The sequence below is a fragment of the Pyrgilauda ruficollis genome, unplaced genomic scaffold (genome assembly GCF_017590135.1).
Source record: "Pyrgilauda ruficollis isolate IOZ18807 unplaced genomic scaffold, ASM1759013v1 scaffold21, whole genome shotgun sequence".
Classification (NCBI taxonomy): domain Eukaryota; kingdom Metazoa; phylum Chordata; class Aves; order Passeriformes; family Passeridae; genus Pyrgilauda; species Pyrgilauda ruficollis.
Genome location: NW_024520318.1, coordinates 9461243 through 9528078, shown reverse-complemented (window position 1 = coordinate 9528078; position 66836 = coordinate 9461243). Strand labels below are relative to the sequence as shown.

The window sequence follows — 66836 nt, the reverse complement described above, 5'->3', positions numbered from 1 at the left end:
CTTTTCCGGGCACTGAATGTCCCTGAGGATGGTCCAGCAGGAAGCCGGATGTGCTAGTCCCACCCAGGCTGCTCTGCGAGCATCACGTACCTGCAGGACTGGGCAGCAGGGCTGGGGCAGCCGCTGGCACTGCTGGTGGAGCTGGAACCACGGGGGACGATGCGCGGGAGGTGACAGTGGCTGTTCCTGGCCTGCCAAGCACCTCTGTGCCTCTGGGCAGAGGGGCTGCTGGGGCTGGGCCGGCGAGGGCCGGGCTGCAGGATGTGGCTGGGCGTGCAGTGGCTGGGGATCTGCCCTGGGATCCCCCCCGGACTGGGAAGGCTCCAGAAAAGCTTGACCCAGAGGTGGCAGGGGCTCTGTTTGCCAGGCTGGTGGTCAGCTCCCTGTCCAGGGACGGCTGCAGGGCAGCAGGTGATGAGCCACCAGCAGGTCCTGGCCCCGGGGATTTTACTCCAGGACTGCCAGCAGTGATCCCAGAGGGGGGAAGGCCAGGGAGCACAGCACTCCCTTCTCCAGGAACAGGGCTGTTGGCATCCCCAGAGGGGGCTCTGGGGCTTCCCAGCTGGTGGGGAGGCAGGAGCAAGGCAGCCCCCCCTGGCACAGCAGCCCCCAGCTCTCCCTTTCCCCCTGCAGAGGACCCCACTATCGACTCACGTGCCGAAAGCCCAGGGCTGGCAGACACCCCCTCTGCAGAATCTCCTCTCTGTGGAGCAGAAGGTGGCACTGGGGCAGCGTTGGGGAACATGGGAGCGTGAGGGGACGCTCCTCCCAAAGGTGCTGGCATGCCTGAGGCCACCTCATCTTCAAGAGACCATGACTGAGAACCTCCAGCTTCTTCTGGCAGCCCACCTGGTGACCCTGGCAGCAGGGGGCTGCTCCCACTCTGGGTGCTTGGTGCAGAGTCGGGGTCCCCACTGGGTGCCAGCCCCGAGCTCGGCCCCTGTCCAGGGAGAAGCAGAGAACCAGCCACCGAGGTGGTCATGCCCCTGGAAACACCGCTGTTGTCTGGAGCCACTGGGACCAGGCTGGCACCAGGGGAAGGTCCCCCATTCACTGAGGCTCCTCCAGGCACCTCCACCACATTGACTTGGCTCAGTTTTCCATTGGAAAGTTCGGTATTGACACCACTTTGGGTGCCAGGGGCAGACTCAGAGGCTTCTTGAGGGCCAGCAACCTGCAAGCCTGTGTTCAAGCCACCAGCAGCTCCAGCAGCTCCAGGAAGGCCTGCTTCATCAGCAGCCTCGCCTGTCCTCCCAGGTGATGAAGACCCATCTGTGGATGAGGAAGAAGATGCAGACTGCAACACATCTCCCATTTCTCCATCAAGGCTTTCTGAACCAGCTGGTCCCATTCCAGTAGGAGCCTGGGACTGCCCTGTGGACCCTACATCACCAGCCCCTTCACTTGCCCCTTCTCCTGCAGCAGGAAGGATGCCAGTGCCAGCACCCAGGGCGGGCTGAAGACCTTCAGCAGCACTGTCTGCTCCTCCAAGGGCACCCAGGCTGGATGGGTCTGAAACAGAGGATGCTGCGACATCACCGCTGGGAGAGGCTGAACCAGATGAGGAACCTGTACCAGGCAGTTCACCCTGCTGAGGGCTGACAGCTGAAGGACTTGTCTCCATGTTGGGATTTTCACTCCCTGCATTTCCTGCCTGTGCCACGTCCCCTGCACTCTCAGCCCCCTGCACCAGACCAAGCCCTGGGCCACTTTCACCATCCGGAGAGGCCGGGGACAGACTGTCAGGGCCAGGGGCTGCAGATGAGATGGGTCCTGCTTCATCCCCCCTTGACACAGAAGGTGCTGCTGCCACATCACTGGGAGAGGTAATACCTGATGGGGAACCAGCACTGGGCACTTGATCCATCCCAGCTGCTGCTCCACTCCCCGCAGTGGAGCTCAGGGATGGCTCAGACTCAATCCCACTGCCTGCTCCTTCCACTGCTGGCTCTGCTGTGCTGGCTCCTTGCCCTTCTGCTGCTGGCAGCCCCACGTTTGTGCCAAGCTGCTCCCCAAGGCCAGGTGATGGGGGTCCTACGGGTTCATGGACTGCTGAGCTGGGGGTATCCCATGCCAAAGTCGAGTCGGTGTCTGGCCCTTTGGCCCCAGGGAGTCCTGCTCCCACAGGAGCACCAGCTGCTGCTCCCCATGGCTGTGACCCTCCAAAGGATGGAGAGCCAGGTGCTCCCTGGGCAGCACTCAGGTCAGGGCTCACTGGTGTCTCTGCCTCAGACACGGGGCCAGCCACTGACCCCAGGGATGGGGAAACAGCCCCAGGAGCACTGGCAGATTCACTGGGCAGGTCCCCTGGTCCTTCAGGCCCTGACAGATCAGACTCCATTCCAGCATTGTTGGGAGGTGCAGGACCAGGCAAGGACACTTGTCCCAGTGCTGGGGCTCCTCCTGTTCCTGTTCCATCCCCAAGTGCTGATGGAGGGGAAAGTTCAGCATGTGCCATATCTCCTGTTTCTTCTGCTGGCAGCTCTCCGGTGTTGGTGAGGTCCTGCTGAGGGCTGGCAGCTGAAGGACTTGTCTTCTTGTTGGGATTTTCACTCCCTGCATTTCCTGCCTGTGCCACGTCCCCTGCACTCTCAGCCCCCTGCACCAGACCAAGCCCTGGGCCACTTTCACCATCCGGAGAGGCCGGGGACAGACTGTCAGGGCCAGGGGCTGCAGATGAGATGGGTCCTGCTTCATCCCCCCTTGACACAGAAGGTGCTGCTGCCACATCACTGGGAGAGGTAATACCTGATGGGGAACCAGCACTGGGCACTTGATCCATCCCAGCTGCTGCTCCACTCCCCGCAGTGGAGCTCAGGGATGGCTCAGACTCAATCCCACTGCCTGCTCCTTCCACTGCTGGCTCTGCTGTGCTGGCTCCTTGCCCTTCTGCTGCTGGCAGCCCCACGTTTGTGCCAAGCTGCTCCCCAAGGCCAGGTGATGGGGGTCCTACGGGTTCATGGACTGCTGAGCTGGGGGTATCCCATGCCAAAGTCGAGTCGGTGTCTGGCCCTTTGGCCCCAGGGAGTCCTGCTCCCACAGGAGCACCAGCTGCTGCTCCCCATGGCTGTGACCCTCCAAAGGATGGAGAGCCAGGTGCTCCCTGGGCAGCACTCAGGTCAGGGCTCACTGGTGTCTCTGCCTCAGACACGGGGCCAGCCACTGACCCCAGGGATGGGGAAACAGCCCCAGGAGCACTGGCAGATTCACTGGGCAGGTCCCCTGGTCCTTCAGGCCCTGACAGATCAGACTCCATTCCAGCATTGTTGGGAGGTGCAGGACCAGGTGAGGACACTTGTCCCAGTGCTGGGACTCCTCCTGTTCCTGTTCCTGTTCCATCCCCAAGTGCTGATGGGGGCGAAAGTTCAGAATTTGCCAAGTCTTCTGTTCCTGCATTCAGCAGCTCTCCATTATCAGCAGGAGATACTGAGGGCTGAAGGGCTGGAGGACTCATGTCACTCTGGGTATCTTCATAGGGACTGGCATCCCCTGAACCTTCTGCCTGTGCCACGTCCCCTACCCCCTCAGCTCCCTGACCTTGGATCCCAGCAGTGGGCCGTGCCAGTCCATCAGGTTCAAAAGGCGCTGGGCTGGGAGCATCTGAATCTGAAGTCAAGCCAGTGCCAAGTCCATCGGCTTCCTGGGGCATCTCTGCTGGCTCTGGCTCCAGATGGAGAGATGGAGACACGGCTGCTTCTGGGCCAGCAGCGAGGTCAGCACTTGCTGGTGTCTCTGCTGCACCATCAGCTTCAGGCAGGGTGCTGGCTCCAGCCTCTGGGGCCGGGTGAGCATCCCCAGGAGCACTGGGGGTGTCTGTGGGGGATGTCAGAGAGTCAGGAAGCAGCAGTGGCTGTTCTCCAGTGGGGGTCTGCCGTGGGGCAGGCTGGAGGGACGGACTGGCCAGATCCACAGCTCCCACATCCCCTGCAGGCAGGGCAGTGGCTGAGACTGGGAGATTCGTGTCACTCCGTGCATCAGCGGGAGCCCCTGGTGCCGGCAGTGAGGTGGCAGTGTCCTCGGCTTCCTCAGGCGCCACTGGTGCCCTGCTGGCTGCAGGCGGCAAGGCTGAACCAGAGGCGTCTGATGACATCCCGGGAACTCCCTGCCCATCCCCATCCCCACCATCGGATGGTGTCAGCGAAGTGTCTGGGCTCAGAGCCTGGCCAGGGAGGAGGGAGGACTTCCCAGGGTTTTCCATTGTTCCTGACATCACTGGGCTCTCTGGAGGTAGTTGGGATGAGTTGGCTGTGCTGTATTCACCATTTATTGCATCTCCTGGATCTCCAGATTCTGAAGCCAAGGGACTTTCCTCACCAGCTGGGGCCATTTCTCCTGCTGGCTCTGGGTTAATGCCCTCAACCCCGCCCACTGCTCCATCCTGCTGGGTTGGAAGCAGCTCCCCAGCATCAGGACTGGAGCCTGAGGATTTGGCACTGGCTTCACTTTGAATATCTTCAGGCAGGATTACACCTTCCTCGACTGCTCCCTCGGCTGTGGTCAGCCCTTGGCTCAGCAGCACAGTGACACCAGCAGTTGGCTGTGGCACCCAGGTGACTGCCAGTGCAGGGGTGGTGTGGAGGGATGTGGTGCCAGTACTGAGGTCTGTACTGATGTCCTCCTTCACATCCTCAAGGACAGGGGTGGTCCCTAGAGGGACATCAGGAGTGACCTGTGGTTCATCATGCACTGCTTCTGGGGTGACAGCGGGGTGCTGTGTGGTGATGGCAGCAGCAGTCGTGGCCGCATTGGGAGTAGCTGAATGTCCCTCAGTACTCTGAGTCGTGTTAGGAGCCTTGGTCCCGTTCACCAAAGCCGGCACTGAAGGGCTGTATTCGCTCGTCGCCATCACTGGGTCCACCTCAGTCCAGGGAGGGAAGGTCTCAGCATCAGCTGCTGTGGTGCTCCTCTCTGTAGCATGGGGCCACTCGTCCTCTGTTGTCATGGGGAAAGCTGTCCCCACTGTAAAGGACTCATCGGTGGCGACAGGGACAGCAGTAACAGCCCCAAGCCCTGCAGAGAAGCACAAAGTGGAGTGTTATGGTGGGAGCTGGAGCTGGCACCAGCTGGCACCTGGCAGGCCTGCCAGGCTCAGACACCTCTCCGTGACAATCACAAAGATCCCACCATTTCTTAAACCCCTTCTGTCTCATCTCACAGCCTTACAAGGCCCTGATTTAAAAGCCAAGGAGTGCAGTCTGGGCTGCCTTGTGTACAGCACTGCACAGCACCTCTTGCATCCTCAGCATCAGCAGCTGGCAGTGAGGCTGGACACAACTCAGGTCAGAGGGAGACACTGGTGCAAGCACAGAGGAAAAGCACCTGGACCCAGTCCGGTCATGCTGGGATGGTACTGAGATGCCTGGCCACTGGGCAGAGCTGGAGCCCAGTGAGTCTAATTGATAGCCCTGGGGGTGTCTGTGGAGCTCTGCCACCTCAGGGCAACCCTCAGCCCCCTTTCCATCGCTGCAGGGACAGCTCCCAGCACAGTCGCTTCTGCAGAGCCTGCGGGGGTTCCGTGTTTTTTCACCTTTTGGGTGTCTGAGGGACATTTAAATAACTTTACACAAAGCCCTTTGTCAGACAGGAAAGCCAAGGCTTAGGGAAGACTTCCCTGACTGCAGATGGATTCTGATCTGCTGCACTTAAAGCAGGTTCAATAAAACTCTCCTGGGCTGGGCGCCTGCCTGCTCCTGCCCCAGCCCTCTTGCCTCCAGCTGAGTGAAGGCACCAGGGGTTCCCCACCCATGGAGGAAATATTTGCAAGCTCCCAGGACCAAGCCCTTCTTAGAGCTCTCTCCTCCTGCTGCCCAAATCCTAACCCACATCCAGGAGCTCTGCTGAAAGGAGGAGATGCCTGCCCATATCCCAAACATGTCTCCCAGAACCTCCTGGCACCCATGGGTGACATTGCACACGGTCTTATTTTTAGGACAGGAACACAGGCTCTGGGGTGACCAAGCTGCCACCATTGGCTCCGTGAGGAGCCGGGTGGATCTGCTGACGCTTGGCTTTAAGGAGCTTCAATTAGGGGAGAAGAAGGGCACCCCGATGGCAAGATCCAGCAGGGCTTTGCCACAGCCTGACAGCCCCAGCCTGTTCCCAATCCCGGTGCTCCAGTTCATCAGGTTCCCCCTGACAGACAACCAGATCTCCCTGCAGCAGAGGTGCCTCCAACCTCACCGCCAGCTCAGCTCGTTAGCTCCCAGATAGCTTGTGCAGGGTCATTAATGAATATTAGCTCCCGTGGCAGACCAGTCCTCGAGGGGTCCATCCTCTGCTAGACCCACATTCCCTTTCCTGCCAGGCTGCTTCAGTGTCATCTTCTCTGGCTGGAAAAGGCTCTTTGTACCAGCCCCTCAGCCAAAGGAGCTCAGCAGCTTCCATCCCCATCTCAGGGAAAACAAAGTACATCAGTCAAGTCACCCCAGTTTAGTTTGGCCCACTTGCCCCAGTAAATCACTGTTTTATCTTAATTCTTCAATTTGGAGCAGGAAACACCATCTACCCCACACACCCATTCATGGGAAGTTTGTGTAAGAGCAGCATGGAGCACCAGCATTTGCTCTTCCCTGGGATGTGGGAGGGATGGGAACATCCCTGGGTCCTGCTCTGCCAGCTGGCTTCCCTTGGTTTCTTTGCTGGAGGGGTACAGAGCTGCCTGCAGGCTTCCAGGCTGGGCTCTCACCTCTCCCACGGCTCCACGCCTGCAAGCAGCCCCTCAGGGTGATGCCTGCCCTGTAAAATGCTTTTCCAGATCTTTGGCTGCAATGCCTTGCAAGGACTGGTCGTAAGAGGAGTTTCCAGTGCAGCCAAGAGTGAAAAGCATCTCACAGTGTACCTGCTGCACCCTGCCAGGGCTCGGGTAGCACATGGGCCAGCAGAAAAATATAGGACATACCGTGCAGAATCCATGCGCAGCATCCCAGCAAGGTGGAGAGCGTCCATCCCCTGGTCCCCATGCCTCAGGCCTCCACACAGGCAGAGCACTAGGAAGCTCAAAGGGAGGAGAGAGCAGCAAGGAGCAGCTCCCTCCGTCCCTCCCTGCCTGCCTCTCCTGCAGAGCTGGAGTCCCACAGGTGCTCCTGCTCCTGCTCCCTCCTATTTATAGGGATGGCAGAAGGAGGCAGGTTGCCGACGTCCTCTCCCGCCCCCGGTCCCTTCCCTCCAACTGTCCCTGTCACCCTTCCCTTCCAGCTGAGCCCTCCCCTTCCCAAGGGCTGGGTGCCCTGTCCAGCTGGAGCATGGGCTGGGTGTACCCAAAGCCCACCTTGCAGGGACCCACATCTCCCCAGGTTCTCTCCTGGGCTCAGCCTGGTGCAGCTCCCTGGGCTGCAGCACCAAAAGGTGAAGCTGAGCCCAGAGCTGTGTGTGGCACTGCCAACAGTGGCATGGCAGTCACCCCACTGATCCCACACAACCTGTTCCCCATGGCAGTCACCCCACAGACCCCACTCCACATGCAGAGTATGGGGCCACAGAGCAGTGTGTGGTGGTGACAGAGCTGGTGTCACCATGCCTGTGAGGACACTAAAATCACCAGCTGAGCTGTGTCTCAGCCCAGAGCAAGGCAGAACACAGGTCTCCACTTGGGTCCCCCAGAGCAGAGGCAGGTTATAAAGCAGGGAGAAGCATGGCTGGGTGAGGCCCTGGCGTGTCAGCTGAGCTCCACAGTGCTCAGCTGTAAGGAGGAGCACTGGGGATCCCTCTTCAGAGCCCCAGCACCCCTGGGCTGCTGTGGGGTTGGAAACCTGCACCTCAGTCTGGGCACAGCAGTGCTGGGGTGCTGGGAGGGGGTAAATGGTCCAGGGAAGCTTCTCTGCAAGGTTGGACCAGCATCCCCAGAGGATGGAGCAGGAAAAGGAACAGACCCAGACCCCCTTCCCTGCTGCTGGGATCCCCCAAGTCACTTCCCCTATGTCTCACCCCCCTCCTCCTCCTGGAGCAGCAATTCCTACACACCCCCTTGAAAACTGCTGCCAGCTCCCCTGTGAACAGCATTATGCAAACTCCCACCACTACATGGTTTTGTAGTCAATTAAACACTTCTTAACCAGAAATGCCCCCAGGCAACTCCTGCAAAGTGTTATGAGGGGTGTTAGGCAGTACACGGTGTCCCGCTGGAGCCGGGCAGGCAGCACGTCAAGTGACACCCCGAGCCAGCAGCGGGCCCTGCGGATGGGGAAACGCCGGGGGAGGCCAAGTCACGGCTGAGAAACCCCGTCCTGTAAAACCCACGCAGCACCCCCGGCCGGGGAACCGGCACAGACCGTAAACCGGGGGAGCACCGCTCACCTGGAACTAAACACCCGCCCACCAAAACGTGTAAAGCTGGGGGGACAGTGCGCTGGGGGTCTTGCAACCAGCACTGCAGATCATGGGGTGGCTGACCCATCAGCGACCACCTGAGCAATGACCACACCAGGGCTGATGGAGGATTTGAGAGATGCAAACCTGCCGTGGGAGAGTGGTTCCTGCCCGTGCTGACGATGCTGTATCACTTTGGAAAGCAACCCTAACAGGGAATACGTGCTGACGCTGGGGAGTGTTGCTCCAGATGGTGTTTGAGGTGCAAAATGTGGTGGGAACCACAGGGATTGTTGCAAACATGCTGCTCAGCATAGAGGAAAACAACTCGGCTGAAGCAAGGGGCTGGCCCCAGCCTGCCTGCAAGCTCCTGTCTGTGCTCCACAGAGGCCAGCACTGTCTGGAGACATTTGTGCCTGAAACTGCTGCCCGTGCTGTGCCCCAGAAATGCCCATCTCCCATCAGAGTCACGGGGCTGACAAACAAAACTCATGCCTCTGCTCAGGCATTGGCACACCCTCCCAAGAAAGCCCTGAGCCACCAAGGGATGTCCCATCTTGAGGACAGTACCCTGCTACCACTCTGGGAAGGGGCTTCTTATTGATCTTTTGCTGTGTCTGAAACCAGGTCCTGGAAAAGCACTGGTTCCTGTAAAAGTCATTAATCTGCTATTACCAAAGACCAAAGCATCATGTGGGCACTGGAGCCCTTCAGGAGCCCGTAGCCAGGGGGCAATTCCATGAATCCCAGCAGCCAGGGGCTCTGCACCGTCCAGCATGGCAGAGCATGGCCCAGCACAGTGCCTTATCAGCTTTCCTGGAATTAATGGGCTGGTTGTTCCAGTCCTGTGGAGAACACAGCATCTCCTACTGGCTCCCCTCCAGCCTCCTGGCAAGGGCACTGGGAGAGGGCTCAGGGGTGGCAATGGGGGAAACCAGGTTATCCATCAACCCCACAGGTTCTGGATGACTTGGCATGCTGGGTGTGTTGCAACACACTCCTGCCAAGAGCGGGAGCTGGGCTATAGCCATCAGAAGGGGTGAAGGGAATGGGGACACTGGAAGGGACACCTGAGTCACAAGGCTCTTGAGAGACGCCCCATGATGCTGCCAGGTCCTCCGGAGGTGACAGTCACATTGGGCACAAGATTTCTTCCTTTGGATAATGCTGAAAGATTGGAGTGTATTACAGCAAAGAGGCTGAGAACTCTGTTGTGGACTGGGAAAGCAGCAGGACTTGGATGCAGCCTCCCAAGCCCCTCTGGGCAGCGGTCAGTGGCAGGCCAGCAGCCATGGGGTGAAGGTGGCACCACAAGGACAGCAGGCACAGAGAGTATGGGCAGTGCTGGGGGCTTGTCAGAGCTCTGTGCCAGCACTGCCTGGGCAGGGACACTGCTCCAAGGGAGCCACATCCTCCCTCTGTGCCCCTCTTCTCCCTCCCAGGCCAGTGGCAGAGGGGACCAGAGCATCTCCTCCCCCAGGGCCCCCCAGCCCTGATAGCGGTGCAAGGCGGCTGTGCCAGCAGGGAACAGTGAGTACCCTGGTCACCTTTTCATCCCAGCACTTCAGGACCTTTTCCTCCCTTTGTGACGCAGTTTGGCTCCATTACCCCGGCCTTGGCACCTGGCCATGTCCTGGGGTCTGAAGTTATGGATTCAACAGCCGGAGAAAACAGCCCAGTGGGACGCGACGTGGGAGGACTCTTGGCCCAGCTCCAAGGCGTAGGCAGACCACAAGGATTTCTTTCCCAGCACCCCACCAGGCAGCCAGCACAGGGACTCCTTCCAACAGGCTTTGCCCTGCTCCCCAGCTCCTTGCCCAGCTGCCAAGGGATCTCTCTCAGTCTCAACGGGTCCAACAAGCCCACAAAAGCCAGGCAGCATCCTAAAGAGCAAAGGGGCCACCCTGGAATGCAAGGGGAGCATCCTGACAAGCTGCCTGGGCACAGCCTCCCGCCCCAGCCCAGCCTCTCCCAGGCCCTGTGAACTGGCAGGCAGCTGGGTGATCCCACGGTGTCTCTCCCCATCCTGTCCAGCTGCTGGCTCTTTCCCAGCTAGCTGACAGTCCAGGCAGCCTGAGAGAAGTCCCCAGGTTAGGAATCCCACAGCCCCACACGCCCCCTCCCAGCCCTCCCTGTGCCGGGGCAGCGAGGGCTGCCAATGAGAAGCAGGGATCAGCCAAAAACAACCCCTGACACGCAACAAGGCCATTTTGCTAATTATTTCAGTTTTCAATCTCCAGGCGAGGTGGCTTGCTAAGGCTAATAATTGCTTCAGTTGGATTTTATCTGGCTAATTAATCAGTTAATAAATTACTTTGCTGCAGGGGGACAGATGTTGCAGCCGTCTCCTTAGTTGGGGACTGGAAAAAACAGGGAAGGAGCACAGCCCACGGGATTTCCACAGCCCCACAGTGCTGCCCCTGCAGCTGTGGGGCGTTATGGGGCAGAGAGCTCCAAAGCACAGACCACCAGTGTGCCGGGGTGCCTTGGGAATGTCTGCAGCAGCCCCTGGTGGGAGGGGACAGCACTGAGCCTGTCTCTCCACGCAAAGCTCTGGGGACTCAAGTTTTCCTCACCAGTACCTCCAACAGATGGCAAAGCTGGAAACTGGGAAAGACAACTTGGAAAATAAAGAAGTCATCATTTCAACAGAGAAAACATGGAATTTCTATTTACTGCCCGGCATGGGTGCTCTCCTCTGTCAGCAATACCACAGGTGAGCCTTGGGCACAGCAGTACTGGGGGCTTCAGTCTCCTTCTTCTCATTCTCCTGTCCCCAGGGTGGCTTTGATGGATGAGCCAGCTCAGTCCCAGATGAAAAGACCAGTCCCGTGGGGTCCCCTTCTCCCTGCTCCCCAGCAGAGCTGGAGGGGGAACCAGGTCTGGAGCAGGGTGGTGGGAGGGCTCAGGCTCTTCAGACAGGCTGTGGAATGGTCAGGAGGGGACTGGGGGTACAAAGTGAAGGACAGGAAGCCCCAGGTTCAAGAGGAGCTGTATGGGATTCCCCAGGGGTCTGCAGCACCATGGAGTGAGGAGCTGGGAGCAGTCCAGGCGGGAGCAGGCCAGGTGAGGAGCAGCAGTCAAGTCCTCCTCTTCCCTCGCCATGCCAGTGACAGGCCAGCACATGGGAATGCTGTCTGCAGGTCCTCACGGAGCTGGGGGGAAAGAACAGCCATCAAACTGTGCCAGAGATCTTCCTACCCTCTGTTCCCACAGAAAGGGCCTGATCCTGGACTATGGCAGCCAGAGGAGGGTCTCCCCTCCATCTGAAAGGGCTCTGGATGACATTCAATGCAAGATGCAGCCATTCCCCTCCCCAGCTGAGTGAACCACAGCTGGCAGATGCAGAATCTCCTCCTGCACACCTCACCTTGGCCAACACCAGCTCCTGCACCGTGGTGTTCCCCAGGTCCAGAGGGGTGCTTAGCTGCAGCGACAGAAAGAGGTGAGACGCACCTGGGGATTAAAAACAGGACTCAGGTTATTGCCCTTGAACCCTGGGCTGTGCCAGAGGACCTGGGGGTGTCTCCCCAGGGTTGCTGGCACAGACATGGAACGTCCTCCCGGGTTAATTGGTCATGGACACACTACACTGCCAGAAGAAGCCTCTCACTGCACAGCAAACCCCAAAGCATCAGCACCTCCACACTGAGAGCACAGCAAGAGGAGTGGGGCTCCAGGACCCCCTGCACTGGCCCCAAGCACCGATGCTGGGGGTGGTGATGGCCACGGGCACTGCACTTACTGGTGTTGGAAGAGCCAGAGGGGCAGACTGGCGGCAGCGTTGGCAGGTCTGTAGGCGTGCTGAGGGTAGTAGCCTCTGAGGTCTGGGCTGAGCTGGTGGCAGGGGAGGAGGACTCAGTGCCTGGGCAAAGCAATGTTAGGTTAGTGCTGTCTGCAGGAGTACAGGAGGCTCCTGCAGCTGGGGACAGGCCTAGGTGAAGCCACATGTGTGAAGCCACCCAAGTACATGAAATTCCTGTGGGGATTTGTCACCATGACTACGTCCCTGCCTTCAGAAACCCACCCAGCTGCACTGGGGGTCCCAGATACTGTCAGGGTACCTGGAGTCGACTCCCCAGTTGAGGGGAAGATGTCAGGAGTGGTCCTGGCTGGGTGGCTTGAAGAGGGAGCGCTCATGGGGTCTGATGTGCTGATTACAGGGCTGGCTGTGGTGTCTGCCAGGGTTGCCAAGGTCTCTTCTGTAGATTCAGCTGAATCTTCTGTAGTTGTGGTGGGAGGAAGCACAGTGGGAGGTGATGTCTTGCCAGTCTCTATGGATGTGCTGGACTCCTCTGGGGTGGAGGCCTCTGTTTCAGGGCTGGAGGAAAGGAGGGTGGCTGTGGTGGTGGAGTCAGCGGTAGGCAGCAGTGTTGAGCTCTCCACGGGTGTTGAGGAGGTATGGTGAGCTGGGGACACAGTTGCTGTCACCCCCATGGCAGTGGTCTCTGCAAAGAGTTGGAACAATGAGATGCACAAGGGTTGGTGGTGAAGGGCTGAGCCCATGGCTGTGCTTGGCATGGTGCAGCATCACCACCACAGTGAGCTCCCCAAGGGACTCAGAGCTGCACCAGCCATGGAGCACTGGGAGGGGGAGTTCACTGTCTGCATGGATCACACACACAGATGTCTTCAGTGGGTATCAGCCAGGCAGACCACATAAATCCCCAGCCTGGCAAAGCAGGAACAAGCCATGGCCATTGCTGGTTTCAGGGCAGAAACTCCTCTCGGTGCCAGTCCTAAGACCCATTCCACCATCTTCACCCATCCCTGGAGGAAGTCAGACAAACCCGTCTAACAGGAAGAGCCAAGCAGGAACCGGTGACCGTGAGACAGTCTGGAAGTGCAGCAGCAGCAGTTTAAACAAACCCTCTGTGCTGCAGACAGTCAGGAACTGATAGTGGTGGGTGTAAATAATGGCAGCGGGGGAAGCAGCCCCACAAAGGAACAAATCCCAGCTTGCAGCTCAGGATGAGCAGACGTGCTGTGACCCACAAAAGCTCTGGGAGGGAGGGGGTGGGACACAGGAGGGCTGTCCTCTCTTCCACTATGGACTGTACCAGAGCAGTGTGCTGTCCTCAGAAAAGCCCAGGGACCTGCAACCCTCTCCAAAGGACAGGTAGGACAGCCTGGCTACCTGGACCTTTGTCAAGGAGTGTCTGTGAGTTGGTGGCTTTGGGATACCAGACTGGATTCCCCAGTGATCCCAGCACAAACCCAGTGAGTCTGGGGCTCTGCCTGCATGAAAATGGGAAACCAAACCACAAGCTGCTATCTGCATTCAGCCAAGCCAGCAGAAACTTCCAAAACCCCAGGCAGCCATGCCTTCTCTGCACACAGCAGCTAGCTAAATAAAAATACAGAGAAGGGCAAAGGTCTGACCCTAGCCCTTGCCAGGTGAGCATCTGCACAGAAGGGTCTCATCCTCACAAAAGGAGAAGCAGCAAGCTCACCTCTGTTTCCCATTTAAGAAGCAGGACACAGCCCCGCAGCACTGCCCCCTGCACCCCACAGGTGCCACCCCTCCACCCTGGGGAATGACGCTCCCCGCTCACCACCCACCCTGCAGAGAGCACTGAGCCCACTCAGCCCTTACCCAGAGCCAGGTGCAGCACGGCGAGGCAGGTGAGGCTCAGCAGCAGCAGCAGCAGCAGGGGCCAGAGCAGGGGCAGGGCCAGCCCTCCTCTCTGCCCAGCCATGTCCAGGTGAGCAGGAGCTGACAAACCCCCACGGGCACCGCTCCCCACAGCCCCAGCACTGGGGTTTACAGGTCTCCTTCACCCAGCAGAGAAGGAGCATCCAGGTGGGTCCTTTTACCCTCCAGGTGCTGGCAGCAAGGCAGTGGGTTCCACCTGACACGGACACTCCCAGGGACTGGTGCAATGCCCAGCAAACATCAACTGCACAGCTGGACCCAGAACAGCCACAAAAAGCGGGCAGGACAGGCCACCAAGGCCACCACTACTACAGACCTGGCTCCTGTGGCCGTCCTGTGCCTGCCATGAGGAGGGTGACAACAGAAAAAAGCCCAGGAATGCTCCAGGCTGCCCGGAACCCGCACTTCGCCACAGGGGTGATGTTTGGTGGTGGCTCCCAGCACCAACGCCCTCAGGAGACAACAGCCAGCTCTGTCTGAGCGCGAGGAACCGGCCAGGAGAACAGGCAGCACTCAGGAAGGGCGTGCCCCGGGCTGAGGGTTTGTCCCCTGGGCTGTCTGTGCAGGCATCACTTCCCCGTGTCACAGCGTATCACGGCCCAAGTGCGCTGCTGACAGCTGGGGCTGCTTCCTTCTTCTCAGGGTCAGGGACAAGAGCACTCGGAGGTGCCAGCATTCCACAGGCCGGCAGGCGTGCTGGAGGATTGTCAGGGCATAGCCACCCTGCTGTGAGCAGCTGCACGGGGGCACTGCCAGGGCACAGGCACACTGAGGCCATCACCAGGGTGCTGGCACTCTGATGAGGTGCTCTCACAGCAGGCACGGGGCCAGGGTGAGGTACTCTGTGAGGATACACCAGCTCTGCTGGGGTACAGGGACACCAGGAACATGTGCATGGCCAGGGGTCTGGGGCAGGGTACAGTGTCCCTGTCCTGGCTGAGGTGCACAGGGTGGGCTGTCACCAGGGTATATCTGCAGTCCCAGGATAAAGGCTCCTCCAAACAGCCACCAGGATACAGCCACACTGACAGGACACAGGTGCCCAGTAAGCAGCACTGCCAGGGGACTGCAGGGGTACAGTCACACTCCTCGGGGTACAGGCTACATAGATTCTCCAGGGGGTGTGTGCATACAGGCTCAGTGCTGGGGGCACAGCCACATGGCAGTACTGTCACACAGGTCCCCAGCCTAGGACCCAGCCACTGGCCTGCAGAGCCTGGAGACGAGGTGGCCCCTGGGGGAGGAAGCCAAGTGCTTGGCTGAGCAAGATGGGAGATCCTGTGGGGATTTGCCACCCTGATCCTGCCCTCCGGGTGCCCTGTAGCTGCACTCACCTGCAGTGTCACTGGGGGTCTCTGGTTCTGTTGGGGTGGAAGTACCAGGGGTGGTCCCAGGGACCTCTGTGGTGGTAACAAGGGAGGTCGTGGTGTCTGATGGGGTCGTCAAGGGCCCATCTGAAGTGTCTGTCACTTCTGGGGTGGTGGAAGAAGAGGTGGTCCCTGAGGATGTGCTGCCAAGCAGTGTGGTCATGGCTGCCTCTTGATGGGTGCTGGTGCCAAGTGTGGTGCCCACCCCAGTGGAGGAGAGAAGAGTAGAGGTGGAGAGAGGCAGCATGGTCATTTCAGCTCCAACTGAGCTGACAGCCAGGGCTGTGCTGGTCCCCACAGACGTGAAAGTGGTAGTCTTGTCACAGCTGGATGTCATGGCCGTGGAGGCTGGAGTTGGCGTGCTGGTGGTGGTGAGCCCCAGGCCTCCTGGGGTGGTGCTGGATCCCAGCCCTGCTGGGGCACTGCTGGTGGTGATTTCCTGCCCTGCTGGGGCACTGCTGGTGGTGATTTCCTGCCCTGCTGGGGCACTGCTGGTGCTGGGTCCCAGCCCAGGTGACACAGGAGTGCTGTCAGCTGTGCTGCCCCTTGCCTGCGGTGTGGGGATGTTGGAGGCTGCCAGGCTGCTCTGCTGAGCTGTAGAAGCACTGGATGTGAAGGCATCCGTTGGCATCTCTGGGGTGGAGGTTGCAGGACGAGAGGAAGGGAAGGTGGCTGCAGTGCTTGAGCTGGTGTTGGGCAGTGGGGCCATGGTCTCTGTGGGTGCAAGGAGGTTGGGAGTCAGGGGTGCAAGGTTTGTCGTATCTTTGACAGTGGTCCCTACAAAGAGGTGGGAGACAGCACACAAGTGCTGGCAGTGAAAGGCTGTGCTGGGGATGGTGCAATATTACTACCACCATGAACTGCCCAAGTCTTGCATCAGCCATGGATCATCAGAAGTGGGGATTCCCTGTCCTGCATGGATCAAGCATGTGGATTCCCTGAATAGCAACGTGACAATCAGCCAGGCAGACCACATAAATCCCCAGCCTGGCAAAGCAGGAACAAGCCATGGCCATTGCTGGTTTCAGGGCAGAAACTCCTCTCGGTGCCAGTCCTAAGACCCATTCCACCATCTTCACCCATCCCTGGAGGAAGTCAGACAAACCCGTCTGACAGGAAGAGCCAAGCAGGAACCGGTGACCGTGAGACAGTCTGGAAGTGCAGCAGCAGCAGTTTAAACAAACCCTCTGTGCTGCAGACAGTCAGGAACTGATAGTGGTGGGTGTAAATAATGGCAGTGGGGAAATGCTTTGTGGAACTAGCCCCACAAAGGAACAAACCCCAGCTTGCAGCTCAGGGCATGTCCATGAGAGACCTGTTGCAGCCCACAAAAGCTCTGGGAGTGGGTTGAGGGGTGCAGCAGGAGGGGACCTACAGCCGTAGTTCAAGGTTCTCAGGAGGCACAAGCTGCAGGCTTATTCCCAGTGCTCCACGCAAGACTGCTCTTACTTTGCATCAAGTGCAAATGTTGGGATGGCATTTGAAGGTCTCCAGGCCTAGTACCTCCCAGTGAGGTTGCCATCTGGGCAGGACCATTTGGTGTTACTGGGCAGGTTGTAGCAAAGGCAACGAGCCCAGCAAGAGCCAAGGCTCAGCAAGGGGGTCTAGCTGAGCCTAAGGTCTTCTCTTCCCAGATGGAGACACATCAGAGGCAAAAGAAACAGAGCTTGTTGCTTGTGTTCTGCAAAGCACAGCCCTGCTTGCTCACTAGGACAGGATGTTGGAGAGCAAACAGCACCCGAAGTGTTTCACCTCTGTGAGTGAAGTCACCCCAGGGCCACCCACCACCCTGGAGAACGACGCTCCTCACTCAGCCCCCACCCCATGGATAGCTCCACATACCGCTCAGCCCTTACCCAGTGAGAGATCCAGCACAGCAAGGCTCAGCAGCAGCAGGGGCAGCCCTCCCGTGCCCCGAGTCATGGCCAAAGCCAGCACCCCAACGCTTTGGAAGCTGAGGGACCTGAGGACACAGGGCCTGGGGAAGGTGCCAGCGGGGAACTACGCTGCCGAGCGATGGCTGAAGGTAGTTGGAGCTGCTTCCTTGTTCCCGGGCGCACGGAGGGGAGGCACCAGCGGGCACTGACCCCTCCCGGGGCAGGTGCAGCGCCTCGGGCGCGCCGGGGACACGGGAGCAGCACCTGCGCCGGTGTGCGGGGGGCGGGCCCGGCCACAGGCCCCGCCCCTCGGGACACGGCCACGCCCATGGGCACGCCCTTCGCACCGCCCACGGCTTGTGTAACACTCGGGGCCGCGTGGCTGTCAGGTAGGGATCGGGATCGGGATCGGGATCGGGATCGGGATCGGGATCGGGATCGGGATCGGGATCGGGATCCCGACCCCGACCCCAGGTATGGACCCCAGGAGCGGATGTGGCCGGGGACCGTAACACCGTTATTCCCCGGTGCCCGAGGCCCAGGATGGGCGGGGAACCAGCAGCATCCCCCGGGCTCTGCGGGCGGACCGCGGCCCGGGACTCGCAGGGAAGCGCAGGAGCTCAGTGCGGCCTGTTCTCCTCCGGCAGCGCAGCCACGCTGCTCCGGGCGGTGCTGAGGATGCGGCGGGGACAAGCGAAGCGAAAGGCCGAGGCCGCGGAGGTGCCGCGCGTGTCGCGGAGGAGGACGGAGGGAGAGCAGGCGATACAGGAAGCCCGTCGGAGGGCGGCCCCGTCCGTCCGGGACTTCAAGTACAACAAAAAGCGGGTTCGCCTTGTCTCGCAGGGCTCGGACCTGAAGGATGATGCTCGATGCATCCTTTACTGGATGTGCCGGGATCAGCGAGTGCAAGGTGCGAACCAGCTGGTGGAAGGGGCTCCCATGGGTGGTAAAAGCGCTGGTCCCCTCCTTTGATAACTTTGGTTTGGTGCTGGCGCCACTCTCTACAGGGGGGTATGGCGGGAAACTTCCTGTGAAACCCCATCCCCATCCTGTCAGTGAAGCACCCTCCTGACGCTGGCCTGTGGACTTTTCCCCCAGATAACTGGGCTTTCCTCTACGCCCAGCGCCTGGCCCTCAAACAGGAGCTGCCTCTGCATGTCTGCTTCTGCTTGGTGCCCAAATTTCTGGAGGCCACCATCCGCCACTACAGGTTCATGCTGAGGGGCCTACAGGAGGTAGCAGAGGTACAGCCAGGGGATGTCCGTGCTGGGTGGGACAGGGCGAATGGGGAAGAGGGGAGGCACATCCATCCCTTCAGCAGATGGTGGTTGGGTGGTGTTGCAGAGCCATGAACTGTCCCACAGCCATTTCCCTGTCACTGCAGGAGTGTGCAGAGCTGAACATCTCCTTCCACTTGCTGCTGGGCTATGCCAAGGATGTGCTGCCCACGTTTGTGACGGAGCATGGCGTGGGTGGGCTGGTGACAGACTTCAGTCCCCTCCGCCTCCCCCGGCAGTGGGTGGAGGACGTCAGGGAACGGTTGCCAGAGGATGTGCCATTTGCACAGGTGGGTGCCAGTACTCTGGGAATGGAAAACTGGCTGGTGAGATGTGGGACAAACTTGTCTCCTGTGTCTTGCACACCAGCGTGACTTGAGCAGAGAGCATGTGTGTCAAGTTGTCAGGAGTGTTTGCTTCTCACACCCTTCTCCATGGCTTTGCTTCCCAGGTTGATGCCCACAACATCGTGCCCTGCTGGGTCGCCTCCCCCAAGCAGGAGTACAGCGCCAGGACCATCCGGGGCAAGATCCACGCTCAGCTCCCCGAGTTCCTCACCGAGTTTCCCCCTGTTGTTCGTCACCCACATCCGCCTTCCTGCCCAGCAGAGGTACCTGCAGGAGACACTCAGACCCATTCATGGGCAGGTCTCAGAGTGTTTCATAAGTCGTTTGTGATCCTGGGAGGGGTTGGCAGGGAATGAGGATGGTGACCTGCCTGAGGTCACACGCAGATGGTGTGGAGATGAGGATGCCCTGGGGAAAGGGAGGTTCCCACCTCATTCATTCAGTTCCCACATCTGCCATGCAGAGGGCTAGTTAAGAGGAGGAGGCTAGCATGGATTAGGGATTTTGCTGGTTGAGGACATAACACTGAGGGCAGCCCTCGCTGAAAAGTTTCTGCAGATGCACTCACTGCTTGGTCGCCGCCCAGCCCATTGCTTGGGAGGCGTGTTATTCCAGCTTGCAGGTGGACCACACTGTGAAGGAGGTGGAGTGGGCAACCCCTGGCACAGCTGCAGGGATGGCTGTGCTGAAATCCTTCATTGCAGAGCGGCTGAAATCCTTCAGCAGCCACAGGAATGATCCCAACAAGGCAGCTCTCAGCAACCTGTCCCCGTGGCTTCACTTCGGTGAGTGTCCCAGGCTTCCCACTGTGCAGCAGGACTGAGCATTGTGGCTTGGACCAGCAACCTGACTTGGTGCTTCCCCATGTCCCCAGGCCAGGTTTCCACGCAAAGAGCCATCCTGGAGGTGCAGAAGCACCGGCGCAATTTCAAGGACTCAGTGGATTCATTCGTGGAGGAGGCTGTGGTGCGGCGGGAGCTGGCTGAAAACTTCTGCTACTACAATGAGAACTATGACAGTGTGCAGGGTAACATCCTGGGTCACGTGGGCCGTGCTGGCTACCCAGCTGGTCACTCCAACTTGGCCATCTCAGTTCTGCTAAGAGAGGGGCTCTGGGGGCACTAATGTCCCAACATTTTGTCTCTTCTGGAGGTAGGACAGAAGGTGACGAGTGCCCTCTTCAAGACTGGTGCCTCCAGGGCACAGTGCCCTCAGTAGCCTGGTTCTCAGGACCCTGCAGAACAGGTTGCTCAGTGTTGCTCCTCATCTCTTGCTCACAGGTGCCTATGACTGGGCACAAACCACCCTGAAGCTCCACGCCAAAGACAAGAGGCCTTATCTGTACAGTCTGCAGGAGCTGGAGCAGGGGACCACACATGACCCGCTCTGGAACGCTGCCCAGGTACTGCCCTACATCTTCCCCACAAGATGCTCAGCTTTTTTCTGAGGCACGGAGGTGACCTGCCATGGACTGATCCTTACGGCTGTCTCCATCCCTGCAGCTGCAGATGGTCCAGGAGGGCAAGATGCACGGCTTCCTGCGGATGTACTGGGCCAAGAAGATCCTGGAGTGGACACGCTCCCCTGAGGAGGCCCTGCAGTTTGCCATCTACCTCAACGACCGCTACGAGCTGGATGGGAGGGACCCGAATGGATACGTAGGCAAGCTGCAGGATGGGGGCACGGGGTGGGAGGCCTTAGCTCTGATGGCCAAGGCTGCAGTGGGGGCTCTCTGCAGGCAACTCCAGCCCATTCTGCTTTGCTCTCGCATCCCACTTGCTCTCTGGGTGCCTCCAAGCAAGGGGGAGAGCTGAGGCTGGTGTCCCTGTGCCCGGCAGGCTGCCTGTGGTCCATCTGCGGCATTCACGACCAGGGCTGGGCGGAGCGGCCCATCTTCGGGAAGATTCGCTACATGAACTACGCCGGCTGCAAGCGCAAGTTCGACGTGGAGCAGTTCGAGCGTCGCTATGCCCCCACACACTCGCAGTGACCCTCTGGGCTGGGCAGATGTGCCTTTGCCAGGCTGCCAGCTTGCAGGGATCACCCAGGGCAGACATCACCCTGGGATATTGAAGGGCTCTTTGTTATTGAGGGCTCCTTCCAGCAGCAAGCTCCAGGGTTCTGCAGATCTTTGCCATCACCCACTGCTCAAGTTGCCACACTGGGGCAGCTGCTGGAGCCCTTCTGCTGCCACAAGTTTGCTGGCAGCTGTGAGAGCCTATCCTCGGCATGCCTGTGCCTGCCAGAAACCTTTCTACAACCAAGGCCGCAGGAGTAGCCCAGGTTGTCATTGCTGCTGGTAACCACAGCTGAGATTTGGGCTGAGCAGAGTGTTTCTAGGGAAAAGCCCCCAGGAAGAGGCTCTTTGTGGAGCCAGTGCTGGGCTGTCATCTTTCAACAGTTGTTTTAAAGTTTACAGTTTGTATCACCTGTGTTGATGGTGTTTATGGGGAGATGCACAACACTGCTGTGAACAGAGTTTGGTGGCGTGGAATGGAAATGCAAGCAAGGCCAGGGCAGCCAAGGCCAGGGCCCTGTGCCCCTCTGCCAGCAGCAAACTCTGGAAGGGGACTGACATTACAGAGCCCTTGTACCTCCTGCCCTGAGTCCAGTGGGCAGTTTGCAGGGGCAGGCCACAAACCAGACTAATTAGTCAAGGGGTAGTGACCATAACCCCCTCCCAGTGACTGCACCACCAGCTACATGAGCTGTCCCTTCCATTGCTCCCTGCCTGCCCCATCACCTCGAGGTGGGATACACACCATTACCCCACCAGAAACAATGTCACAACACAACCAGACTCCTTATTAACATGGTTTATTAAGGACGGCATTTTAATTGCTGTGCTGTGCAATAATCCCGTTGTGAGGGCTCCAGCTGACAGCCAGGGCAGCCCCCAGCTCTCCCTCCCAGAGCTCCCTGTTGTGGCCAGTTCCAGTGTTAGTTGTAGTGGTCAGTGCTGGGCAGCAGTGTCAGTGCTGGGCACAGTCTTGCCCTGAAAACCTGTGCCAGGTTTGGGAGTCTTACTGCTTCCACACACAGTCCATGGTGGAGGGTGGAAACCATAACTAAGCCAGAATTCCTTCCCTCTTCTCAAAAAGTACTCAGTGCTTCTAGAAAGGGATCTGGGCAGCCTCTCAGCTGCTGTCCCATGACAGTAAAGTGCTTTAAACAAAATAGGGTGGATGGAGGTGTGCTGCTGAGGCAACTCCAGGGAAGGGGGTCCAAGATCCAAGCAACAGCAGGAGGGTGTGGCTCAGGCTTGGGGACAGGCAAGACCAAGGCAGACCAGCATCTGGCAGCCCAGGGCTTGCAGAGACAGAGTGAGCAGAAGAGCAGCTGCTCTTCTGGGGAAAAAAAGCAGAAGCAAGACACAAGGCAGCAAAAACCGCAGGGGAGCAAGTGGGGAGCTGAACCCTGCTTTCAGGACTTGGTCAGGATGCTGCAGGCAGGGGAGAGATGCAGCAGCCCAGCCCTCACAGCAAGGCTTGCAGCCACATGTCCTGGACCCAGCCTCTTCCCCTCTCCCCAGCTCTGCCACCCCCACAGGGAGAGCCCACAAGGGGTCACATCCCAGCCTCGAATCAGGGCATGTGCTGAAAGAGCCACTGTCCCTTAGAGCCTCCTGCCAGTGCACTGCTCTCTGGCCCCTTGCACCCTCCTTGCACATACACAGGCCACACCATCCTTCCTAACAGCCCACATCCCACCTGTGCTGAGTTGGTGCTGGACATGCCATGGCTAAAGCATCCCCCCACGATGCAGAGGCACCTCTTCAGCTGGGCACAGAGCTCACCTTGTCCCACTGGGTCTGACCCTGACCCCGCAGAGCTGTCACTTGTGGCAGGTGACACAAGTGCATCAGTGAGGAACCAGTCCTTGGCAGCACCCCAGTGCCAAACCCCTCTCCCCTGGGTATCCCTGTTGCAAGCAGGCTGCCTGACCATCCCACCACAGCTGGGAAGCTTCAAAACTTTGCCTGGCTCAGGGACCCTTCCTCCCCAAAGGGAAGCAGGAGATCCTGCTGGGAGAGGGGACCAGCTCCATCCAGGGGTGAGGAACCAGGAGCAGGATAGCCCTGGAGATTTTATACTGGCGAGTCCCAAGCAGATCACATGCCCCCTAAGAAGGCATTTCAAGCAGCACCTCCTTGAGGGGAACACACAGTTAAAAATACAAACAACGACATTAAAAAAAATAAAACCAAGTCCAGCAGATTAAAAAAAAACCAAACAACTAAACAGAGGCTTGGGGATGCAGCTGGAGGGACAAGCCTTCACCTGCATCCTGACAGGTCTCAGGCAGAGAGGGAGCTCCACACAAGGCAGGTTCTGGTACCACCAGAGTGAGGTCCCATGTCATCCTTAAAGGAGGACATCTCTCCCTGGTAGGATAGATTGGCAGCATGAGGAGGAAGTAGGGTCAGAAGCCTCACCATATCCCATGGAGGCAGATTTCTGTGGAGCCATGGGGATCTGCCTGCCGGAAGTCCACCAGCACATCCACTTGTGCAGCTGCTCCAGGGGCAATGTCCCTCTGCAGCACAGGGAAATCTGGCATTTTCATCATTGCCACATCCTCTGCTCTGATTCTGGAGTCAGAGCAACTGCTCTCCAGCAGTGTCCCACAGCACATTTGAGAAAGGGAGCTGTTAAATATACAACCAACCCCAAACCCCACCCTCCCTCCATGCACACAACCCCCAGCAGCAGAACGGAGGATCACAGGACTGAGACCTGATTCCCTCCTCCAAGGAGCAGATGTGACCAGAGCTTCCTAGTAGTATACAGCTGATGAGCAGCAAGTGCTGACCCTTCAGGGGACCCTGCTCAGCTCAGAGCAGGGCACAGGGATGGACAGCACAGCCCTGCTGGGTCCAGCATGAACAACTGCTCGGAAAAGGTCCCTGTTCTGCCTGCAGGACAGGCAGGAGCAGCTGCCTCCCCCCAAGCAAAGGCATCAGTGACTGGGAGTGGTACCTGGAGCAGATCCACACGGTGGAATAGGCTCCTTTCCCAGCCCAGCAGTCCTGGATGTGGGAAAAGAAATCCCTTCAAGACAGTGCTCCGGGCCTCCCAACAGTCCTCATCCCCACTCCGTGTGGCTCAGTCTCTGGTGATGAAGCCATGCACATAAATAAACCCATGATCTGCTCCTTGGCTGCAACATGCTCATGTGGCTGCCACTGCCTCCGGCTGCTCCAGCTCATCTTCGCAGTCCGAGCTGCAGGGCTCCCTGCTCTGCCTGTCCAGCAGCGCTCTGCGGGCTTGAAGGCGCTCGCACCGGGGACAGCGGCTGGATTTGAAGCAGGATTTGTGGTAGCAGGCTTTGCACTCTGTGAGGGAGAGCATGGCTGAGTGCTGGTACAGGCTGACAGACTGCCTGACACTCCACACCCCAGGTCCCTGCACTAGCTCATGAAGCTTTGGAAGCACAGGAGGGAGGATTTCTGCTCTGCACAAGGTCCCTCCCCAAGCTTTCCTGATACTCCAAGGAAACAGTGACTTTGCCCCACGTTTTCTCTGGCACTGCACCTGCCAAACCAAGGCTTGCATGTTGTCAGGAGCCATCTGATGCCAGTTCAGAGGTTGGTCCCAAGACGTAGGGCCAAGCTCTACTCAGCCATTAATACTGGCCATTATCGAGGATGTCCCCTGAAGGGATCTAGGGATTTCTTAGCAGGCAGGAAGGGCACAGAGATAAAGCCTTCAGGCTCTCTCTGCTCTACAAACTCAGCTCCAGCCATTCAAGCAGAGCAGGGGAGCTGTGTGCAGGCTGCAGCCTGTCCTGTAACTGCAGCAGGAGGGAAGCCAGGACCCCCACACACCCACTCACTGCAGTGACAGCCCACAGCTGCCAGGGCAGGCAGCACAGAGCGTGGTCAGGAGGGGACCTACATGCTTTACCACGCCAGCAAACACTGAAAATTATGATCTGCTGCTGTTGTAACATTGCAGACAGGCCATGCACAGGGGCACTTTGGTCTGGCTGGCTACAGCTCTGTACCTCTTGCTAGCACAAATGCCACTCAAACTGGAAGCAGATCTTGGTGGCCCCAGGGTCTGTCCCCTCCCTGTTTTTCCCCAGTATCTCACCTTCACACGTCCTGCACTTGTTGAGCTCAAAGGGGAAGATGATGTCATCCTCATTCTGGCAGAACTCACAGATGAAACCTTTGGCTTGGCACAGCTGGAAAGAGAAAAGATGAGGAAAAAGCAGCTAAATGCTCATCTTCCTGGCAAGTAGGACAGAAGGTAGAGTAGAGCAGGACAGCAGGCCACAGTGCCCTGCTCTAACCATGTGGGACAGCCCTTCCCCAGCATGGAGCACAGGAAGGCTGGATCCACCTGTGTCAGGGGAGAGCCAAAATAGGGTAACAAATATCCCATTTGTGCTGAGTAGGAGCTCTGTGAAGCAGGCAGGAACAGTTAGCATTGAATCAGTTAATTTGATGGCTGCTCTGCACACCAAAGCCTCCCCATCAGTTATCTTTGCAGCAAAGCCTGCTCCCTCCCAAGGGTCCAGAGCCAGGCAGGAAAGGAGGCCTTACCATGCACTTGTCAATGTGCAGGCTGCCTGCCTTCAGGAGCTCTGTCAGGTGAGGCATGAGGTCCCCTTTCTTGATGGCACTGAAGTCACTCAGTGAGTAGAGGTGCAAATCCTCTGTCAAGTGGCCAGGAACTGTGTCAAAGGAGTCCAGGAGGCTGCAAGGACAGAGAAACCAGAGCTCAGAGCAAAGTGACTCCAGTAAGACCCCGCCCTTCACTCCTCATGCTTCCTCTCCCCCTCCAGCCCCCCGTCTCCCCAGAGTTCAATGCACAAGCTGCACAGATTCCCAGTGCAAATTGCCTGGGGACAGCAGGACTCACTCTTTAGCTAGCCGGCACGTCTTGAACATGTTCTTCATGTGGAAAAGCTGGATTCGCAGCAGCTGGAGAGGAAGGGGGCACAAAGAATCAGTAAACTGAGCATGGTCCTCAGCCAAGCAGGTCTGCCCCATTCCCTGTGCTGCTGAAATAACTGCTGCTCTTCAGCTGCTGCTCCCCTGTTTCCAAAGTGTTTACATCACACAGGGCAAGGCGAGCACAACCATCGTCATGTGCTCCAGGAGATAAACTGAAGCCCAGCTGGATACCAGCCAGAAATTCCTATTTGATTTTCCTATGAATTTGACATTCCTATGCCACTGAAGAAATCAGAAAAGGTGAATAGAAATACAGTGATGAGGTTTTAAGCCTCCAAAACAGAAAGATCTGCTTTTCCCCAGCTTCCCTGAAATAGTTTACAGTTGGCTGCCATCCACCTCACCCAAACTCCACTCAGGAAGGTATGGAAAGGGTCTTACCCTCACTTGGTTGAGAGCCTTCACTTTCTGGTACAGGGCAGGATTGATAGCTTGCACATTGAAGAGTGGGTCACTCCAGATCTTGCTCAGCAGGTCTTTGGAGAAGTTGCTCACGTAGTACTTGCTGAAGTCCCACTTGCGCAGGATGCGGCTGGGGATGACAGTCTGGGCGTTCTCGTGGCAGCACTGGCAGAAATACTTGCCCAGGTACTCGCAGTACCGCAGCCGCTTGATGTAATCTGACCAAACCCAGGCAGACAGGCAGGGTCAGCCCAGGCACGGCCTCTGCTGCACTCCCAACTCAGCATCTCTCACAAGCAAGAAACTCTGCCTTGCTGGCATCTCAGCCAGCCCAGAATGCTCAGTACTGAGGTCTGCAAGCACCCTCTGACTGCAAAGCCTTTGGGGCCAATAGTCCAGTCTTGTGCAACCACATCTACCTACATATTCATGGAAGAGCTCTGCAGCTGCAGAACTTGCTGGAAGCTTGAGGACCCAACATAAGACTTTGCCTTACAAGAGTCAACATCTGAAATGCCCTCTAAAGGATGAGCTGGCTGCTCTTTGCCTCCACCAGCTCTGTGACCTCCTAGAAGAGGAGGCTCCTCTGTGGATGGTGAGCACCAATGTGCAGGCAGAACTGGCAAAGGCAGTGTAGCACTGCTCCAGGGACCTTATGCTGAGCTCTACCACCACCCACTCACTCAGCATCTTCCCACTTGTTTGCAGGTTCTTCCCCACCACTCTCCAGCTACAGGTCAGGCTCCCAGCACTCACCAGGATCAGTCCGGATGCCACAGCCTGCACACCGGTAATTCTGCTTGGCCACAGCCACCTTTCTCCTGCCCAGAGACAGAAGACAACATGCATGACCCAGCCCTGGTGGTACCTGGCACCAGAAGATGGGTACCAGCACAGGCCTGGGAGGTTTATGTGGACAACACACCCAAGGGAAAAAGCTCCACTATGTCCTGGGTCACACCAAAGGCGCTAACCCCAGGCACTGCCTCCATCTCACAGTGGTGACCACCGTGGATTTACCAGGCTCAGAGCAGGGAAACCCCAGCAACCAGAGGATAAGCAACCTTGGTGTGGATGGAAAAGGGATGGAAAGGGCAGGTCCCCTGAGAGCCCCCAACCACATGGGTCCTTACGCTGGGGCTAGGTGAACGTTGAAGATGATCTGCGGTCGCGGCGGGGCCCACTCCAGGTTTCCGCGCACCCGAATCCTCAGCTTGTAGATGTCGGCGTGTTCTCCATCATCAGGAGAGATAGGCAGAGAGTCAGGGATGGGCAGCAGCTGGGAGAGGCAGGCAAGAGGGTCAGATCTCTATCTTGAAGTGCAAAGGCAGTGCACCTGGCTGGACTGCCAGAAACCTGCAACTGCAGCCCTCGGGAAAACTGCCAGGCACCAAGTCACCCCCCATCTGAATTGGGGGCTGAAGAAGGGCGGTGCCCCAGGGATCTGGACACTGCTGTAGGAAGGTGCATCCATCTCCAAAGCCCAGATAAACCCCCTCATCAAGCTCCACAAAGGGAGCACTGGGACAAGCAAAGCCCCCTCAGCAGTGCCCTGAAGCCAGGGGTTCAGGGAAGATCAAATGCGATCAGTGTGACAGGAACTCACAGCCTTACCTTCTGTGGGGCATCATGCTCAGGGACCAGCCACTCCAATTCAGAGGCAGCTGGGAGCTGCATGCCCTCAAACTGCTTCAGCAAGCCCATGGCCACCGCCTCTGCCGAGTTGGAATTGAGGAAGGAGTGGGATCTAGACAGCAAAGGAATTGTTAGAACTGGATGTCACAGCTGTGCCCTCCTTGCAGCCCCATGCCAGTCCCAGTCCAAGCCACAGATCCTCCCTTCAACTCTGGTACCTTAATTCTGCACTGCTACACAGGCTTAAAGTTAATACACATGATTGATTTCTGTCTTTGCAGATGTCCCCAAGCAAAGCTGGCTAACGGCAAAACAACTGTTCAGAAGAGCAAGCAAAACTTAACTCACTTGGCAAAACCTACGCCTGTTCACAGGGGAAGCTGCAAAGTGACAGCCAGTGCCTGTGTAAGTCAGAAACAACTGTTCTCCCAGTATGAACCTACCCAAGCAGCTGCCAACCATGGACACAGCTTTGTATTTCACCACACAAAGCAAAGGGGTCCCCACAGAGGGAGGGAGGGAGGGAGGGAAGGAGGACGGGAGGGATATCTGCTCCAGTGTAAAACAGAAACTGATGCACATGGAAGAGCAGAGCTGGGCAGGAAAGAGAACGTGGTACCAAGATGTATCACCATGACGTTGAAGACATACATGGAGTCTGAGGAGAGAAAGGACTTCCTGCTGGAGTCTGGGTTCCTCTTGATATCTGCATCTGAATCACAAACAGACAAGGTGGAACAGATGGGACAGGGCTGGGGAGGCACTCATTTCAAACCAAAGCTTCAAAGTAAAACTCATCAAGCTGTTCAAAAGCACGTGAACTACAGCATCAGCTTCTACCAGTGGCACTGAGCAGCAAGGAGGGGTGCAGGCTAATCAGCCAGCTGTCAGAACTACCAGGGAAAGGCATGGTGGGGTGCTGTGAACAGCCAGCCTGGAGTTTGGGGCAGACAAGTGGCTGCTGGTACAGATCACACACCAAGTCCTAGCAGTAACATGGTCTGAAATAGAACACACACAGGAGCCTGGAGAGCAGGACTACAGGGTTAGCAAGAAGGTTTAGTAGCTCTCTACACACAGTATAGATGCTGGAAGGGATTAGCAATGGGATGCAGAGCCCTTCTCTACCTGACTGTAACCTGTAAGATCAGACATTGGCCCTGCCACAGCTTGTCAGTGACTGCACAGCCAGGGCTGGCAGCCTGTGCCCAGCACTGCCCACACACCCCAGCACCCCTGCAGAGACAGGGCCAGCAGCCATGAGGCCAGCCCTCTGCAGAGGTCACACTCATCCCCTGAGGAGGGAGGGGTCCAAGACAAGGTGCAGGACACTGCAGTCCTGCTCTCTACAGCTCTCAATCAACTCCCAAAGAGCCCTGGGCTGCCCCACAGCTGTACCAGGCAGTACCCAGTGGTACCTTCACCACTCATCATTCTTTCACTCCAGCAGGTTAAACCTAACAGGGAATCCATCTCAACAGTAGAAAACCCCTATGTTAGGACAATTCCAGTCGTACAATGCAGACAAAAGCAGGCAGAAACCTGCTTCAGGGCAGATAAGGCTCCCAGAAAAGGGAAGAAGGTATGCAAGGGGAAAGTACTACAGGTCAGGACAGACCAAGAGTGGCCAAAGCCATAACCTTCATCCCAGTAGGTGTGCTGTTTTGTACCTCTGGGGAGCTCTAGGAATGGTCTGCAGTGACCACACCACCCTCAAACAAAAGCCTGTAGCTTCCCCTGCCCCAGTGCCTGGCATGGGGAGGCACAGCTTAGGGTCCCTGCTCCTGTACCCCAAGCAGGCTGACTAACACAAATCTGGAGAGAGCCCACAGGATCCCAGCCAGGCCCCAAATGCACACTGAGACCTAGGGACTCAGAACCTGAGGGAATCACAGGCTGAGCAAAGAGTGTCTCCCTGCCCCAAGCTTTTCTACAGACAGCAGGACTGCCCTAGCAACAAAGTAAGCAAGTCCTGCTAATTTACAGACTCACACTACTGGAATTCAGCTTGGACATTTGACCTTCATTGTTTGACATCCATTACTAAAGCAGGCAAAGGAAAGCATCCTAATGTTAAGGAATCCACATATCAACATCATGCAAACTGAATTCTAGCTGCACAAAACAGGAAATTCAGGCAAACAGCCTCACGACCTTGTAGGGCACCAGCCAGACACACCCACCATGCTCTGGTGCCTTGTGCTCTGTGCAGGAAGGTCCTGCATGGTCCTAGACTATGATGAACACAAGCAAATGGGGGCACACACAGCACAGAGTGGGCCAGGTGCTATGGGGAGGCAGAGCCAGCACACTCAGGCATTGACATGGTCTCAGAGATGGCAGAGGGAGCCAGATCTGACCCCAGGCTTCCACGGGAGCTAACACTGGGATCCTGACACCGCTCACTTCCCAACATTAACTGCAAACACTCCCCAGATCCTCATTAGCTACCCAAAACACCTCTGCTGCCAATGCTATCAGGTGGGAAAGTACCCAGGAGGTTTGTGAACAGCCCCCAAATCTAAGGACATCACCCCACACCCCATGTGCCAGCTTCAACCAGGATCACAGCCTGGTCTGTGAACACAATAGGACTGACAGGAAAGATCTGAGCACCAGCAAACCCAGCAGGAGCAACGTGCTGGTGCTGAACACCTGACAGGAGAGATCAGCAGCAACCCAGCTGACTGTTCCCTTGCTAAAGCAAACAGGGAGCACATGAAGGTTATTTAAACACGGCCAGCAGACCAGACCTAGTACTACTGTAAACAATAAAAACACTAAGCTGCGTGTGATCCCAGTGACCAAGACCTCCAACTTGAACAAACTGCCTGTGCCCTGTCTGATCTCACTTCTTCTCCCTCCAGAACTTCTTTCTAGAAGGATTCCACTCCAAGTCAAGTCTGAGCAGAACAGGATGGCTGTGCTTCAGATCAAAGCTATGGCATGCCAGCTCTGCCAAGTCAAGCAGGATAATGCTCTCCAAGGCACTTGGGATGGAGACCTGGTCCCACATTGAAGAGGACTCTGCTCTCATTCAGCCCACACTCAGCCTTCAACATCTACAGAGCTTCACTGTCCTGTGAAGTCCTACCCCAGGCAGGACAGGTCTTCACACAGCAGGCATTTTGATATATCCAAAACGCTGCACAGCAAAATGCCCTGGGGGATGGAGCCCACAGCAGAACTCCTCTGAGTTCACTCTACTCAATCCTGCCACATCATCCTGTCACAGCTCTTCTTTCTGACATCTGGATGATACTGGAACTAAATCCCAGTTCTGAAACCAGGCAGATTTCGAAGAAGTGTGCCCGTGCACACACACACACACCTTGCACACACGCGCGCGTGCCCAGGGAGGCACTGCAGGGTACCTGAGAACAAGGAAGCCATTGACACTGAGAGGCCGTTCTTGGACATTTGAATCAGGTTAGATCCATCGTTACCATCTGTATGACATGGTGATGACAAAACAGTTGACTTCAGTGCTTCAGCCAGGCCGGAGAGAAAGGGCATAAAACAAGACAGCACTCACACGAGGAGAGCCCAGAACTGAATTCACACACTCCTCCATGAGCTACAAAACTGAGCTCAAAACCTCACCCTCATGGACTGAAAGGAGAGGTTGCTGTCAATAGTCAGGAGACAAGAAGTTTAAAGCTGAAGACTGGACAACTCCATCTTCTTTTTAAAGTACGAGATGGAGGTACTGCTGTGAAGTAAGTCATCCACTTCAGAGGCTGAACAAGGCTCTGAAGGCCAGGGACTTTGGCTGGCGTCCTGTGGGTGATAAGCTCAGCCACCCAAGCTGCCAGGAGCAGAGATTACAGGTATTGCAGGTCGGGATGTGACCAGTACCCACCATCCAAGAGGTAAGTGGTCAGAGCTATGGCTCCTTCTGCCTGGGGAGGAGAAGAGAGGATGGCAGCTCTCCCACCTCTCTAGCTGAGACCACAGCTATGTGTACCAGGCAATGAAATGGAAACCACCTACCAGCCAGAGGCACAGAATGTGACAGGGTTACAGAAGATTTTGAAGCAAAGTCATGCCACCACATGAGGGAAACTGAGTGCTCTGCTTATACTCAGAATTCAGCCATTTGTTTGGGAAAAGCCATCCTGAAGGCCAGAGAGACAGGGCCTTCTTCAGCAGGACTGACCCCAACACAACCACACCAGGAAGTCTGTTTCTGTGAAAGCAGCCAAGACAGCCATTCTCTCCTACCTCGGATCTCATACTCTTCCACATCCTCCGCAGAGCCAGAGTCAGAGAGCCGCATGGAGCCGTGGGAGCTGAACTGGGACCCACTGTCTGTTGCCACGAGACCTGGGAGAAAGGCACCACAGCCAGGTCACCAGTGGAAGTTCTCCAAAGGGTCACCGACAGCTAGGGGAGATGGGGATAGCCAGGTATGGCCAGGGAAAGGAGGCAGGGAGCTCAAGGATGGAAAACACTACAGGTTCAGAATGAAATGACATTCCATCATTCAGTGCCAGCAGTGTTATCAATGGATGGTTATCTGTCACATTATGGTCTCCAATAGCAGCAGTTTCACAAATCTTGGCACCACCTTGGTAGCAATTTAACTGTTTCCAAGGAACTGGCAGGAAGGCAGGCAGCTAGAGGATAGGCAATGGACAGAAAACCCACATCCCACTAGCTGATGAGCCCAAAAACACATCACCCACTGTCTGAGCCCAGCTCCTGGCAGGTAGGGAACAGGTGCCTGGTGCGGATCTGCTGGCGACGAATGCGAATCTTTTGTTTCAGCTCCTGGATCTCCTTGTCACTGTCTTCTTCCTCCTCCTCCAGCTGCCGGCTCATCATGTTGCATTTCATCAGCTCAATGGCAGCAATCAGCGACTCTGAGATGCTGAAGTGGGCGTTCTCCTGCAAGAGCAAAAGCGTTCAAGGCTATGCCTTGGACAAACTAGGAAGACTTGGTAAAATTTTGTTCCCCACCTATGCCAGGAAAGAGCTTATGGATGCATGGCAGAAAGATGTGAATTTCTGTCAAAATATGACTCTTCTATGAGTACCTAGAAAACAAAGCCTTCTTGGGCATCAGAATACTTATGAAATATAAGAGGCATCCTACAAAGAGATGCACTCTGAGGGGTCAGCACACAGCCCTGAGGGGCCCTAACATGTCGCAAAGCTGTCATGTATATGACAGATGGACAGATCCCAACTACCAGACACCACCGAGGAGCTCAGCTCAGCTCAGTTCTGTGCACAGCTCTACAACAGGCAATACCATGGCATTATCCTCCCCATGGCAGGAAGTATTCCTGAACCTGCAGTAAGATGTATTCTCCAATGGACATAGGCTGCTGCTGCTTCCCTCACCTTCTCCAGGTCTGCACAGCTGCCAAAGTCCTGCTCAGAGAGGTAGCTGATGAGGGACTGCCCTTCTGAAGGTCTCCTGAACATCCCTTCCCCCGAGCTCAGGTACTGTCCAGAGTCTAAAAATACAAGAGACACAGGTATGAGGGAAGGATCTGCTATCTCCATGCCACCAAGTCCTGTCAGCACCCTGACAGCATCCCACAAGCAGGTGCCAGCACTTGAGGACACTGCAGCACATGGAGGAACCTGACCAGGATTGAGTGTCCCCACTGAGGCTGGCTGTACTCACCATACTCCATGTAGAGGGAGCTGGGTGTGCTCAGTTCACTGCTCTGCGTGGAAGCAGAGACCGGCCCTCTCCCTCCACTTGGATCACCATGGGACTCTGGAAGGGAAGATGACACCAGGCACACGTCAGTACGTTAGAAGCGCCCTGCCACTGCACAGGGTGAAATGAAAGGGGTTTGGCATCACACACGCAGGCACAAATGGATGGAAATAAAGAGAGACATCTTCCTGCTCCATGCCACAGCTGAGGGCAAGCCCAGGAGGAGACAAAACTAGAAAGGCATTTCAGGCAGGAGAAGGGGAATGAAGGAGAGAAGATCATGAGAGACATGGAACAGTTACATCCTGAGCCTTCCCCTGTTTACCCCAGAGTAGAGTTGGGGGACACAACAGGCTCCAGCAAGTACCTCTTGCCAGCCCTTTCTTCCTGAGGGAGCATTCCGAGGGCAGAGTTATCCCCCAGAACAGAGAACAGGATACACAGGGAAACATGAGCTGCCAAAGGATCTGTGGGGGTCCCTGCCCTGCAAAGCAGCCTGGACACCAGTGCAAGGAGGCATCTGAAGGACGTGTTCCTGCTCCACTGTAAGGCAGACTCCCCACACAGAGCATGGAGCCTGGGTGCAGTGCTCAAGGTGACCTACGGGCTGTGGGCAGGGCTCTGCCCCTCACACGCACTGTGGTGCAACTCCCTGCCAGACTGAGCCAGTGGAGACTGCCAGGAGCTGGCCTGACCGCAGAACAAGAACAGGTGGTGCTCTGCAGAGAGCCATGGCCCCAGGGAGCACCTGGATGGAGTGCCTGGGTGACAGAGGACTGCTGAAGGAGACTGAAAACACCCTGCCTGAGTGGCACAGGAGCATACAGCTCTGGATACAGGGCAGGTGCCAGCTGACAATCCTGTGCATAACAGAAGGGCAACCATGTCCTTTCAACTTCCCACTCACTTTTGTTCTCAGCTTTGTGCCCTAACTCTCATGTGATTGGAGGCTCCTGAGACAACCAATACCAGTCTCTCCCTGTCAAGGCCATGAAGCAGCAGTCACCAGGATGGAGCCTGGGATCACCACAGGCTGGGAGACAAGAGACTTGTTAGGGTAGGAGACTCTCACAGCTACTCACTGCAGCCTGCCATGGTGTCCTGCAGCCACCTCAATATAGAAACCACCTCATGGGGTTGATGCCTGGGGGTGCCACATACAACAGAGCCTACTGCTGAAAGGTAAAGCAAGGCAGTGCTCAGCAACATCTGTTGGAGCAGGACACAGGGCTGGACACATCTCTCTGAACACCCATCAGCCCCAGGGAGGAGCCTTTCCAGACAAAGAACCCTCAGCACCCAGATGTGAGCTTGACAAACCCAGTGCCACTGTTCATTGAAAACAGCCCATTTTGTTGAGCTGCTGACTTTTTCTGCACGTGGGGCAAAGGGATGGCAGCACTCCAGCATTTCTGCTTGGGGTAAAACCTGCCCTGAGCCCAAAAGAGCATCCAGGAGTCTCAGCTGTGGGTACATACACTGGAAATCAGTCAACATCCAACCTCCCTGTGCCACAGATCCATGAAATAAAAGGAAAAATTAGATGTCCAAGCCCATGCCTGGTTAGCTGTCAGCCCTTATTCACTAGGTAAGAGAGGAAACCTCTCCTGGCTTCCAAGGCAGTGGGTGGAGGGAAGGGCAGGGGATGAGCTCAGAGACTTGGTGGCCAGCGCTCCCTAACGCCATGCAGGGGAGCTGGAAACATTTGTGGGTCTGGGCCACTGCTTCCACAAACCAAGCTGGGATCTTCAGTCTGGCCACATGCATAAACCAGATCACACTTCAAAGCATCAGCTGGGACACAGCAAAGAAAGATTCTCTTTTTTTTTTGTTTTCTAAATGAACACTAATGGATTGATGGCAATCCTGAACTTGATGCAATGATCACTAATGAAGGGCTGTTATACTGGCTCCCAAACCTGCCACTGGATCTTCTATTATAATGGTGATATCCCTGAGGCCTCCTGGGCAGACAGAGGAGGAGAAGGGCAGCGTTAAGGGAGAGAAAACAGAGACAGACTGGTTACTACTCAGCAAGGATCTCAACTCCTCCAATGAAGGTGTAGCATCAGGGCAGACTCTCTCAAACTGGTTGTCCCCTCACACCACCCCACTCTCTCCATCCCCATGTTATCACTCAAGACCACAGGAGAACCCAGCAGGTTACCAGTGGGCTCACATCCTACCAGTTGGGTGAGCCCAGGCCCCAGTCCCATATCCCAGCCAAGCAAGCCCAGTGGAGAAGAACAGCTGATACCACAGCATTGCTGCCATTTTCTAAGATTTTAGTAAAAGCTGGCAATACCAGTAACAGTCCAGCCCAGGGCATTCTGGGAAGCAAGATGTCATCCCATCATTCCAGTGTAGAGCTGAAAAGCTAAGGGAAAAGACCAATCACTTGCCCACTGTCCCTCTCTCCAACGTGATCCATGGAATCAAGGGGGAGGTCAGCATCAGCCTTCTGGTACCCAGGACTCCCACGCCCAGAAGCCACCCCAGAAAAGCTGTCCCATTACCGTGCAACTTCCCAGAAGTCACGTTGGTGTCAGAGTGTGAGCGCACGTGGCTCTTCTTGAGGATGCCCTGTGGAGCTGAGGACTGTCCCTCCGAGAAGCTGGACCGGCGCAACAGACTCAGGCCCCTGCTGCCACCTCCACTTGCCCCCTGCTCCCCCAGGGATGATACTGAGTCCAGCTTCTGGGAGCTGCTGGAGGAGAAGAGTTTAGAGCTACTGCTCTTGGTGCTGCTGGTGCTGGTGCTGCTGCATGCCCGGCCCCGGCGTCCCAAGTTCCCAATGGCCAGGTACTCCGGCCCGTCATTAACGTCACTCTGTGGATCATCCTGACTCCCTGTCCAAGTATCCTCGCTCTGGCTGGTGGTGCTGGAGCTCATCTCGCTGGCAGGAGAGAAGGGGTCTTTGGGTGAGGGGACGTGGAGGTGGGTGGCAGAGCTGGGCTGTTCCAGAGGGGACCTGCTCTCGCTGAAGGAGGAGGACCGGGTGGACGGGCAGTGCTCCTGGGGCTGGCTGGAGTTGGAGCTGCCACAGGAACTCATTGGTCTCCTGTCTGGACAGAGGCAGGAGCATGATTTCACACACTGGCACAAGGATGTCTCCTGTATCCTATGGTTATAAGCTCGTGGCTTCACGCCAACAAGCCCACCCACCACAGGCAAATCCCTCCCTCCCATCATGGGCAGAAGTCTTCCATGCCCATCCACACCAACAGATACATAGGCAGATAGAAAAGTTAAGTCTTTTCTGGGCCTACACTAAGCTCCCCAGCCTACTCTTGATACCTGAGAGGCCAGAGGAGGCTGGATGCTGGAGGCTGGAGAAGGACCCAAAGCAGCGCTGCTGAGTGTAGGGGGCAGCAGGGACGCACGGGGATGCAGGGAGGGCAGTCAGGCTCTGACTCTTGGTCACTGGAGAAGGATTGTCACTCTTCCTGGTAAGCTGAAGAGAGGTGGCATCATCAATAAATCAGCATCTACGGGGCTACATGTCAAAAGAGCCGCAACAGAAAGGGATCAACCTGCAACTGCCTGGTGACCAACCACAAATGATGCGGCAGCCCTGGGAACACGAGGGTGGGGAGGGAAAAGCACTGTAGCACAGAAGGGAAGCCACTCTTTGCTCACAGCTGCAGGACAGATTCCCATGCCCATTACCAGGCTTTCAGTGAAATGATCCAGGCAGCCCAGCGCTCCTGGCACACGGCTCTTGTGTCCCTCAGCACTGTGATCACACATGTCTCTTGTCCCAGCAGCAGGGTCTGACGCGCACAGGGATGGCAGTGACGTGCCGGCCAGCTGAAAGAACACAGCCCCCATTTAACAAAGCCTCGCTAATTGCTCTCTTTTGGGGACTCTGTGCAAAGAAGGCAGCTGCTGTTTCTGTCCTCTGGAGACAGGGCAGCTGGTGCAGGGCTGCACAGGGCGTCACTGGCATGAGCAGGAGCTGGCACCCAGGTGTCCTGGGGCATCGCCCATCCCCTCGAGAGTGTGACTGTTCCTCATGAACAGGCAGCTCTGTGTGCTGGCTCTGAAGCCTGGGACTATTGGAGAGGGCTTTAAAGGTGCCTCTTACATGGAACTGGTCCTCAGGTCCTTTACTCAAATCCTTGGTGCAAGCCTGAACCAAGGTGCTCCACTACAGGCTCCACACAGCCATTTTCCCCACCCTGACCCCTTACAGGTCACACAGGCAGGACAAGGACCAGTTCCCCATTCTCCTCCCCTCTTGGAGCAACTTTTACTAGTTCCAAGTTCAGTTGCTTGTCCAAGGGTTCCACATACTCTGAATGTGACCTTGAGGGAGCAGCCACAGCCAGTTGGCATCTGGGGAGAGCCAGATGTAAAATCTGGGACCTCAACTCACCATGGAGGTGTCGATCTGAGCCAGAAGCCTGGGGTTGTTCTGCTCAACAGCTTCCAGGCACTGCAGCATGGCCGTGACGTGGGCGTCACTGAGCAGGAAGGCAGTATCTGGGCAGAAAAAGATGCTGCTCAGGGGAGCCCCTCTCACCCACACAGTTTGACACACCAGCTGCTCACATGCAAACCAATTTTTCTGCTGTCCTCCCTCACTCCTACACAGCTTGGAAATGCCACCAGCTAGATATTTTCCTAGTAAGAAGGAAAAGGCCCATTGCTCCTTACCTGTGTAGAACTTCCTAATGTACTGCCGGTTCCCCAGGAGCGGCCTCAGCTGTGCTGACAGGCAGTGGCACTGCAGGCTGTGCTGCAGCCACAGCTGGGCAATGGCCTGGTCCCCTGGGCCCTCGGGGTCACGCTGGCCGCTCTCCTGCAGGCTGATGAACTGGAAAAGGACAGCAGGCACAGGTTAAGGCAGGCAGAGGCAAGAAGGGGAACAGGGCTTGTTCTACCGCGTGGCTTTGGTCCCCTTGATAACAGCAGCTTTCACATGCCAGTCACTGTCAGCAGGAAAGAGGGCATGTCCCAGCAGCTCCTCAGCCACCAGGGAGACAAAAGCACCAGGCAGGAACAATGCTTCAAAGGTCAGCCAGTGATCAAAGTCCTCTGACAGCCACCAGTACAATGAATTTCTCTTGCACACTCTCCCACCCATGAGCCTTGTCCCTGACCTGGAGCAACCCCACGCTCCCAAATCCAATCTGACCCCAGCGGTGACGGTCATTTTCCTGCTGACACATTAACTGGAAAAGGCTGTGGCAATGCCTGAGCTGCTGCAGATTGCAGAGCTGGACTGGAGTTACACTCCTGTTCCCCCAGCAGCAGGCTGGACACTGGTGTTCCCTTGTCCAAAAGGGGCTGGCACAAATGGCCAGCCCTTTGTGCCCATCCATGGCAGGAACCATGGATGTCAGCACAGGGCAGCTGAGGACCAGGAGTCATATGCCAGTGGCTGGCACAAGTCAGGAATGGGAGAATAAATGCATGATGGAGCTAAAACCCAGAAACAGGACAGCCCAGACCCTTAGAGATCTGCACAGACAAATGAATTACCCCAGTGCACACACAAGCACTGCTTGTGCCAGTTCTCTTGGTGATGCCTGCTGCACCCAGCCCAGCAGCACTGGAAACTGGCCTGGCAGAAATAAGTAGCCAATTGTCTCAGCCCAAGCCACACTGAGTTCCCAGGACACAGCTTGTACCCAAAAACACGGCTGTGTAAGCCTCCACAAGCCATGCAGCTTTACTCACAGCAGCCCAGGCAGCACTGTCCCACGGGTGAGGCTCCAGCCCAGCTGCCCTCTCCCCTCCCAGTGGGCACACAAGGCCACCCCAGCAGAACCCACCTTCTCCAGGTGATGAGCAGAGCCCGGACTCAGCCAGCGAATGTCCTTCACAAACTGCCAGTAATCCTTCTGTCTGCAGCACACCTGCCCAGGACAGGACAGTCAGGTGTCACCTCCCAAGTGCCAGTTAAATCAGCACATTCCTGTCAGTCCCTTGCTGACACAGGCCATGCTGTTTGCCTCAGCTTTATTCAGACAGTAAAGGGTTTTCTTAGTTATTCTTCCCCTTAGAGAGGAACTGCAACAGAGTTTCTGTTTTCCTCTCCACCCTATTGGTTGTAAGCACAGACCCAAAAAGTGTCTCTTCACCAAAAAGCTAATTATTTTTACTTCCATCCCTATTTCCTCTTTCACAAGTGACAGGGGAATGGCTTCTGTTTTGGTGGTTTATTTGGTTTGGTGGGGGAAGCAGTTTGTTTTATAAGACTAGAAAACTAACATGGCAATTTTAGTTTTCTAGACTGAATTTGGTTTTCTGGACAAACAAAATTAATTCAGAAGTTTAAAAACCTCTTACCCTAGTTTTCTTAATGTGTACATATGGATTTTTTCACCTTTTTTTTTTAAATTCCCAACTGCAGGCAAAAAAGTTGCCAAGAAAATAAAAAGTAAATGGAAATGTTTTGCTGGAGCAACTAGGAGCCAACTGCTGTTAGGAAACTGTATTTTTATGGGCCTCCTTTTGCAACTCCTATAGCTTGATTGGTGTCACACATGCCTGATCAGAGGAGACATTCCTGAGTGGAAGAGCTGTCTTTGCCTACAGTAAAAGCACTGAGGAAGGTAACACACCATCCTGCTTTGCAGGTCTGGCATGAACTGCTACCAACAGACAGACTAGTGTAAATCATTTAAACCTCACTTCCTGAAGCCTGTGAATAGCAGGTCTGTCAGAAGGGAGCACTGCACTCCTCACATGGACAAGGTAGCTCCTCTCTCTGTCCATCTCCCAGGGCAGGTCCCTGGTCCATGCAGCTGGGGACTAACAGGAACAGAGCAGCACCTCAGCTAATGCTGTCTGCAAACTTAATAAACCCAGGGAGCAAAGCTTCCTGCTCAGACAACCTGCCACTCTGGCTCTTCCTGGAAGTTTTTCAGCTTGGGTGCAGCACTGCATAGGTGCAGTTTTCCTGATCTGGGACCCAGCTGGCCCATGCAAGCTGCCTGGGGCTCCTCTGTGCTGTTCTCTTCTCTCTGGGTGGCAGAGCCACTGATGGGACATCCCCAGGGAAGCCCTACAGCCTTGTTCAGCTTTCCACTGTAAATAAATTTTTCTGGTAATTGCAAGCTGAAGGGGAGATCTTTAAGCCCCTGCACACAAGTGGGAAAGAGAAATTCTTCCAGGCAGCCATGCAAGGGGGGAAGGCTGGGTGAGCAACTGCAGGCACAACAAGAGCCTGGAAAGAGTGATCCCATTCACGCAGAGCGCGGGTTTGGCTGCCAGCTCCTGTTACTAACACAGCTAAGCAGAAACAGTGAAGATGCGAGGTTTCTCTTGCCAGCCCTCGCTGGGGACTTGTCCAAGTGCAGATGATACGGGGCTGACTCACTGCAAATGCAATTTAATCGCTTGGCTGCAGCAGAAAGAAAAGAGAGAGGGGATGGCCTCAGCACAGGGGGCACAAGTACTTAGAAAAACCATACTGAAAGTAGGTGAGATAGAAAGAACGTGCACCCAGGTCCCTCTGACAACCACAGCATTTACCAGGCAAGCTCAGCCCCTGCTTGGATCACTGCCCAGCCTATTACAAGCACTGAGCCCACTCTGCTATGAGCACAGAAGTGAGCTGCAGCACCTGCCTGCTCACAGGCATTGAGGCTGTGACAGACAGACAGTCGTGCTGGCAGGACAGAGCCATACCTTGTCATGGATGAGCCCATGGTAGAGGATGCTATGCATGTCTCTACAGAGCCGCTCCAAGCCTCCATACTTGGACCAGACATTTGGGTTGCTGATGGACACCAAACCTTCCACTGTGGTCTTCAAGTTGCCAAGGAGCTTCCAGTGCTCTTTCCTGCACAGGAACACAGCAAGATATATCAGAGATACAGCAAGAGGAACTTCACAGTAGGAACATGGTATTGCACTCTCTCGAAGGAAACTCTGATCAGGCTGAAACCTTTGGTGGTCCAGAAACTTGCAAAGGTGAGCTGAAGTACTTAGTGCATCCCTGTGGCCTCCCATACATGGTTTGTGGACAACAGGCCATATTGCAATGATTCTCCTGATGAGTGGTAGCCACCAGCAGGAGACAGACAGAACAGACTGATGGCTCCTGCAATGCACCACGTGCCCAGTCTGGGCCAAAAATACGGGAGATTAACTTTCTAGCAGGCTCTTGCTTCACTGATGTGCTCTCTCTAAGAGAGCAGCAGCCCCTCAGGAGCACAGCAGCTGTATGGAAGGGTGTGAGGGCCACCACACTGAGCAAACCCTGTGTTTACAGGGCAGCACTTCCTGAGCAATGCACATCACAGAGAGCTCCAGTCCTGTCAGGATGCAGAGGTGCTCCTCTCCCAGGGAGGTGACACTTCATCTGCATCTCCAGCTGTGCAGCCGCTCTCTTGGCCCTGACCTGCTGTAGGCACAATCTGCAAAAACATTATTATTTATGGGCAGAGATTAGCAAACTTCTGGTGAGCTCTAGAGTATGCACAACACTTCATCAGTATCATCCCCCTTGGCTGCCCTGCATACAGCAAGAAATCACCATCATCTACCACAAAGCAGGAGCAATGGTGTAGAGAGGCAACATCATTTGACTATGGAAAAGCAGCTCTGGGGAAGGAAGCTTTGGGTGACTTGAGGTTCCCACTCAAGCTGCTTGACAATGTTGCCAGATGAACAGCAGCTGTCAAAAACACATATTCAAATAGGAGCCACTCTCTCAGAAGAACAGGAATGTTGCAAGGTACAGTTAGGAGTGTAAATAACAAAAAAAAAGTCTCTGCAAGGTTTGTAACAAAAGCACCCTAACCGATACTAAGGCATGAAGGTTCAAGTTTTCAACTGGCAAGAAACAAGATGGTGTTTCAGAAGTTAGTCCTTCCCACAGCCAAAACCAAACTGAATTTCCAAAGCACAAGGAGAAAAATAAGGAAAACAAATAAATAACATTATTTAAAACTGCTCGAATTTTCATCCCTTGGGGCTCAAAGTGTGGGCTGCATACTCCTGGTAATTAAAACAAAGCTTTTCTCACCAATATTCTCTTTTTGAGTCTTGTTCACTACTGCCAAGCTGATTAGTTGTACAAGCAGATTAATTAATCATTAATTATTGGCTCTACCTCAAGCTGCCCATTCACTTCACTTCCTCATGAGGGAAACATCACTTCCAGTGCCCACCTAAGCTTAAACCACACAGAAGCCAGCCCATCCCACCAGCAAAGCCTGTCACCCTGACAGCACCAGAGCTCTAAACCAGCCCTGCAGCACACGTGGCAGCATGTGTACGTTCATGTTGTACTTAAACTAATAGTCATGGGGCTTTATCTCAGAAGAGACTGAAGAAAAATGCACAGATGTAAATCAAAGGCAGCTTCCTGAAGGAGATACAGCTTGGGAAGACACAAAAAAATGATCCAGCTCTACTGAATTTGTGGGCTTTTCCCATCCCTGCCCTGGGCAATGCAGATGTTCTTTGGCTGTGGATGCCCAGAGAGGAATCAGCAGTCCCTGGTCAAAGAGCACCTGCAACCACTGAGCTCAGAACGTCAGCAGCTCCTCCCTAAGGTATTTCTAACACTCAGAGTTAGGAAATGCAAGTGAAAGCTCAGCCACGCCACTGATATTCCAGTCAGTGAGTCAGGGGAACTCCCTCCCATGTTATTTCATGCTATAAAAAGCAGGTGATGCACACAAGGATGTGAGGATAGCACATGCAGGGATGTGCCTTTCCAAATGAATGGTCAATCTCATTAAAGGACTTGTGCATCTCAAGAGGCAGAAACCAGGATCCATGGCTCTTTCCTAGCATGGGGAAACTAAGGGCAAGCAATCCTTGAACAAAATAATCTCGGAAAGTTAAAACATTGAACACAGAAGCACACAGAGAATAAGCCACATAATTAAAGCACCTTTGCAGAAGTGATCTTGAACCCACCAAAAGTGAATTAAATCCTGGTAGGACAGTAAGTATCCTATGGGACTTGTTGGCTCAAAGCAGTTCACAAGCTGGACACACAAGACCTTTCTGATACCCAACCCCCAGCTGTTTCTGGGCTGGAACATGCTGAAAAGCACACAGAGACACAAGGCTGAAGACAGGAGGACCCATATAGCTGGCTGCAGGTGGCAGGGAAATTGAGAGAGCACAGCTAACCACATTCAGCTTTGACTGGACTCTGGGGCAACCCTGAATTAGCAGCAGGGTTTGCTCCCCTCCCACTGAGAGAGCCTTGGCTTCAGATGCCAGGAGGGATGGAGAAAGCCCAAGTTCCCTTTTCTTCTGGTGTTCAGAGCACTACTAGGAAATCTGCTTTTTTTTCTGAATAAGGAGAATTCTCCTTTGCTAGTGCTGTAGGAAGCCTGGCATGGGGTAAGGCCAATTCATACTACATCATGAGAATACCCCAACTTAAATTAAGGGCAAAGTCTATAATATCCCAGAGGGCACAGAACAAGACCAGAGCTTCCCCTGCAAGAACCACACATGCTTCTGCTCTCCTGATCCAGCAGAGCTTGGTCCCCCCAGCCAGAAGGGCCAAGGGTACTTGCAGGGCCCATGGAGCAGCAGTGAGATCTCAGCTACATCCCTCTCCTCCCTCAGAGACAACCTCTGATCCAGCCTCCAATTTTAACCACCAGCTCCACAAACATGGCACTGGGTCTCCTGTCTTCACCACAACAAACTCCATCTTCAAGTACAGCAACATCAACCTACCACTGGGAACTGTCCCAAACATAACTGAGCTCTTTGCACTGGAGGGATAAAACACAGAATACAGCCTTGTAGCAAAAAATGGCTTAATGCTGCCACTGCTGACACCAGGGAATGCTGCTTGCACTTCCAAGGCTTCCTCAGCCCCTCCATGCCAGCAAGGGTAGGAATTTCTCTTGGTCCAAGTCAGCAAACGTGACTCACAGCAGAGGCAGGGAGCCATGCTGCTGACTTCTTAGTTTAAAATAAAACCAAACCTTGGTTACTTTCCAAAACAGAATCACACAGGTAGCCAGTGTTCACAAATGAAAAATAAAAACGAAGCTCATCTTTCTTGCAAACATCATCTGCTGTGTACCTCCTGTGCTCTGCAGGAGGCACCCAGCAATGGCTGCTTGAATCCTGACCTCCACCTGGAAGACTCTCTTGATCCTCCTTAGCACACTGAAGAGGTTGGGCTGAGGATGCTGAGGTTATAGAGGGACTTCTAACAAATCTCCAAGGACACTCATTGCTGTGCTGGCTGTCAGTTCCTCCTGCAGACTCCCCAGAAGCTGCCCTGCGCAGAGCCTGCTCCCGCCTCGCTGTCCCCACATCTCCCAGACAACCAGCAGCCCCTTCCCTGGACTCCCCCGCCTGCTCCTCCGCAGGCTCGGCACTGCTGGGAAAAGGGATTAAAGAAAGCAGGCTTCGTGCAATTCATCTGCAGTCGCGGGGAGTGGCTGACAGGCGGAGGAAGGCAGAAGAAAGAGCTCTGCCAGCCCAGCAGGGATGGGCAGGAATAGCTGAGCGGGCTGGCTGGAGAAGGGACACGCAGGGTAACTCGCATCCGTGCTAAAAGCTGGCACTGATAGAAAATGGGGGCACAACCACAAAAGATGCCCCCAGCAAACAGCCCAAAGGAGCCGCTGCTGATGCATTCTTGCTCTGCACTGGCAAAGGATGAGGGAAGAAATTAGGGATTAAAGGTGTTTTTAAACCTTCCCATGGCAGATGGCTCACCTGCTCATCCGGCTAAGTCTCTCACAAGCAGATGACCACAACCTGTGGACCCAGGGTACTGTCCACTGGGCTTCAATCTGCACAGGACCTGCCTGTGACAAGCATGCAGGCAGCCAGAGGCAGTGACAGGCAGAGCAGATCCTCACAGCAGCCCACTCCCCTGAGAGCAGCTGCTCACATCCCTCCACTGCTCACAGCACAGGTTCCCTTTAGGAACCCTCTCCTCTGGCCCTGTTGTCCCTGAGGGTCTTCCTGGTGCCAGAGACAAAGGTGGCAGCTCTTTGGTAACCTGCCCAGCTGACCACTGGCCCATCTGCTCCCCCTAGGACTGCTGTGTCCCCTGCACCACCCCCAGAGCCCTGATCTCTGCCCAGCAGGACCGCACTAACCCTCCTGCCTCCAAGGACAATGTCCTCCCTGGACAGCGGCATGACAGCCCTGCCACTTGATGCATTCAGACCTGCTGCTAGGAGGAAAAATCCAGCACAAGATCCTCATTTTCCTCTCCTGTGCTGGCTCAAGGATGGACTTCAGCAAAATAACTTTTGCTTCTGCATTTTCTGTAATCCACAGGAAGATGGATCCAGTGATCTCTGTCTATTCCCTATTGGTAACTCCCACAATCCAGTGTGAAATGGCACCTCATGGGAATAAAAATGCTAACCACATCACACAAAGGACAAGGCAGTGTAAGATCCATGCTGGATCCTCCCCAAGGCATCAGTGCCAGCCAGGAGAACAAGCAGGCTCCCGCGTGTGCCAGCACCAGTGGGGGATGATGCCCTCCTTGTCCCTGGGGGAGTGCTGGGGGTGGCACCACCCCAGCCCTATTAGTCACACGATGGCAGAGTCTGGTAGTGCAGGACTTGTGCTTGCAAAGGCAAGAAAATGCACAAAGATGAGCCTGGAAAGACAACACAGCGAATGCAGTCAATTCCTTTTACCTTTTGGAACCTGCTGAGTTTGAAGCATTAGAAAAGAGGGAGAACAGCTCGAACTGTGCAGCTCAGAAGGCACCCCAAACCTGTGCTATAGCTTTAAAAGCACCAGTAGCATTTTCCCAGCTGATATGGCAAGCAGGAATAGAGTGACTGGCTGAGCCCCTTAGATAAGGAATGCTTCTCTCCCATATCAAGTTTCAGCTGCTCCTTCTTCCCCAGCCAACACCTCCAATTTCCATCCAACATTCACCCTGTGCTGTGAGTGCCAGGGCAAAACCAATGCACCTGTAAAAACCTGAAGTAAATAGGACTCTCCATCAAAACACCTCCAGTAAACAGCCTCTGCTGCTCATAAATGCTAACAAAAAAACCAGGCCTGAAGCACACATGAAGACCAGTCAGCCGAGGTCACCGTGCTCACCACCAGCCATGTGCAGGTGCAGGGCCTCGCCTTCAGGAATAAAGAGATAAATAAAGAAATTTCTGTTCAGCACCCAGAAGAGGGGATGCAGACGACTGCCAGGAAGGACAGGAGGTAGGATGCCAGAGCAGCAAGCTGCAGAGCCACCTGAAGGGCGGCAGCACGGCGTTAGGGCGGGGTGGTTTCACCCTTCAGCTCAAGGCGTGTGAAGCAGAGAGCTGGCAGCTGCCGTGCTGGCCATGGCTGATGGGGGACAGAGTGGGGACAGAGCACCAGGCACTGAGGTGCCACATCTGTGGCCGTCACTGCCCCTGCAGGGGCCAAGATTCCTTCCCACGGCAGCGAGCAGAGCGATGTGTGGCCTCGGGTGGGTGACGGCTCTGACAGCCCGGCCCACTGTGCTCCCTCCCACGAGGGACCGAGCCGGGGGCAGGGTCACGCTCTGCTCCGCAAGCAGCGATCCCACTCACGAGGAGTCCGTTCATTCCCTGCTCGCCCCCAGGTACCCCACACCCCCGCGCAGGACGGGAGCTCTCCGGGAGCATCCCCTGCGCATCCCGACTGCTGCCACTGCCGCCGCCCGCCTTCCCGCACGCACATCCCACACACACTTACACACACACGAGTGCGGCCCCCCACGCGTGCACGCACAGCACCGGGCCGCCCCCGGGCGCACCCCCGCTGCCACACCCGCGCCCCCCACACCCCCGCGCAGGACGGGAGCTCTCCGGGAGCATCCCCTGCGCATCCCGACTGCTGCCACTGCCGCCGCCCGCCTTCCCGCACGCACATCCCACACACACTTACACACACACACACACACGAGTGCGGCCCCCCACGCGTGCACGCACAGCACCGGGCCGCCCCCGGGCGCACCCCCGCTGCCACACCCGCGCCCGTGTCCATGTCCGTGTCCCGCCTCCAACGGGCGCCCCCGCGGGCCGTGCCCCCGGGCCCCCCGCACCCACCCGGCTCTCCCGCGCGTGTCCCGCCGCGCGCGGCCCCACCTGCTCTCCGCGTGCCCCGCGTGGGGCCCGATCTCCATCCCGGGCGCGCGCGGCCCCGCCGCCGCCGCCACCGCGACACCGTCACGCGGGAGGGGCGAGCGCCCGCCACGCCCCGCCGCACCCACGGACTACAACTCCCGGCGCGCACCGCGGTCCCCCGGAGAACCCAGCGGCGCGGCGGACTACAGCTCCCAGCGTGCACCGCGGCGTTCGGGCGCCATGACGGGCTGTCCGCTGCAGTTTTTTCCCCAGCCCCGGAGCTTTCGGTGTCCCCCGAGAAAAAGCACAATGATTGCTGAAATAACCCTCGCCAAATCCTGCCTTGGACGGGATGAGGAAGACGCGATGGCAAGGAAAACAAACCAAGCAAACAACGTGTCCCAGAGGGACAGCTCACGCGCTGATCACGCCTGCAGAGACAAACGGAGAGAGGGCCCTGCTCTACCGCCCACTGTAAGGAGGGTGTGAAAAATACAGCAGAGCAAGATGTGCCTTCCACCAAATGCCGTGAAATGAAACTTCAAATGGGAAAAAGTGATGCTGCTTTCGACTGAGAATAGTCAATGACAAATTATTGTCAGAAATAAAACCTAGATACGTCTCTGGAGTTGTGTGATGCCTCTGAAACCAAAGCCAGGCATTTGTAAAATGGAAATTCTCTATAACTGTTACTTGAAATGATAACTGTATGCTGCATACGTGAAAAAGCACCCCTTGACGTTACATTTTCTCTGTGGTTTATTTTACCAGTACAGTATTTCTGCAGCACGGGGGTCCAAGGTTCTGTGCTGCTGTTCTTGATAATAATAATAATGTATTTTTCAGAACGTGCTTAATGAAGAGACCAGGACTCCTCATGCATCATAATTGTATACAAGTGTGGAACAACAACTTGTGTCCAGTCATCAGGCAGAAATTCCTCTTGTAGAGCCCACTGCACTGGTTGAAACCACTGCCTGTGCATGGCACGTTAGGTCTCAGACTGTGCTGACTCTCACAGTGAACATATTGGGGGAAATCAAGTCATCCGGACTATTGTGATTGTTAGATGATCATGCCTGGTGAAATGGAGCAAGCAGATAAAGCTAACAGATCTAATTTAGTTCTTTGTAGCTCTCAGTGCCACGTGGAAGCTTTGTCCCTTGGCTGGATGCTGACACACTCCCAACAGCCACACAGCAAACCAAGAGCTGATGTTTGCATGGTTGCCTTTGTGATCCCCAGCCATTTTGAACAGAGAAAATACTCTTCAGGATCACAGCTTGTGCCTGGTTTTCTGTTGTGCTGAGCAGCAGACAGCTGGCATCCTGTTTGTATAATAAACACAACTCATGGATATTGTAAAATCTGGATTTTGTCTGATTTCCACTTATCACGAGGACAGGTAGCATCTGCCACCTTTGCAGTTCATGTGTTTGTTTGGGGTAAACAGAGCATTTGTTTATTGGTGTGACACAGTCTCCAGATGGAGCTGGACCCTACAGCCTCATGGGAATTTGACTTAATGCTTTTTCAAAAATACATCTTTTGGCACCTCTATTTTTAGTAGTTCGTGCTAATCTGTCAATAGCATATTTGCTTTAGAAATGTAGCCTGATTATAAGAACCTCCTACTCATCATCAATCACTTGTCATCCAATCTCACCTGAAGGAAAATGTTATCAAAAGTTTTTTAATCTGTGGGTCCAAAACTCCGTGTCTGAACTTCTGCTGCCCATGGAGAACACAGAGGAGAAGTCAGGGTGGAACTGTCAGCCTCCAGCTGTGGTCACGAGTTTCTCCTGCCTGAAGGGAAAATCTCTCACTAGCTGGAGGTGTCCTGTGACAGCAACTGAGCCATTCTCTTCTAGACAATAGGAAGCAGCAAGAGGAACATTCAGAAACACATTTTTTGCCTTATTTAAAAAGAGATGGATAAAGAGTGTAAATGGAGAGAGCAAGGCCTGGTCAACAGTCTGTAGTACAGGACACAGCTGAGGACAGAAAGCCTAAACTCACTGCTCTTATTCTTGCCTTACACTCCTAGAAAGCTCTGCCATTCTTAAACCCTGCACAGTATTTCAGTGCAGGTAGCTCCCAGCACAGCAGCACAGAGCTGTGACAGGGATCACAGGCACCAGAGCTCATTGTGGGTCAGGTTCTCGGGATTTTGCCCTCGCCACAGAGTGTTTATTTTTGCAAATGCACATATGGAATGTGTGGGCAAGGAAAGAAATGTGGGAGTGTTCCTGCTGGGAGGAGGCGTGTGCAAGGTCATGTGTGGAAATAATGATCCCTACCCAAGGGCATTTGCAGTACGGTCCCTGCAGGGCCGGTGTGGAGCTCCCCCTCTGGAGGCAAGCAGGCAGACCCTAAAACAAGCTGTCCTTTGGTCATGTCACCTTTAGGGCAGCAGCCTCAGCACAGCTCCCAGAGAAAACTTGGTAATGCCAGGTGACCGTTGTGAGCAGGAGAAAGAGATGTGGGTTTTCCTTTCAGCATTTACTGCCCAGCTTCTGCAGGAAGTTCGTCCTCTGAGATCACCTTGTCAGTCCATCTGCTCCTTCCTTTTCTGTCTCTGGAACTCAGTGACCAATTTCGACCAACCACGAGCAAGATGTGGAGATTCCAGAGATAATTACTATCCCTTAATTGTAATAGAGTGTCAAGTGAACAAAGTGTTGTTGTGTAAAAAAGCCCTTTTACATGTACCTTGTTTAGCAGCAGCCAGCTGCCCACTAGGCACATGTGTACGTACTGCTGACCCACCAACACCACAGCTCCAAAGAGTGCAAATATACAGGGAGCAGGGAAAGGCTTTGCTAGATTCCTTGTTAATAAAAACAATTTATCTTCTGAATTTCTCAATCACATGATTCTGACCAAAAACTAGCAAAGATAACAACTCTGAAAAGAATCCAAAGAGAAAAAAGTATGGACACGTTGTTCTGGGTTTAAGTAGTAATTTTAAGCTTTACATGGTATTTTGAAATAAGAACCTAGTTTGAACTCTGCTGTTTGACATTTGGAAGCGTAATTGTGCTCAAAACCACTGTGCATTGGTTTTGTTGTTCACAGAACAGATTATTTCAATGGCATGGGGGTCACAGGCAAAGGGGGTCACCTCATAATCAACTTCTCAGCTGAACACCCTTCCCTGCCCTGGAACACAGAATGGCTGGATTGGAGGGGACATTTAGAGGTCATGTGGTCTGACCTTTCCTACCATGAGCAGGGACATTTTCAACTAGATCAGGCTGCTCAGAGCCCCATCCACCCTGACCTTGAGTGTTTACAGAGATAGGGCATCCTCCACCTCCCTGGGCAATCTCATTATAAAAAAAAAATTCCTCCTTATATCCAGTCTAAATTGACCCTCTTTCGGGTTAAAGCCATCACCTCTTGTCCTATTGCAACAAACCCTGCTGAAAAATCTATCCCTATCTTTCCTAGAGGCCCCTTCAAGTACTGGAAGTCTGTAATAAGATCTCCCGGAGCCTTCTCTTCTCCAGGCTGAAAACCCCCAAATCTTTCAGCCTCTAGGAGAGCTGCTCCATGCTTCCAACCAGCGCTGTGACCCCTCTCAGCACCCAGCAGGTCTGCAGCCAGCCCAGGACTCTGTCCCTACAGCACAGCTGCCGTGTCCCCCGGCCCCTGCACCCTGCCGCCAGCTCTGCTTCCCAGCGCCCCCCGCCACTCCCCGGGCCCAGGATGTGCCCCTCACTCCTCCCAAGGACACTGTCCCCGGAGAAGCCGCTTCTGGAAGCGGCCGCCAGCACCCAACGGGACCCGCGCCCCCGGCATCGCCCCCCGGGCATCATCGCCCCCCGGGCGACATCGCCCCCCAACCCGCGCCCCCGGCATCGCCCCCCGACATCGCCCCCCGGGCATCATCGCCCCCCGGGCGACATCGCCCCCCGGCATCACTCCCCGGGCATTGCTCCCCGGCATCACCCCCCAGGCATCGCTCCCCGGGCATCATCGCCCCCCGGGCATCATCGCCCCCCGGGCATTGCTCCCCGGCATCGCTCCCCGGGCATCGCCCCCCGGCATCATCGCCCCCCGGCATCATCGCCCCCCGCCCGCTGTACCTGCTCCTCCCGGCCGCCAGGAGGCGCCGTGCCAGAGGGGCGCTGTGCCGCTCCCCGGCGCGGGCGGCTGTGCGCTGGGCTGGGCGGAGCTGTTGCGCATGCGCGGGCCCGACTGGGGGCGGTTCGGTCTGAGGGAGGCGGCCATGAACGCGTTCGGGGCTGCGGCACCGCTCCCGGGCTCCTCGGCCGCGGCGGGGGCCCGGCACGGCGGCGGCGAGAGCGTGGAGAAGATCGACATGTCCCTGGGTGAGAAGCGGGACCGGGGCGACCGCTGTAGGCGACAGGGCGAGGGGCTCGGGATAAACCAAGTGCCGGGGACGGGGAGGGGCGGAACGAACCAACCGGGCTGTGCCGGGCACCGGCGCGGGCGGAACCAACGAGGGCGGGGGGGTGGGGAGGGGAAAGGACGGGACCCTCCCACAGCGGGAGCGCAGGAGGGGCGAGGGTGGCGCCCGGGGCTGGGCACGGGGGCGAGTCCCGGCCGTGCCACCGGGACCAGCGGCGTCCGGGGTCGCGGTCCTTGGCAGGGAAGAGCCGGGACCCCTTTGTGTCGCTTGGTGGTGTGAGCAGGCCGCAGAGCGGGACACTTTTGGCCCAGTGAGGGCCTCAGTACTCGGGCCTTAGGCTGGGCGGCCTCGGTGGGCGTCCCAGGGCCTCGCCTGGCGCTCGCAGCTGCAGGGATGGGTGAGGTTTGGTGGTCTCTCAGCTGGCCTGGCCTTTTCTTCTCAGGTTTGGGAGTCGGCAGTCGCAAGTCTCCCGTGTAACCTCTTTGCTATATAAGACCAGCCACGCCGAGCATGACGTCACCTCTACCACGTAGTTTGCTGTGACAGTCTGCCCCGTGTCCCCTGCCCGCCTGTGCGGGCTGTGTGTGCATATATGTGTGTGTATGTGTGTGTTAGGAAGTTGCACAGGCTCATGACAAACCTGCAGAGCTGTGTCTCTCCAGCGTGTGAGAAACAGACATCCACGCTGTAGCTACTTCAGGGAGGTATCTCAGAGAAGTTCTGTTCTGGTGCTGTGTACTGAGCCCCCTTAACAGTCAGGGCAGTTTGGTGTGTTCATGGGCTGCATCTTCCAGTTTACTTTTATTAGGATAAAAAAAAATTAATTGTTTTGTACATTCCAATACTGCTTTGTGATACTACCAGAGCATGATAGATTGGTGCTATCGGGAGACTTTCTTCAAAAAGCAAAAGATTCATAGTGTGAACTGAAATTATTAATAGTGGACTTGGTCTCTTTGTGGGCCATCATAAAATAAGAGGATATGTACAATTTTCCCCTCTGTAAATAATTCAGTGGAGTTCTTTGGGCAGTGGAGATAACTTGTGAGATGATGTCTAGAGTTTGAATGTAGAGTGGTGCTACAGCATTCATAGAAAGGTAAATCTGTTTTTACCCATTGCACACAATCTTTGTTTTCAGGGTTGCTAATAGAGTTATTGGTCCTGACTTGTTGTGTTTTCACATATTCTAATGTTTCCTGGCTGAGTTATCCTTTCAGTCAGCATTGCTGACTAAATTAACTAATAGCAGACTGCAAAGGACTGTTGCAGTGTCACGAGGATGTTGTTTTAAAGTGGTGTTGTGAAGTGGGTGCTTCTTTGGGTGCATGAGAACCTTGTCACCCCAGCTGCTGTCCCCAGGTGAAAGCTCTGTGTCAGGTGTGACCAAAGAGAAGACGCAGTCCCACGTCTCGTGTGATATCAAAGAAACTGACATGACCCTAATCTAGGAAGTCTTAAGACTGAGATCATTATGTTGAGTAAATTCTCATATAGTAATAAAGATTAAACATATTGTGGTTGTGTTATGTGCAGCTGAGCTTCCAGTTGGATACTGCTCCCAGATAACTCTGCTGTTCTAGCTGTACTTGTGGTCTCTGATGTCATTCAAGATAGAAAACTGCTTCAGTGTGGCTCCTCTAACAAATGCATGAAGTCCCAAATGTCCTTCATTTACCCAAATAAGAGAATAGCTGAAATTTAAGTTTTGTTTAAAAAGTTGTAGCCTTGTGTGCAGCAACTTGAAAAAAATTGATTTAAGATGAAGCAGATGAACTGTGAAGCATGAATCCATGTTTGAAGTGGCTTTGGTTTTCTTTGTGTATAAAAGGATAGTTTGGAATCCTTGTTGCAGGGACAACCCCTTTGGTAAAGAAGATTGTGTAGATATCAGACCCTGAGTGACCTGTATCAGTATTCTTGTCCTAGTAGATTTTTGCAGCAAAGTGAATCAATTTTCTCTTGGCTTTCTTTTGACAGGGTGCAAACCATTGGGTAATAGTGTTGTGATTTTTGTTGTTTATGTTTTTACACTCTTTTCTCTGTTCTACCCCTTATGAGTCCATTTGAACTCAGCCACAAACACAGTAATGCCATTTCCATCTTTCCTTGACTGAAAAAAGACTGTCCACCTGTTTGGGGAGGCTTCCTATTAAAACATTACATTTTTTATCAGTTGTGTTCTCAAGATAAAGATGCAGTAAACACAGTTTGACAGTTTCCTTTAAGGTGTTCTTGTAAACAAGCTGGCAGTCAGATAAAAGCTGCCACACCTCTTGCTTTACTCTTCTCTCCTGAGCTGGCTCCTAGGTCAATGAAGGAAATCAAGCTGGTGTAGCATAATTTGCACTGGACAGATCTGCTGTTTGCTTTTCATCAGCTTGTTTCTTACACATATTTTTGAACTTATGAATAACTTGTCTGGGATTGTTTCCCTGGACAATAGATAAGGTGATTGCTTTGGATTGTAGATTCCTGGGGAGAGAGGTCTTGCTTGCCTCTTTCCCCATCATTGCAGTCCTGGTGAACATCTGAAGATAACTGATGGCTTGAGTTGTGTCTGTGTGATCTTTCTTAAGTAGCTTAGAATGAAAGAACTAAGGCTGGAATTGACATTTTATCTGGTCTCTGAAAAGTCTGGGCATGAGATTGGATTTTCATTTCTTTAATAGTGTACAAAAACTAGTAGAGTAATTCAGATTAAAATTTAATGCCGGGCTGAATGCCATGATCTTACACGTGTCTCACATTTTCTGGATGTGTGAAACTGCTTCCCTTTGCTGGGGCATTGTATTATAAAGTAACTTCTGTAAGACATAACAGGGACTGGATGTTTATAGTGATAATGTTCCTGGAACCTTAACTTGTATGTGCTGCCTTTGCAGGATTGACTGGTCTGTCTCCTGTGACTCCAGGCTGTATTCAGTATGACAAATTTAATACAGTATGCCAATTTTTCTTTTTTCTTTTTGTAGATGATATAATCAAACTGAACAAGAAAGAAGAAAGAAAGCAATATTCTCCCAAAATAAAAAGAGGGCTTCAGCAGAATCGAGCTCAGCAGTTCAGTTCACAAGGCTCCAAGTGGGGAATGCAACAGCAGAAAGGTGTGTGTGCCAAATGTAATACAGATTCCACATTATCTTTCTTGAGCTGAAAGGTGGAATAATGAAATGTGTGGAATGACGTGGTCAATTCACTTGTCTTTCAAATAGTGTCTTTTGATTATAATTCAGGGGTATTTTTAATCTATTTGTACTTGGTTTTGTTTCTGATTCAGTGTGAGAAAGTAAGTGACATGTTTGGCCACATGTTTAGATTCTTGAAGGACTGTCTTTGACTCAAGGAAGAATTGGCTTGCTTTCTGATTCTTCACATTAATTTTAATTTTGGGAATTGTGATGATACCTTGCCCCTTCTCAGACATGGACAGAACAAGTGCTTATGCCAAAGCCTTTGTAATTGGAGATGTGGAGGCCTTGCCAGAGCTCAGAGCTTTGTGCAAAAGAAAAGCATATTCATATTTGCTGGGTAGAATTCTCTTTACAGGCCTCCCCAAAGTATCTGTTACTATAGACTGTGGTCCTGGCTCAGGAATATTTAAATGGATAGTGCACAGTGTGAGTTGGCTTTTCTTGTAAGAGCTTGAGATGCAGAGGAAGTATTGTGTCAGCCTTCTTAAGCCAGTGTTCTTACAGTGGAATACAAAAAGGGGAAAAAGTCATATAGGCAGGGAGTGAGGAGAGGAAGAGTGCACAATAACAGCTTTGCTGTATGTTCCCCTGAGTAACTCATGGTTTTTTTGATAAACAGGAAGAGTTTTTAAATTATTCCCAGGCTTTAGTTCAGTACATAGATAGCTCCATGTACTGGTGCTTGAAGTGCAGACTGGTTTTGCTTGCAGTTAGTTTTGAAAAGTGTCTTATTTAGTACAGGATGATCAAAATGTAGAAGAATACTGTCTGATAAGAAAGCTTACCACCATGAGCTAATTAGGTGTTTAGGTTAATACATGTAATTTCTTGTTTAGTAGCATTCCTTTAAAACAAAGACACTTCTGTCTGGTGTACTCACAATAATCCCTGTGTTATCTTTGTCTTGCTTAGTGTTTGTTGTAGCAGCAGCTCCTCCTTTGTGTCTTAGACACAAATGTCTTTAAGGATCAGTGGAATGTTGTGTTACTCAGGGCTCAGAGGAGTTTTGATTTCTGTGTAGACCCATGCAACTGTGTTACTTGTACATCTCTAATAAATTGGTGACAGGGCTGGAGAAAAATTTACATCTCTCAGCCCAAGTGTGAGGATTTGTGTGGGTGAAGAGTAAGTGAATTTAAGTTGTAGATTATCAAACATGTAGGCTCTGTTTATAACTGCAGTTGTCAAGTGCAATTGTTTATCATCAAAAGACCACAAAAGAAACAAGTATTAGCTTTTAGAATTTTAGGAGAAGCTTGATCTGTAAACTTGAAGCTCTAAATACTGCTGTCTTAGGCAGTTACTTTTCTCTACTGGAACCTCACCGGCTTCTCTTCCCATGTTCTGGGAAAAAGCAAACAATTTCTTTGCAAAATTGCCAGATTCATGACATCTTGAAACATTGAATAGTTTCAACTGCCTCCCCCTATATAGCTTGGCACGTTTTCTCACAGTGAAAACAAATCTCTTCTATTGTTTTTAAGCAGGTGTCATTAAATAGTTCTTGTGAGCATTCTAGTTATTACTAGCTTAGCAGTAGATTTATTGCTACTCTGTTGCTATTGAAGTTATTCTGATAAGTAGCAAAGCCACTGTGGACGACTGCAGAAACCACAAATGATCAGCAGTGTTCAGTTCCTTGTGGTTTTAGAAGTGGCTACCAAACTTTCTGGAAAGAAGCGAGGAGCTTGAGCTGGATTCTATTCAGCTTTTGGGGTTAAAAGCAGAGAGATGAGCATTGTTCATTTGAATAAAAGTTGTCCTTAGTGATACACAGAATGCAACTGCACAAAGCCCCGTGCAGCCTGAGCTAACTAGGAGGTTTTCAATTATTTGAGCAGAGGTTGGTTTATAGAGCTTGTGAGGTCCCTTTCAGCCTAAGCAACCCTGTTTCTCGGCTTTTCTCTTGGAAAAGGAGAGCATTTGCTAATCAGCCACAAAATGTGTGTACACAGCAGTTCTCCATGGCAAATTGATCTGAGCTGGAGTCTGACCAGTGGCTTACCTCATGTCATGGCTCCTGTCTCATGAGAAAGCACAGATTTATTGTCAATGCTGTTAAGTCAGATATGTTAAAACTGAATGTGTCTGTTGCTGGAGAGCTGACTCCTCAGTCTGAAATCTGTTTTGCAGTCTGAGGTTCTAGAGGCAAGGGTGCTTGGGGACAAAACTGGAGCATGGTTGTATTCACAGCATGAAGCTAAATGACTCCAGACTAGGTTAATCAATCCCTGGTAACTGGAGATACTGCAGACCTCAGACTTACTAAAAGCCTTTTATATTCAAAAGCTGCTTTCAGTCCTCAGTTTGGCTGCACTGCCATGCAGACTTCTAATTGAAAACACTTCAGATGTTTTATAATTCATGTGCTGTTTAATGTGCTTTTGTGGGCCAATTGCTATGTTCTTTCCTTCTAAGTCATGTCTTGGGAACCACTGATTTAAATAAATAATCTTTGAAGCTGTTTTGTTTTTTTTTTTTTCCTTTTAAATTAAACTAGTAATTTGAAGTTTGCTGAATGGATAGGAAGCTGAGGGACTGTGGTTTGGTTTTACATTGTTCAGTACTTGATGAAGTTCCATTTCAGAGTATTTTGGTAGTTTTCTGTGCTAGAAGACTCTTAAGTTCTCCCTGCAGATATTTCAAATAAGAAATTTTCAGCAAAAATGAATGCCATGAACTACGGTAAAACTGTGCTCTGTATGAGAAGCAGATCATTGCTCTGCTGGGGCTTGGGCCAGACCTGCTAAACTGAGTGACCAAATTGCCTTCAAGTGTAGTGGTGGCCTCTGCTCTAAGGCTTGAAGTGTGCAGCCAAATAACTTGTGCTGCCTGCAAGGCATCTTAAAGCATTAATCTTTTCCTTTCAGGAAGAATTGTTGAGCTTTCTGTGTTCCTTGCAGGTTATGGTAAGAACCGTTTGGCACGCAGAAAGAAGATAGCAGGGAAGAAGCGTTCTTATGGAGTCATAACTGGCCTGGCAGCCAAGAAAGCTGTGGGTTCACACAAAGGAGTCAGTCCTCTGAACAGGCAGCCACTGAGTGAGAAGGTAATGAATCAATGCAACCCTGGTGATTTGTGTCAGAACAGGTTAAAAAAATGAAACATGAGTGCTTCAGAGCAGTGCTACTGAAATACAAAATGGAGACAAATGGTAAAAGCTTGTATCAAATTGGGAATGTGTTGGCTGAGTTCTTGTTTGTTTTGAGTGGGCTGGATAATGACTAGGTGTGAAAATAGTTTCTAACACTTAATTGGGTTGCAAGTCATGAGAGTTGAAGTACAGAAGTATATTCTGTGTGAGTATGGAGGGAGTTACTGTATTTTTACAAGGAAAATTGGTTTTCTTGCAGACCAATGGTTCAGCCAACCTGCAGGTGCTAAGCATGTGCTGTTAGAAAATTGCAAGTTTTTGCAGAATACTAAACTCCATCAATAGGCTCCCTTCTCTGCACTACTCCAGTGCCTTGTTGCCTGCTTCATCTCATTCAGTATTGTGAAATAGGATTTGCCTTTGGATTTCTGAAGAAGACTAATTTTAAGACATGTCCAGCATGGATTTTTGTCAGTTGAGGGAGATATGGTAATAAAAAAAATAACTGCTAAGGTATATTGCTGCTTTTTTTTTTCTCCTGAGAATGTGGAGAATATAGAATTCATGAAATTGTAGAAGGTGTTTTCAAATTACAGTAGATTGTGAAAGGTAGGCAAAGCCAAGTGTATTCTAATCACGGTTTGTAAATGGAAACCGAAATAAAAATGTTGGTGTGTGTACAGCATACATTATGCTGAATATGTTTATTGTTTTTTAAGAATGCACAGCGGAATTATCCGGTCTTGAAAAGGAAGACAAACCTGCAGAGACAATCTGAAATGCAGAGAAAACAAGCTCCTGCTCTCAGGAGGCCTGCCCTGCTAAACAGGAGGTAAATTACCAAGCCTGCTTTCTGAACACTACTTGGCAACTTGCCACAGTGAATCTTGTTTGACAGGACTGAGGCTAAGAGAAGACAGTAGGTACTGGCAGTAGCAATATGGTCAAAACCACCTTGTGTGTGAAGTTGTACAAATCTGGAATCCAATAATTGACAAACATGGTCTCAAGACAAAGCCATATGTTTGTTATGATGTAGAGCACTCAGGAGTGCCTCTATTTTTGAGCATCTGGTATTTTGCCTTCAGTTAAATCACAGGCAGCCTATATTTGAGCAACCTGATCTTGTGGACGGTGCCCCTGCCCATGACAGGGGGGTTGAATCTAGGGGTTCTTTAAGGTTCCTTCCAGCCCAAAGCATTCTGTGTTTCATGGTTCTGTATGGAAATGACCGCTGTGGATTTTGATAGCTCAGAAATGTTAGCCATGGTTTAGTGAACTTTCTAAATGCCTTTGTGGAAGCTGGTGCCATCTGCAGCTTTAGGAAAGCCATTGCATGTTTTATTTGTGCTGGAATTAACATGTGTTATAAACTGCAACCAAAATGGTCTCCATGATAAAAGGTTTCACTCTGTGACTATATCATGAAAACTGTAAACAAAGTTTCTTTATACATACTGATTTTAATTTTTTTTTTCCATCTAACCAACATTTAAAGTGCTGGAGGATACTGATCAAAGTGAAAAGCAGAATTAATGACCATATTGTCCTGTGATGTATGAACATTTGGTTTCTATGTACCAACAGTGATTTCCCCATTTATGAATAATGTGTTTCATTCCTAGTCAGTGAGGAGCTTATCCCAGCTGAAGCATTCAGCCGCAAAGAGAGGCAGCACTACAGATGTTTTGGACACTTATGGATGTTTTGGACACTTTTTTGACTCTCATAGTAGTATCTCTAAGATGTTCCTTGTGGAGCATTTTATAACTATATTTTTAATAAATCTTACAGGAATAACATGCCATCTACGTTTGTCAGAATTGGAAACAAACTAAATCAGCAGAAAGATACTCGTCAAGCAACTTTCCTATTTAGAAGGGGCCTGAAGGTAAATACAAATTTTTAAAAGAACAAGGCAGTTGGGCTATAGGTTCTAAGCTAACCTGCAACACTGATATTATTGAATCAACTTCAAATGTCAGATCTGAGTAGAAACCTCAGGTTTGCAGAAACTGTGAAATAGCCACAGGTTCTTCTAGGGAAGTGCACTCGTTCTCTTTAGTTACTGTAATCCATTGAGTCTTGCTTCACATTCCAATGTAATTAAGCAATTCTGAGAGGCATGGAACTTGTCAGTGTTTGAGGGTAGTTGCAAGGTATTAATTTTTCCTTTCTTAAGTTAATGTTAGAAAGCTTTGTCCAGCTTTTAGAAGTTGCTTTCAGGTGAATAATAGAGCAGAAATACATTTTAGAATCTGATTATGGTTTGGTTTGCTTTTTTAGTTATTTTGTGGTTATTTATTTCAGTTATTTTAGTTACTTAAGGATTTTTTAGTTATTTTAGTAGGATGGAGAGATCAGAGAGTGCACAGTGAATGAAAAGTGGTGGGTTTGGTTTTTATTTGTGCCCTCATTCTACATCTGCCATCATTGTGGCTGTAAGTAGCTGTTGACTTCCTTCCAGATGGTTTGCAAAATTACAGACAGGATCAGGAACTAGACAGACTTTTCTTGCTAGTGTAGTAACATTTTGACGTGTCTTACGCTGACATAGTCCTCCAAAATGTTGCCACTACTCTATTGGCAGTTTTGTTTAACTCATTTTGTGTTCTTAAAGTAATTTCTTTGCAATGTCTTGTGAAATTAATAGGACTCTTATCTTTGAAGTCCCTCTGAAACTACAAATCTGTTTGTGCAGAGTGTACAAACAACTTTAAACTTCTGTTTTTGAACTTCTGTATTTCCAGCTGCTACAATAGGAATTGAAACAATATTCAAATCTGGTGTCTGTACTGATGTGTTTTCAGGTGCAGGCCCAAGTGCAGTCAACAGATGATCTTGATAATCAGACAGGAAAGAGAACTCGCCAGTAAGTATCTAATTTGGAAATCTTCAGCTTTGTAGCATGTAAGATTCTCATTTTAGCTCAGACTTCCTGGATATGATAATAGAAGGGGGGTGGATTTTTTTCCCCTCTAGGCATATCAACTAAAGTGACAGTGATCCTCCCTCTATTCTCAGTTATTTCCTAAATTATCTTCTAATTTAACCAGGAGGAGTTGGTTTGCATAAGACATTTGCAGGAATGAGGGGGAGGATGGTAAGAGGATCAGGCTAATCTCTAGTCCTCTTGAATACTGCATAGACTAGCAGAAAAATTCAAATGTCAGTGTTATCCTGAGCTCTTGTTGTAATTTTCCTTTTATTTAATATGCATATACGTAAATAAAGCAGTTTAGAAATGAAAAAGGCAGAGCCCAAGGAGGCCACTGGGCTCTTCCCCCATATACTCTTCCCATACCATTCTGTGCCTGCTGGGCTCTTTGCAGGGTGTTTTTTGGGAACACAAAAGACCAAGGAAAGCAGCAGGTGCCACAATGCAGTCTATCAGCTCTTGAATTTGCTGTGTGGGCCACTTTGGCCCCATGTGTGGCAAGAAAACTGAATGTTTTAAAGAAGTGAGCTCTTGAGTCAGTGCTGTAGCTCTGGTGCACCTCAACAGCATGTGATTCAGTGCTCTCCTGAATAGGTGTAGGTAATGTAAAAGGTACAAGAATGGATAGCCAAGTGTCAATAGCATGTGATCTTTGTACTGGCCAACATTCCAAAAGCTTGCACATTCTTTGGTGGCCAATGTCTTGAACATACCTTTAAAGATACCCTGACTGAAATCTCTGCACAATTTTTGTAAGTGATTTTTGTGTTTTCAAACTAGATGGCGAACTTCTAGCACAAGTGGAGGGATCCTGACTGTGTCCATTGACAACCCAGGAGCAATCATAAGCCCAGTGTGAGTTTTCAATTAAGTTCTGAAATGTTCTGAACATAAAAGAAATTGCTGCTTTGAACCATATAATGCATTCCTTGCGGGTAATGTTTTAGGTGGCCTCAAAATCATAGCTTCTTGTGAAGGCTTTTAAGTCTAGCCCCTTTCTGAGTGTTTCTGAGCAGTGTTTGAATGATATCACAGCTGGATCTCACAATGTCAGCTCCCAGTTAGGAGCTTGATGTGATGTATAGAGTGGGTGAGTGATGGGCTGGTAGATTTTCACTTTGTCCTTCCAAATCAGGCCATGTCACAGCTGTTTTTCACCTCTGAGTGAAATGAATGAACACCTACTTGATGAGTGATGGTAACAGTTACTCCCCGATTCATAAAATACTGCTGGACTCGTACTTAAAGAGAGCATTGCTGTATTTGTGTTTGGGAAGTTGGTGGTACTGTTGTTTATAGGTGGTATATTTTAAAAATGTCTTGATTAGCGTTTCCTTGGTAGTGTTTTATCAATAAGGAAGACTGTACCAATTTTTATTTTTTGTATTTATATGATAAATTAACCACAAATTACAAGTCTGTTAATAAAATTGCAGATGAAAAATAAGTTGGTTTCCTGCTGGGACTCTTTGTGTCTGATAACCATAACAAATTGTCCCTTTTTTAGTTTTGCCTGACTTACCTTCTTGAATTTTTGCCCTCCAGCTTTTCAGCCAGCCTGGTCAAATGATTTGATGAAAAATTCATACCTCTATCAGCATTAAGGCTTTCTTGCATAAAACACGTGTTCATCATGTCCTTTTTAACATTCTTCTTTCACAGTTCCCAGAAATTACGATTAACTCGTAGTCCTGTGCCACCATTTCTGATGAAGAGGGACCAGTCTGAAGAGAAGAAGATTCCAAAAGGGGTTCCATTGCAGTTTGATATAAATAGTGTTGGAAAACAGGTAAATGCAATTTTCCTCTCATAACTGTGGAAGTAGTTTCGAGACCAATAAAAGCCAGTGAGACACTTTGCTCCTAGACTCCCAAGTGACAGAAAGAGAGAACTAGTGACTACTACTTGTTTCCACTTCCAGTCTTTCCGCTAACTCGCTATGAAACTTCGAGCAAGTAGCTAAACTCACTGTTCCTGTTCTTCTAGTTCATGCCTTGCATGCCCACATGATTTAAATGTATTTAAAATGTTGAATATTTCTAAAAGGCTTCTGGTGCTCCTGCTGTGCTTGCATCACCAACTGTGAATAATTCAGGGATGAGCTGCTTCAGCTGTGTGACCTGCCTGGAACCCTGGCAGCCAAATTTATAAGGCAACTTTTGCTGTCCGTCTAGGAAAAAAAAAAAATTAAACGTGAGCATGTAAAGGCTTGAAAGATGAGCAATTTTTCACAAGTTTCATGAAGACAGGTGATTTGGTGCAGCAATCCTAATGCTGTCACTGAAGGAATTCTTACAGGGTGACAGAGTTAGACGCTGTTCTTGTAATCGGCTCCTTAGTGCCAGTTGTAGAAATCGGCATGGAGTCAAGGCACTGATCTGCATTTGTTCCATCCAGGAATAAGAACTATGTCAGAAAGTCTACTACTGTAGTGTAAAATCAATTGAACTTCTGGATTAGACTCCAGGTTGCTGCCTTAGCTGAGTGAACTGGAAAGCAACCTGCATTAAAATGGTGAAAATGTTGCATTTGTTGAAGTTGCAGAGAATCTATGTGGGGAAATGTGTACTGGAAATTCTGTTTTTCAGTCTGTTTGTCCTCAGTTTAACTTATAATATTTTGAGTAGACTTTGAGTATTGACATTATATACCATGTGTTCTTAATGAATTCTGAAAATGCAAGCTCTTGATGTGTAATGCAATCTGACTTCTAAACGGTGTGGGAAGTGACAAAAAATCCAAGTGAGGCAGCTAAGGAGTTAAGTGATGATACAGACTGAAGAAAAAACTGTTCTGTCTCCATTACTTTGATTAAATTAATCCAACACCTTTAAAGTTTTGGTTAAATTACTTTCTTTTTCAGACAGGGATGACGTTGAACGAGCGATTTGGGATCCTGAAGGAGCAGAGGACAGCACTGTCTCAGAACAAAGGAAGCCGTTTTGTAACAGTGGGCTAACCTCGCAGATGAACTTGGGCACTGAGCCCACCTATCTAAGCCCCTGAAGTGAAAGTGGGCAGAAGAATACAGCATATGTCACTAGAATTCTCCAGACATCTTGCTAAGATGGTGGCAGAGCTATCTCTCTTTATTACTTTTACTTGGAATGGTAAAAGACTTAATGCCCTGAGGGAGAAAAAGTGGAAATTGATCTGACGTAGTGGCACCATCACCTGGTTGAAAAAGATTCTGTTGCCCAGCTGAGTTCTTTGACCCCTCTGTTATGGTAAAGATTGTTTAAGTGTTTAATTACAAACCCCATTTTAGGGTTTTTTTAGGGACTGCCTTTGAGCTCTCTTTCAGAGACCAGTTTAGCACAGAGCCTCAGTCCGTGGATACTTTGGTAGCGATGTAGCGGCATTTTTCATGGGAGCATTGGTTCTGTACTTCTTTGTGCTTTTAAAAAGTTCCATTTTTTTTCCTTTCTTGAAAACTGTTTTGCATCCTCACATTCACAAATAAAGCTGTTAGCTGAGACCCAAAACTTGTAACTGGGATGGAGACTATTCTACTCTTATCCTTAAAAGTGGTCCAGATCATATACCATATTGGAGGAATACTGCACAGGCAGCGTGAGAGTCCTTTATATTCCAAATAGCTTCATCATCCTCCTCTGTAAATGGAGTTTATCAGTCTCTTTTTCTTCTGAAACTTTTTATTTCTTTTTTGAAAGTTTTTTCAGAAACTTAATGCAATAACTTCATGTTTTGGAATAATATGATAGGAAAAAATATAGCCTTCCTTCAGAAGGAAGTCAGCAGTATGGTAGTTTCTTGCCCTCCCAGATACAGGATTCTCATCCTGCATGCCTTGCCCCTAGAGGGTTTTCTCTAACTCTTAAAAATAGCTGGAGGCAAGCAATCTTGTGGCACTTGTTTTTTTATACCAAAGAGAGGCAAGATGTGAAGCTGATCCAAAGTGGTCAGACATCTGGAAATTGTTTGAAACTGAGGAACACTTCTGGAGGAAAACCCTCACTTTGCCAGCATGTGTAAGGCATTAGGCAGGAACATGTAGCCACCTGCTTTAAGCATAGCTGTGTGCATCAGAATCTGCAGGACAGTAACAACTGGGGCATCCTCAATCTATATTTATGTAATCCCTGAAACTGAGGCACCTCTTCAGAATTGCTTCCAGACCAGGCATTGATGATCTTGGCACTGCTCTTTGGTGAGGAGGGTTAGGTACAGTCAGGTGCAAGGGTGGCTGGCTTGCTGCATCCAGGAATGTTTATGGTGTTTGAAGCAGGTTTAACTCATTTTCACATTCTTGAAGAATTTATATTTGGCAGAGTTGGTTTCCTTGCATTTTTATTTCAAATTCCGAGTTAACTAGCATATACTGGCAACTTAACCTTGAAGAGCACTTGACAGCAGAAGGGCTTTTTTTGTTTTTTTGGTATTGTTTTGAAGTCAGAGTGCACTCTGATGCTAAATAGGACTTAAACCTTTATTTTTAATGTTGAAAAATATACACCTTAGCAGAGGCAAACTAAATGTAATGGTGTTAAGGTTTCTTTCTCAATTACTAGTAGGATTTTTTTTTTTAATAAATGTCCCACTGTTAGAATTTGAGTAGGTAAAGAGTAGTCAGTCATCCTGTTTCAGTGTATACGTTTTCCATGTGCCAGGATGCAACAAAAAAATTCTTTTGCATCAGCCTAGATGCAAAACATTGATGCAGTGCATCAAAAGTGCTAGTTTGTATTTAATGAGAAGATGCTTTACACTGTACTTTTTGGTATTTTTTGGAGAAGTTATTACATTTGATCTATTCTGAAGCTGTTAATTTTTTTTTTAATAAAAAGTTACAGGTTTCATATTGTCTTGGTCCTGTTATAACCACCTGGGCAATATACTGGTGATGTGAATTTTCTGATGGCCTGCAAGGGGTTCTTATTGATCAAATTCTTATTAAATATTCTGAAAAACACGGCAGAAAGCAACCTAACTTAAAAGAGAGGGTTCACACTCCTTGCCCAGCTTAATACTCTGACAAGAGAGCACTTCTTGGAGTGGCACTGTAGAGGCTCACTTGCATTTGAATGTGTCAGCTACTAATTAATATTTCAGTAGCACTTCCTAATTCAGTGACTTGGTGTGGTGAGAGTAGCAGATGTGTCAGCGCAAGCACCGATTGTTGCTGTGACATGTCTTGATAGCGAGAATCGCTGTCATCAACACCTTGTGCTGCACCCACAGCCCGAGCGGCTTCCTGCCCGTGTGCGAGTGCTGTGCCAGCAGGAGGCACAAAGCGCTGGAAATGCTGCTCTTAATGGTCAGTGCAGGACAAAACGCTGCCTGTAAATATATTTGATAAGGTGTTAAATATTGTGATTGTCTTGCTACTTGATTATTGACAGTATTCGTTCTTCATTATCAGCTCACGTGTGCTGGCTGCAGCATCCATCAGGTGGGTTCAGTGGAAGCATCAGGGCAAGATGGCATTTACTAAGATGTAGCAAAGGGTGTGGCCTTCTAATGTAATCAATCCTTAAGTTAAAAAGCGTGAAGCAGTTGTTAGATTTCCCACTTAGCGGAGATCTGTGCGCTCTGCTCTTGTTTGCTGCTGGAACGGGCCCGACACCCAGCAGCTGTGAGCGACGCTCACCCAGAAACCATCCTGTGACATACCACCGTTGGCGGGAAAACTATAACTTTTAACAGTTCCAGCAGGTGTCCAGGCGTGTCCGGGGCGGCGCTCCCCTTGCACG

General features: G+C 52.4%; 5 protein-coding genes across 13 annotated transcripts in view; 2 read left to right on the top strand and 3 right to left on the bottom strand.

Moving 5' to 3' along the window:
- The window catches only part of LOC121353844 (mucin-4-like), a 10588-nt gene extending 5646 nt beyond the window's left edge, over window positions 1-4942 (bottom strand). Inside the window, exon 1 of the mRNA XM_041468004.1 lies at window positions 655-4942. Coding sequence (XP_041323938.1) covers window positions 655-4942 — 4288 coding nt within the window. The remainder of the gene's footprint in view (window positions 1-654) is intronic.
- Window positions 4943-10508: 5566 nt separating this feature from the next.
- LOC121353619 (flocculation protein FLO11-like) lies at window positions 10509-14483 on the bottom strand. Of its 3 annotated transcripts, none has more exons than XM_041467577.1 (5): window positions 14277-14483; window positions 12369-12752; window positions 12050-12169; window positions 11675-11760; window positions 10509-11459 (listed from the first exon to the last, which is right to left on the bottom strand). In XM_041467577.1, the coding sequence occupies exons 1-5, from the start codon at window positions 14305-14307 to the stop codon at window positions 11385-11387; spliced, it is 696 nt and encodes a 231-aa protein (XP_041323511.1). In that variant the 5' UTR covers window positions 14308-14483; the 3' UTR covers window positions 10509-11384. The 3 variants fall into 3 exon arrangements, with proteins under 3 accessions (XP_041323511.1, XP_041323509.1, XP_041323512.1); XM_041467575.1 differs by having other exon boundaries at window positions 13901-14475; XM_041467578.1 differs by lacking the exon at window positions 12050-12169 and having other exon boundaries at window positions 13901-14480.
- Window positions 14484-16022: 1539 nt separating this feature from the next.
- On the bottom strand, window positions 16023-47625 carry RUBCN (rubicon autophagy regulator). 5 transcript variants are annotated; one of them, XR_005955135.1, is made up of 23 exons: window positions 47540-47625; window positions 41148-41301; window positions 39287-39370; window positions 38166-38325; window positions 37885-37991; window positions 37176-37316; window positions 36804-36960; window positions 36023-36571; window positions 33468-33563; window positions 33179-33294; window positions 32518-32719; window positions 32054-32155; window positions 31204-31278; window positions 28481-28541; window positions 27809-27941; window positions 27328-27473; window positions 26951-27015; window positions 26174-26412; window positions 25698-25759; window positions 25379-25532; window positions 24924-25017; window positions 23808-24163; window positions 16023-16041 (listed from the first exon to the last, which is right to left on the bottom strand). XR_005955135.1 is itself a non-coding variant. In XM_041467570.1 (22 exons), the coding sequence occupies exons 1-22, from the start codon at window positions 47575-47577 to the stop codon at window positions 23126-23128; spliced, it is 3174 nt and encodes a 1057-aa protein (XP_041323504.1). In that variant the 5' UTR covers window positions 47578-47625; the 3' UTR covers window positions 21642-23125. The 5 variants fall into 5 exon arrangements, 3 of the variants coding, with proteins under 3 accessions (XP_041323504.1, XP_041323505.1, XP_041323506.1); XR_005955134.1 differs by lacking the exon at window positions 16023-16041 and adding an exon at window positions 23247-23364; XM_041467570.1 differs by lacking the exons at window positions 16023-16041; window positions 23808-24163 and adding an exon at window positions 21642-23364.
- On the top strand, window positions 17601-23056 carry LOC121353618 (deoxyribodipyrimidine photo-lyase-like). Of its 2 annotated transcripts, none has more exons than XM_041467574.1 (9): window positions 17601-18114; window positions 18303-18448; window positions 18589-18771; window positions 18933-19091; window positions 19415-19613; window positions 19703-19855; window positions 20109-20230; window positions 20331-20490; window positions 20667-23056. In XM_041467574.1, the coding sequence occupies exons 1-9, from the start codon at window positions 17748-17750 to the stop codon at window positions 20816-20818; spliced, it is 1641 nt and encodes a 546-aa protein (XP_041323508.1). In that variant the 5' UTR covers window positions 17601-17747; the 3' UTR covers window positions 20819-23056. The 2 variants fall into 2 exon arrangements, with proteins under 2 accessions (XP_041323508.1, XP_041323507.1); XM_041467573.1 differs by having other exon boundaries at window positions 17601-18150.
- A 4067-nt stretch (window positions 47626-51692) lies between the features above and the next one.
- Window positions 51693-65942, top strand: FYTTD1 (forty-two-three domain containing 1). Of its 2 annotated transcripts, none has more exons than XM_041467864.1 (9): window positions 51693-51855; window positions 54872-55003; window positions 57994-58139; window positions 58904-59016; window positions 59979-60075; window positions 60995-61056; window positions 61903-61977; window positions 62785-62911; window positions 63986-65942. In XM_041467864.1, exons 1-9 carry the CDS (start codon window positions 51708-51710, stop codon window positions 64079-64081), a joined length of 996 nt encoding a protein of 331 aa, XP_041323798.1. In that variant the 5' UTR covers window positions 51693-51707; the 3' UTR covers window positions 64082-65942. The 2 variants fall into 2 exon arrangements, with proteins under 2 accessions (XP_041323798.1, XP_041323797.1); XM_041467863.1 differs by having other exon boundaries at window positions 57961-58139.
- Window positions 65943-66836: the final 894 nt, after the last annotated feature.

What these genes read in the sequence shown, in the direction of transcription:
- LOC121353619 (XM_041467575.1), bottom strand. Translation starts at nt 14,003, where the DNA reads ATGGCTGGGCAGAGAGGAGGGCTGGCCCTGCCCCTGCTCTGGCCCCTG. An exon ending in AACTGGGGAGTCGACTCCAG is followed by an intron (nt 12,170 to 12,368) that starts GTACCCTGACAG and finishes TGCTTTGCCCAG; the next exon opens with GCACTGAGTCCTCCTCCCCT. An exon ending in CTCTGGCTCTTCCAACACCA is followed by an intron (nt 11,761 to 12,049) that starts GTAAGTGCAGTG and finishes TTTAATCCCCAG; the next exon opens with GTGCGTCTCACCTCTTTCTG.
- LOC121353618 (XM_041467573.1), top strand. Translation starts at nt 17,748, where the DNA reads ATGGGCGGGGAACCAGCAGCATCCCCCGGGCTCTGCGGGCGGACCGCG. An exon ending in CGCCTTCCTGCCCAGCAGAG is followed by an intron (nt 19,092 to 19,414) that starts GTACCTGCAGGA and finishes GTCGCCGCCCAG; the next exon opens with CCCATTGCTTGGGAGGCGTG. An exon ending in GGACCCGAATGGATACGTAG is followed by an intron (nt 20,491 to 20,666) that starts GCAAGCTGCAGG and finishes TGTGCCCGGCAG; the next exon opens with GCTGCCTGTGGTCCATCTGC.
- RUBCN (XM_041467570.1), bottom strand. Translation starts at nt 47,577, where the DNA reads ATGGAGATCGGGCCCCACGCGGGGCACGCGGAGAGCAG. An exon ending in GGAAGAGTATGAGATCCGAG is followed by an intron (nt 31,279 to 32,053) that starts GTAGGAGAGAAT and finishes CATGTCATACAG; the next exon opens with ATGGTAACGATGGATCTAAC. An exon ending in TGGCATCCGGACTGATCCTG is followed by an intron (nt 26,413 to 26,950) that starts GTGAGTGCTGGG and finishes GGGTTTGGTCAG; the next exon opens with ATTACATCAAGCGGCTGCGG.
- FYTTD1 (XM_041467863.1), top strand. Translation starts at nt 51,708, where the DNA reads ATGCGCGGGCCCGACTGGGGGCGGTTCGGTCTGAGGGAGGCGGCCATG. An exon ending in GGCAGCCACTGAGTGAGAAG is followed by an intron (nt 58,140 to 58,903) that starts GTAATGAATCAA and finishes TTGTTTTTTAAG; the next exon opens with AATGCACAGCGGAATTATCC. An exon ending in GGAGCAATCATAAGCCCAGT is followed by an intron (nt 61,978 to 62,784) that starts GTGAGTTTTCAA and finishes CTTCTTTCACAG; the next exon opens with TTCCCAGAAATTACGATTAA.